Source organism: Magnolia sinica, chromosome 3 (genome assembly GCF_029962835.1).
Source record: "Magnolia sinica isolate HGM2019 chromosome 3, MsV1, whole genome shotgun sequence".
Classification (NCBI taxonomy): domain Eukaryota; kingdom Viridiplantae; phylum Streptophyta; class Magnoliopsida; order Magnoliales; family Magnoliaceae; genus Magnolia; species Magnolia sinica.
Genome location: NC_080575.1, coordinates 7,911,071 through 7,972,018, shown reverse-complemented (window position 1 = coordinate 7,972,018; position 60,948 = coordinate 7,911,071). Strand labels below are relative to the sequence as shown.

The 60,948-nt window shown below is 39.5% G+C and overlaps 1 protein-coding gene across 2 annotated transcripts; it reads left to right on the top strand.

Annotated features, from left to right (window-relative positions):
• The first annotated feature begins 23,823 nt into the window (after positions 1 to 23,823).
• Positions 23,824 to 26,535, top strand: LOC131239437 (transcription factor TCP20-like). Of its 2 annotated transcripts, XM_058237129.1 has the most exons (3): positions 23,824 to 25,145; positions 25,624 to 25,679; positions 26,184 to 26,535. In XM_058237129.1, the coding sequence occupies exon 1, from the start codon at positions 24,055 to 24,057 to the stop codon at positions 24,937 to 24,939; it is 885 nt and encodes a 294-aa protein (XP_058093112.1). In that variant the 5' UTR covers positions 23,824 to 24,054; the 3' UTR covers positions 24,940 to 25,145; positions 25,624 to 25,679; positions 26,184 to 26,535. The 2 variants fall into 2 exon arrangements, with proteins under 2 accessions (XP_058093112.1, XP_058093111.1); XM_058237128.1 differs by lacking the exon at positions 26,184 to 26,535 and having other exon boundaries at positions 25,624 to 25,976.
• The last annotated feature ends 34,413 nt before the right edge of the window (positions 26,536 to 60,948 follow it).

Here is a 60,948-nt window from a genome sequence, read left to right as displayed (position 1 = left end):
TATATTGTTGAATTCTCTTCCTGCATCATATGAGTCTTTCAGGGACACGATGTGCACCGCAAATAAAACCCTAAGTGTTGACACCGTTATCTCAGCCCTTCAAGGGAAGGCTATGAGAAAGTTAAACGGCGACATGGGGGCATCTTCCGATGCACTGATTACGAGGGGCAGAGATTCTGAGCGAGGTACAGGATCCTCAAGGCCTAGATCCAAATCCAAGGGCAAGGGCAAAGGAAAATTAAAGTGTTGGAATTGTGGGTTGTCTGGACACATGAAGAAGGATTGTAAAAATCCTAAAGCAAAGAAAGAAAATTTAGCGGATTCTTCCAAGAAGGTCAATGTTGTCACATCTGATGAAGAGACAAGTGGTGGTGAAGTTCTGTTTGTGTCTATGATCGGATATGTTCATGACAATCATGCAGATGAGTGGATCCTAGACACAAGAGCGTCATATCACATGAGTCCTCATTGGAGTTGGTTCACTAGTTACAAGGAATGCGATGGTGGACAGGTTTTTATGGACAATGACAATGCCTGTAATGTTGTGGCTATTGGCACGGTGAACATCAAGATGTTTGATGGGATGGAGCGTACCTTGACCGACGTCAAGCACGTTCCTGATATGAAGAAAAGTCTGATTTCTCTCGGTGCACTCGAGGCTATAGGGTGCAAGTTCACCGGTATTGATGATGTCCTTAAAGTTTCAAAAGGGACACTCGTGGTTATAAGAGCGCAGAGGCACGAAAACCTTTACAGGTTGGTTGGGAGCACTTCGGCAAGTGGAGCGGCAATAGCTATTGTAGACTCCACGTCTCTACGTATGTGGCATGCTTGTTTGGGCCACATGAGCGAGCGAGGCATGAAGGTACTTTCTGATCGATGTTTGATTCTAGCTTTTAAAAATTTTGATTTAGATATATGTGAACATTATATATATAGTAAATAATCTAGACTGTCTTTTAAATCTGAAAAATATGTTTGTAAGGGAGTGCTAGATTATGTGCACTCTGACATATGGGGGCCATCGCCAGAAGTTTCCATTGGGGGGTCGTCATGGTTTATTTCATTCATTGACGATTACTCCATGAAAGTTTGGGTTTACTTCATGAAACATAAATCCGAAGTTTTCTCCATATTCAAGCAATGGAAGGCAATGGTGGAAAAATAGTCAGGGCGAAAAATAAAGGTTTTAAGGACTGATAATGATGGAGAATTTACTTCCACTGAGTTTAATGATTATTACAAGGATGAAGGGACCATCAGGCACAACACAGTACGCCACATGCCCGAGCAAAACAGTGTAGCTGAGTGAATGAATCGGACTCTCCTGGAGAGGGATAGATGCATGTTAAGTAATGCTGCATTGGGCAAGGACCTATGGACTGAGGTCACTAAGACAGCCTGTTATTTGATGAACTAGTATCCTTTAACGACAATTGAATGTAAAATCCTAGAGGAAGTATAGAGTGGTCAGAAAATTGACTACTCAGATCTACGCATATTTGGTTGTGATGCTTACTCTCATGTATCGTCAGTTGAGAGCGATAAATTAGACCATAAAGCTAAAAAGTATATCTTTGTTGGCTATGACATTGGTGTGAAAGATTACAGGTTATTCAATAAGGTCATCACTAGCTGTGACGTTAGATTCGATGAAAGCTCCCTATTTCGCAAGAATGATCAAGATGAGAAAGAAGAACAAGAAAGGGTAATTGGAGACGTCCAAATTGACACAGATGATACTCAGGTAGAGACAGATGCAAAGACAGAGGTACAAGATCATGTGGAGCAGCCACCTATGAGAAGGAACCCACCACGTGATCGCAGGCTACCGGCAAGATACAGGGACAACTCTAATATTGCATATGCCCTCATTATAGATGAGGGAGACCCGTCTACTATTCAGGAGGCTCTTGATGGATCTGATGCAAAAAAGTGGAAGGCGGCTATGGACGAGAGATGGACTCGTTGCACAAAAATCATACATGGGAGCTAGTGGAGCTTCCTGTGGGCCGAAAAATGATCTGATGTAAGTGGTTATTCAAAAGAAAACAGGATAGATACAAAGCAAGGTTGGTAGCGAAGGGTTATGCTCAAAGAGAAAGAATCGACCTCATAAAGATATTCGCGCCGGTGTTTAAGCAGGTATCTATTAGATTCGTGTTGACGCTGGTTGCCAAATATGATCTTGAGTTGGAACAGATGGATGTGAAGACTGCATTCCTGTACGGGGAATTGGAAGAGCAGATCTACATGAAGCAACCAGAGGGCTACGAAGTTAAAGGGGCAGAGAAAATGCTTACAGGTTAATGAAGTCGTTGTACGGCCTGAAACAGTCACCTAGGCAGTGGTGTAAAAAATTTGATTCTTTCATGGTGAGTCAAAAATTTACTCAGAGTGAATACGATCATTGTGTCTATTACAAGATACTGAGTGATGAAAAATTCATCATCATAGTACTGTATGTTGATGATATATTGATCGCCTATCATGATATGTCTGAAATCAACGTACTGAAGACTTAGTTATCAGGGACATTCGAGATGAAATATCTGGGGGCTGCAAAGAGGGTTCTCGGCATAGATATTCATAGAAACAAGAAGAAGAGCAGGTTTTGTCACAGGCAGAATATCTTGAAAAGGTATTGATCAAATATGGGATGGACCAAGCAAAGCTGGTGAGCGTTCCCCACGTAATTCACTTCAAGCTTTCCTTAGAACAATGTCTTAAATCAAATGAGAAAAAATAAGTTATGTTTCATGTGCCTTATTTGAATGCGGTTGACAGTTTAATGTATATCATGGTCTGTACAAGACCGGATATTTCATAGGCAGTTGGTGTTGTGAGCAGAGACATGTCAAACCCTGGTAAGCAACATTGGGAAGCTGTGAAATGGTTACTTCAATACATTCGAGGTACGAAAGACTGCATTTTAACTTTTGAGAAAACATGGACAAAGTTGGTAGGGTATGTGGATTCCGACTATACGGGCAGTATAGATTCTAAGAAGTCTACCTCAAGATACTCGTTTGTACTATTGGGTGGAGCAATTGGTTGGATGTCAAAGCTTCAGTCCGTGGTAGATCTTTTCACGACCGAAGCAAAATATATGGCAGTGACAGAAGCATTTAAAGAATGTGTTTGGCTTAGAGGCATGATAAATTAGTTGAGACTTCAGCAGGAGGAAGTGCCAGTTAACTATAATAGCGAGAGCGCTATTAATTTGACTAAAAATTCTGTTTATCACTCACGTACTAAACACATTGATGTTCGTCACCACTTTATCCGACAGGTGCTTGAGGAAGGAGGCGTCACACTGGAAAAGATTCACACCAGCCTGAATCCAGCAGACATGCTCACCAAGGTCGTTCCTACAGAGAAGTTCAAGTTCTGTGCAACTTCTCTAGGCTTGGCGATAGCGTAAAAGAAGGACGGAGTGTGCGCAAGAAGCATTGATTGAAGATATGATGCGACGAAGAGATAAGAGAAGAGGTCAAGGAGTTACATGATTGAAGATTGAAAACTTGGTGGAGATTATTGTCAGAAGCCTTCAATCTGCTTTTTTGGTTGCTTGACCGATCAAGGGTCAGGCTCGACCGGTCGAGGGAGCTGCTCAACTCAAAAGTCCAATGAGCACATGTTTTTGGTGTCCGGGCCGCTCGACCAGTCGAGGGGATGGTTCGACTGGTCGAGCGGGTTGCTGGACTAGTCGAGGCCCTCCTTCGACTAGTCGAGGTTACGCAAATCTTGCGCGGACTGCATAAATCTGAGGCGGTTTCCTGACTTTTCCGAACTAGGTGCGTAAGTAGAGTTTCCTAAACTATAAATAGGGGTCCCAAGGGCTATTATATGGCATTCTAAAGATTTCTAAAAGTTTTTCAAGTATTCCTAAAGGGTTCTAGGGTTATCAAAGGGAATAGCAAGGGTGAGATTCGAGATTGTTTGAATCAGGTAAGTCCTCTCTCTTGTAATTTCTTTTCATAGTAGATTTCTGTCGCTTTGTTCCGTGGTTTTTTCCCTAAAGGGTTTTCTACATTAAATCTTTGTGTTCTTCTGTGATTGCTTGTTACTATTGAATTGTTATCCTAGATCTAGATCTGTGTGATTCCGCATCACAAATCCCCAACAGTTACTCCCTTTGTTAGGCCCAAGCACAGGTTCATAAATCAAGACAGTAGATAAAGATTTATGGTTATGATAGCCTGAAAATGATCAGTTGAGATTTGAGTAGAGAAACAAAATAGGTCCCATCATCATCTTGAAATATTTATTGAATAGATCTTGTTGACCAAGTGCCTTTAATCTTGTGTTAGAGAGAATCTCTTTTGGTCCAACCAAATGAATTTTTGGTCTGACCAAAGATTGTTGTTTCGACCTGAGCTCTCAGAGGTAGGGACAGCTAGAAGGTCGAGGTTCATGAAAGCAGGGACGGCCGAACGTGCTCGGACAATGAGAGAAAGGAAAAGGGAAAAGGGAGCTTGCACGCTCGGACAGTGACAGAGGAGGGGGGTTAGGGATTAGGCGTTCGGGTTGATCGGACGAACAGATTTTTTTTTTTGTTTTTTTGTTTTGATATTTATAGTATAAAACTGAGTCAGTCCGAGTTGAACTAAGTTGGGTTCGAGCCTTCGTCCGAGCAAATCGAGTCGAGCTTAGGCCAACTCAAACTAGGAATAAAATCTCCACAACATACAATGTATGTGAGTAAGTCTTGGAAATTTTTGTCTTGGTAATTAATTGTCTTGAAAGGAGAACTTTAAATATTTTAAGAACACAATAAGATATTTTAATTAAAGTTAACAGAGTGTGTGTGTGTGTGTGTGTGTGTGTGTGTGTGTGTGTGTGTGTGTGTGTGTGTGTGTGTGTGTGTATATATATATATATATAGTTGATATCTATTTCACAACAATTTTACCCCTAAAAGCCCACTAGCAACTTTTATTTTGGCCACCCATAGAAGCCTTCCCAAACTAGGGCCGAATTTTTCTCTTTCTCATTTCTCTCTTCCTTCTTCTCTCTTCAAGTGCCTTGAACATGCCACATATCATAGTAATTAAAATTGGATCCTTAAAAAAGTAGATTGGTAAATAAAATAAAAGGTATTTTGAGCTAAAACATAAAATGTTTGTATCAATGGATGGTCGATAAAAGAACAATGCTAGCTTACCTTGTGCTAAGTACTTCGCTAATCAGGAGGCCTTCTAGTTGAAACTTTTATGAGAACCATTGCAACGATCACATTACCTTATGTTTAGTTGGAACTTAAAAATCATAACCATCCAAAACTCAAGGTATACCCTACCTTGGGAAACAGTTGCGATGGGATTACCACCATTATTTTTGTATTAGAGTCCATTGAGATGTTTATATGTCATCCAATCCATTTGTCTGATCATGTGACCCATCTAGATGAAAGAGTTACCCAAAAATTACAGCATTTCAAAACTCAGGTGGGCCATTCATTTGAATTTGGAGGGTTTTAATTATATATTTGGGGGTGGCCCACCTGAGTGTTGAATCAGTCAGATTTTTGGAGTCCAGATTAAAATGGAGTGATGCACCTGATGGACAAGGTGGATTTCATGCAAGTTAAGTTGTTTTCCCATGTTAGATAAAGTGACCCCAGTAACTACCTATTGCTGAGTTATGCAAGTGTTTTCCTTTCATAAAATGTGTGTATTGTCACAAGAAAAATATATATATAAATCAGAACAAAATATGTGAGTTAGCTTAAGGCCTGCAATACAATCTACTAATGGTAGGAATGTGAGATACGCCGTGCATCAAGAGAAAAAAGAATCTAGTTGCAGCTTTTGACAATATGGATCACTTCCCAACTTGGAGCCGACCTGATGATGGTGTCGACGACTGCAAGCCAGTCTTCCTCAATTTTGAGCCATCTCGACCACAAAAAATTAAAAAAAAAAAATAATAATAATTTCAATTGCTGATAGAGCCAGGAACCCGCCATAATCATTTCTAATAACGACGGGAGCCTGCCCGGCCCCGGCCCTTGATGAGCTGTCAAAGTTTAACTTTAGGCATCCCAAATTAGGAGGGGCCCATTTCACTAGTTTCAAGTTTGGGTCCAAGGCTCTTTAGGATCATTTGACCCCAAGGACATAATTTTCCCATTATGGGCGGGTCAGAAAGGGTTTATAGAGTCAGAGGTACTGAAATATTCCTGAATACCAGACCAGACTTTGAAGAGGGTTTTCCTATTGAGGATAATATATTAATAGAGCAAGTAAGAAAGGCAGTTGTAATTGCACATGTGTAACTATTGTGAAATGGTTTTATGAATTTCTTCATTAGAGCTGGCTTAATTTCTTGCTGGCTCTATTAGTGTATTATTCACAACATTCTCACCACTATAACTTAGAAGTGGATAACTTTGTGGGGCCTACCATAGATATATGTCTTGTCCATGTTGTACATTTGTTTTTCTAGATCATTTTAGCGCATGATCCCAAAATTAAATCATAATCAAAGTTCAAGTAGACAACAGTTGGAATAATGATGTCCATCGTTGAGACCTTTGTAGGGCACACAGTGATGTTTGGTTGTCATCGAACTTGTTTATAAGCTTACGCAAACATAAACAAAGGAAAAACAGAAATATCATATTTATCCAAACTTCTATAGCCACTAAGAAGTTTTCAGCTGTAGACATTCAATTCACACTGTTTTTTGTAGCATGGTCTACTTGATCTTTGGATGTATTTAAATTTTGGGATCATGTACTAAAACAATATGTTAAAATGGATAGACTGCATGGATAAAATATATAAATAATAGCGGGCTTCACAGACTTTACTTAGCATGCTTATGCTTATTGACTTACTCAGTACTTAATCCCCTTCCCTAGCTTTATCAAAATGAGAAATTTATATCCATATGAATATTTGATTTTTGGGTCGTATAAGACCTTGTAGATCTCCTTTTATCAAAATGAGAAATTTATATATGAGATAGATTATTGAGCAATGATTATATTATCTTTCTATCTTCAAAAAATTAGAGTAAATTAAGATTTCTAAGCTTTCTTGGCACCTGACATAGCTACATTGTTAATTAAGAAGGATATGGGTATATTAGTGTAATTACGTAATTAATATAATGACACTTTAGAAATTGTCCCTACATCTGTTTTTAACCATTTATCAACTATAGTAGTGACAACTACATGGACGGTCCAGATTGAAAAGTCAGCATCCTGGTGCACTGTGGAGAGAGAATGGTGAGGAAGGGATGAATGGGAGAAAAGTGTGCCACGTGCCAATTCGTCTATGCCTGGCCCCTCTAGCTTTATTTGGCATGTGTACTATTAAACAGAGAGTACCTGTGTACAGAAATCAAGACAGGCCATCAGTTGGGTGGGCCATATCCCGGAAATCAAGGTAATCAGACTGTGATGGCTTTCTGACCAATGGTTGTGAAAGGGACATTACCTCAATTATGAGTAATGGTCCACTTGCAACTGAAAAATTAAAAAAAACTTAATAAATTAAATAAATATAAAAAATTTGCCATCACTACCATTTTTAGCATATAACCCAAATATGGTGGTCCACCATATCAACGGTCCCTATCACTGTGCATGCTTGCCTTCCAAGAAGGGTGAGCGTTTCTAGTAACTCGACATACGTACGTGAAAAGATTGTGCGTAGCACAAACGTACGTACGTGTGGTAATTAATAATTACTGTACGTTCATGTTGTGGGGCCCACAACGATGTTTGACTGAATATACAGCTAGATTCTAAATTTTAACTTGATACATGACTCAGGTGGGCCACGCCAAAGGTAAGAGGGGAACGCCCACCGTAGAAACTTGCAGATGATGGAATGTGGGGTCCACCGTGTGATTTTAACCTATCAAATCAGTTATTGGATGGGCCCCACTAGGATAAAGAGACACAAAAATACTTGGGCTATTCCAAAATTCAGGTGGGCCACACCATGTGAATAAATACGTTTTAGGTGTGCTTGTACATTGCTCCTTTGGTGTGAGGATGATTCCTGGATTGTACGGTGAACATGATGCGCAACGGACGCACGGTGTGGCTCGGCCCCCCATATATCTTCAAGATCATTGGGGAGCGGATTAGGTGCGATCCGGCGAAATCAAAGACCGTGCGGCACTTACTGTGGGCCCCACCTTGATGTATTTATTTTATATCCACGCAGTTCATTGGTTTTTCCCGATCATTTTAAGGCATGAGCCAACAAATGAAGAAGATCCGAATCTCATTTGTACTATACTATAGGAAACATTGTTGATTGAACGATATACCATTAAAAAATTCCTAGAGCCCACCATAATGTTTATTTTCCATCCACCCTGTTCATAAGGTCAGATAAACCTGGATGAAGAAAAAAACTAAATATCATTTTGATCCAAAACATTTTTAGCCCAATAATAATCAATCAGTACTGTTTCTTATGGTATGGTCCACCTTAGTATTGGATCTGCCTTATTTTTGAGCTTATCTAATAAAATAATCTAGAAAAACGGATGGACTGCGTGGATACAGTATAGATAAATCAAGGTGGGCCCCACGCTATCAGTCGCAAGTCTTGGGTGTGGGCGGGGCCGCACGTAATCTGCTCCCATATGACAGTGCGTTCGATGATTCCCCGATCCATTGATAGTGGGCGGGAATTCCTACGCAGAATTCCCACTCACTTTTTCTAAATTTGGCGGGAACTCTGAGTTTGATTCGCATTGGATTCCCCACCACAAATCATGGATTGGACGGCGGGAGATGTTTGGTACAAAATGTCAAGCGCACTAATAATAGAAACATGTGACTCATGATGTGCTACGTGGCAACAGCTGCTACAACCGTCCACTTAAATTGCTCTAGGATTCAATCAAATCAGCTCATCACGTGGGCGCCACCGTACATTTTCTTTATCTAGTCAAGCTGATCTGAACCTCAGGTGGGCCATGCGAGTACATTGAATGTTGAATCTTTAACGTCCATTCTTTTTACAGACGTGTGGCCCATCTGATGATTGGATTATTCTGATTTTTTACGAAATGTATCCACCCGGTGGGATCCCCCTGATAAGAGGCTTGGATCTGGCACAGATGGGCCACACGATGGAGAGGTCTAATTGCAAGAGAGTGTGGTTGCTTCTACACGAATCATATTTCAATATTTTTAATAGAGATGGGCCACACGAGCTTGAGCTTGAATAAATAACCGTAATATGGGCCAGTGAGTGGGCCCAGGTGAGCAAAGTACAACGCGATGGACCAACTACGTTACAACGATGAGGTTCGTAAGCCCACACGTGTGTGGAGCTATCTACACGCCAACATGGAACACATTGGAGAGATCCGAGCCTTTCATCAGGTGGGCCAAGCTGTTTAGATACTAACTACTAAGTGGGCCTAGTGTACAAAACAAAGGTTCTGCAAATGCAATTTTGTAGCCGTCCATTGTTCATCCCATTGCTTGTACGATGTGACCCACCTGAGTAGTGAAACGGCCTGGTTTGTAGGCCGTAAGATCTAAACAGTGAGGCCCACCTGATGGAAAGTTCTCTCTCTCACAGGTGTGCCATGATTACGTGTGCGCGTGCATAGCTCCACACGCGCGTGTGCTGAGCAAACATTCGACGCATGTAGTAATTAAACTAATGGCTCTTAAGTACACATGACTAGATTTCTTGAAAATAAAAGGTCAAGATACATTCCATCATTCTCAATAGAATCATGGAGATTTTTCATTGGGTCCTGGTGGGCCCCATGGGATCAACAGGAATTTTCTTCGATCCTAGGTGGGGCTTGACCGTGCAGACGATGACGATTTAAATCAGACAATTCCCTATGCATGCTAACTCAGGCATGAGTGGGTCACATGCTTTGGAAAAAGAGAATTTGCGTGTGTGTGCGCTTGTGTGTATCAATGACTGTTAATACGTACATGTGGGCCACCTTCTGCTCTAACTGGCCTGATCTGTGGGACGTGGTTTGGTTAGTGACCTCAACACTAGCCAACTAATTTTAGAGGTTGGATCTAAAGTTGAGGCAGATTCAAATATCATGTTGACCACACCACAAGAAACAGTAGGGATTGAATGCTTACTGCCTAAAACATTTTGGGGCCACAGAAGTTTTGGATCAAATTGATATTTGTGATTTCCCTTCATCTAGATCTGTGTGAAATTATCAACAGCTTAGATGATGAATAAACATTACAGTGGGCCCAAGGAAGTTTTTAACGGTGAACGTACAATCAACATTGTTTTCCTGTAGTGTGTTTGACCTGAGATTTGGATCCGTGTCATTTTTGAGATATGCATTTGAAATGAATTGACAAAAAGGATGGACAAGGTTGATAAAAAACATACATCATGGTGGGGCTCACGGAACTTTAACATCAGCTAGCTGGCTGGTCTTGGGGTCACCACTCACCAGCCAAACCGCATCCAATTTTTGGACCAAGGGACATAATTAGTGAGACCCACCTGATGAACGGCCCTGATCCTACCTGTATGTGCCATGTTGGCACTAGCCATGGACCATGACACTTCTCTCCTAACCACGGGTGTAATTGAAATTAAAGTCCGGGATAGCAGGTTCTAGTTCAAATGGGAAAAGCAAATTAAAGGGGTTTGAAAAAGATGGTTTGGAGGTACAAATGATTAAGACAAACATACGCCAAAGCTTATCTCTTATGAAAATATGTCTTCCAAGCTATATAAAGTAACATCTTTTTTATTTTTGAGCTTTGAATTCATGTGATCTTGAGTGGCATGTCAACAGCTACCCTCCATGTGGGGCCCACCTTGTCCCAAACATGGGGAACACATATGACAAGCAATACAAGCACCAACACACATATGGCCACGCCCACCATTATTATCAACACACCCACAAATTGGTCTTCTCCACCTCAAAACAAAATAATAAAAAAAGAGAAAGAAAGAAAAAAAAGATGTTGAATCATCAATCTAGACCGTTCAGACTGTGGGGACTACTTTGGATAGATCATTGCCTGGAAATAGCACTCATCGAACCATCCTGACCATTCAGTTTCTGGGTGTCGAATGGATGGATATGAAAAAGTTTACCAACGGTCGAAATTTCAATCGGCAAGATCGGATGGCTAAGATTGTACCATGGGTGAATTTTTCGGTTGATGCTGCATCCACGGTGGGCCACACAATTTGGTTGATTTGGAGTACTATATGTATGCCACGTGTACAGTGGATGAACTGTCACAAATAAGAAAATGGTAAAACGAGGCCAGCCTCACATACACACCCCATCTCTCCGGAGGAAAAAGGAAGTTTTTATGCGCTGGCAGAGTGCGATGGATGATGTGTAGGCACTTTGAAATTACAAAGAAATTTCCTTGCAATACAAGTCAAATCGTCCAAGCTATGGGATTGGTGGACATTTATTAGACAGTTAAAAGCAAAAACTACTAAATAATCTTTTGTATTGAAAAAGTGTCCATGAATGAAAATTAGGATTATTTTACCAAATTGATTTTCTTACTGTAACTTAGCAACAAAGGGTTCTGAAATTTCATTAGTTTAGTTGAGTTAATGCATTCCATTTGTATGAATTCTAAGCACTGCATATTATGGCCCGTTTGGTTTTCCAATCGCAATAATAATGGTTGGAAATGGATAATGATAACTTACCTAGCTAATAGCTATGTGGTGACATTATCTATATTTGACTGCAATGATATGTTTATTATTATTGTTTGTTTTAGGTAAAAATTAATATAAAGATAATAATTTTATAATATAAAACTATAATAATTATAATTTATTTTACTTATTTTCTTTACGAGTGTATTTTACTTTTAATTATGAGCTATAATTTTTATTTAAAACAAACACTTACTTTGCATTATATAAAAACTTGGAAAACCAAACAAGGTTCTAATTGTCATGTGCCTGCCTGCCTTTGACTAGTTAGTTGAGCTAGTAGAGGCATATTCCCTAAAGGAGTGGGGTCTAGGCCCCCTGAAGCCATATTGTATGAGTTTTTCATGAACCCATATTTTAGCTTGGTCTCATAAGCAATTATTTATATATACATATATCATCCAATTTATTTGATGCAATCATGCCATCATAAAAAATGAGAAACTAACCCCCAAAATTAGGAAAGTAGATTGCCTCTTGTGCTTGCTTGGATGTACTCAATCCACGGAGGGCTTTGTTGGGCCATCATGTTGTATGTAATTTTATTTATGCTATTAATCCAATTTTCAATACGTGAGAGTATGAGCTAAAAATTAGGTTGATCCGACGTTCAAGTGGGCGACATAGTGGGGATTGAATGCCCACCACATTAAAAATTGCTTGGGAGTTGTAGAAGTTGTGATTGAGCTGATATTTATGTTTTTCATTCATCAAGGTCCATGTGATATCATGCTCCAAAAATCGGCACTCGAATACGGAAACTCTGATTCCGAGTTTTCAAGTATAAACCTATCAAACATGTATGTGGACGAGTTCAAAAGTGCCCGCACAATCTAATTAATATTCATTCATAATTAATAATAAGAGTAGCTTTAAATCAACAGCCTCAAATGTTAAACATAGATAATTAAATCCAAAAATATATGTTAATATGTAAAATATAGAACTCCAAAAGTGGTATTTGCTCAGATGGGAGCTATACAAGTCATAATAAACATTTAAGAACACAACTAATGGAGTCCATCTAACTGGGGACTACAAAGTACTAATTTTTAAAATGTACGAAAAGGAGAAAAGTGAGGCACTTCACCCAAGCCTATCTATCGGACAACTAGAAGTACAGAGCGCTATCAACAGAATCCACTATGTTTTGTCTAATGTGTTGGTCTTGGTAGTACCTGTATCAATAAAAACGTCTGATTGGTGTTTTCAAACACCATTCAAAGTGAGAGTGAGTAGCTAACTTAGTGGTTCCATTAGTTCTAAGTCATACATGTTATCGACTAACTAATTATCATAAAGAATGTAAAGCAGGTAGACAATCATTTCATTAGTACTCTTGTTAAATGCATGAACAAAATTATGACATGATGCATGCCTTCACAATCCAACACTTCCACATAAGTGACTTCAATGCTTATTTTGCAAATGTCAATATTCTTTTATCACGCCATTACAATGCCAAATCGTAATACCTTAAAATAATGCAATGCGATTGATGTATATGTTTAACTGAATAATTATTAAGTCATGTTCGTCTAGCATATTGGGGAAGCTAGAGTACCGCCATTTAATCATTGGTCTCAACCGAATTGTTGGGCTCGAAACGACTGTAACAACTCCTTTCATATGTTCTTGATCCATTTTGAGTTCATCACTCCTAATCAAACATATACGATAGGCAAATTGTCAATAACATTGCTTAATTAATATTATGGGGAGGCTCGTCACTCCAGCGTATGCCGATAATACAAACACGGTATCCTATACCACCATAATCGACTTATGAGTCTTATGAATCGTATCGCTAATGGTTATAAGCAGACACATTTAATGGGAATGGAGTATTCTAAATTTAATTAGTCATTATTATACATTGTGAACATACATGATCAGTCAGTCGTTAGACTAATTTGATTAACTTGGGAGAACTCTGACACAACCGGTGTTGGGTGCAAGCATCACATAGTCCAATTACTACCGGTCTTCCATGTTTGACCCAGGTCGATCGAACAAACATAGGGTGGCTGACCTAACTCGAGTCACCACTTAGTTTAGGTGATTTGCCGATTAACCCAACATCGTAAGTAGTTCTAAACGTCATTAAAGACTAACAATTCATTAGACAATTATAATGATATTTCGCATAAACCCTAAATTTAGTAACTTATTCATTCAAGCATTTTATTAAACATGTGAGCATCAATAAGCAAGTAATTACATGATTTGTAATTAAAATCAAAATATTGAGATGTTATATGTATCGAGTCATTCACAACAAGTAATCGTTAATTAAGAGCCTTAAGTGTCGATAAATGGTAACATATGAATAATGATTCACACCTTAGAGGATTTCACGTGACCTAATCGCACTTAGGGTTAAAATTTTTGAGGGAAATCACCAATTCATAATATATAGTAAGAAAATATCGTTAATAATAAGTAAACTAGGTATAGGTTGAGAAATTGAATGGTTAAATGTAAGTCTTACTTTCAGTGGTAAGTGACGGTGGATTCGGCGGAGGATTCAGTAAGTCCAAGGGTTTGGTTGATAAGATACTAACCTCCAAGCACCAGGATTCTTCCCTCTCTCACACACTCACTCTCTTCCTCTTTCTCTCTTCTTCTCTTTCTCTTCTTTTCTCTTGCTAAGGCAATTTGTATGGAGGAAGGGGGTTATCGAAAGTTGAAATTTTATAATGTCAGAAATGGTGTAATTGGCCCCAAGAGCCAAATTTTTGGTGTATTGACCCTATGTTAAGGTGTTTTCAACTGTTGAGGTCTACTAGAGGGTGGATGGGTCGATATACACAATGGAATAGATGAGCCTAGTGATGATCTACGCATGCATATGATCAGCTCGTCATTTGGATGCGTTAATCGATGAGTATAATTAGAAGTCAATTTGATGGTTACCGATTGGTACCGCGGTTATAGTGATTAGTACATAGTATTAACATAAATTGGTGCCCTAAATTTGGTCACTGATTTAACGATCTGAAAGCCACAACTTTGGCAAAGATCGGATATAGACAACTAACTTAAGTTCTTGATTAATTTCAGAAATATTCACACAATTCATGCACTAGTCTTGCAAGTTAAAGTTGAGTGATTCGAGATATGATCTCAACTCGATGTCCCGTGATGGACATCAAGCCCGTTGAGACAAATATTTTTCTATAGTCTCGGGTTTAGGGTCCTACTAACAAGTGGTCTAGAGCTTGTTCGGATAATTAATGCATTTTTTTAATGAATTGAGTAGTAAGATTTCTTGTACGTAATGATTAGTGTTTGAATTAGCTAAGTTCATAGTGTAATCTATTCGCAATTAATAAGAATGACGATCTAATCTTAATCACCATAAATCGTTGATTTTTAGGTTAAAAGAGTAATTAGGTCAGTTTAGTTTGTTAATTAAGATCTGACCCTTAGTTGTCTCGACTTTAGGTAAGTCTTATTTAATTATGTATATCTTGATTAGTCAGTAATAAGTCGATTAGATTTATGGCCCTAGATGAATAAATTACGAAACTAAACTTGAGGTATAAGTGATCAGTTGAATTTGTTAACTTTCTACGGTTAATTAATCGTATTTGTACAATTCTTTATTGATAACACTCGTGTATAGGCTTCATGAGTGTTAAAGGTTGGTAAGTGATAATGTAAGTTAATTATAGTGAAAAAAATTCAAAAATTTTTAAAATTCAAAAAGCAAAAATTTGAAAAGTTACATGTAATCTTATAAATAACTTGGATGGCATATGAACATCGCAGTAAGCTTTAAAAAGGTTTCAATGGTGGGTGTCCTTGTCACTGCTTTTACTAGTAGTGTGGTCCTCTTGACCATTGGATTTACTTTGCTTTTGGGCTCATACCCCAAAATAAACCGGTAAAATGGATAGACAGTGTGGAAAAAACACATACATCATGGTGCACCCCACAAAATTCTCGCATGGACCGAGTTCTTTGTGAAGGATGCAGCCCCTTCCAAAAATCAGACAGCATATCAGGTGAATATTTGGAAGCTTTTTGATGTGGTTGCGGTGTTACTGATAATTAAATTAGCATGAATTTTTTAGGTGTCCAATATTTTCAGTACAGGAACCTTTTGGACAGGATAGATGCCTTTAAATATGACAGGTTTTTTTTTAACACACCCACGCAAGCCGTAGTGGAATTTCACCGCCCATGGGTTTCGAACCCAAGACTTTGTGTTGAAACTCCTTAGAGTCTACCACCCGTGCAAGGATTTTGACCCTAAACAAATACGACGGTTAGGCCCCGTTATTTCGATCTCCAGTGCAGATTAGTCCCGTCTCTAGCAAAAGGGGGTAGTTGCAATAATTCGGTCCCGAGTGAGATCCTTGCAAATGTTACAAATCAGAAAGGAGGTATTTACAATTATCTCTCTTATGAATGTCAAAATCGCGCAATAATCACCGATTTTGAAATTTAGATTTTGATGATTTAGCCCCTTCTCATGGTACTGGCACGTTAGGACTAGCACGTGCACTTTACAGGCACACTCACAGCCATGGCCCACATTCCTGTGATCCATGCCGTTCGTCAAGTGTCCATCACTCCGTAGATGCTTTGGGCACAAAAAGCCACACTTGAACACTCATCATCCACACAACGATGTCGAAAATAAACCTACGGATTCTAAAATTAAAAATAAAAAATCGAAAGGTCTACACTCAATGTAAAAAAGATGTGGATCTTGTAAATGGACCAGCCTGATTTTTGTTGGGGGAATCTAGGTGGCAGGTCCCACACGATGGCAGCTCGGATCTTTCACACTGGCATTTTGGCACGTGTGCAATGTGGGTGTACATTCTAGCCTGTGCAATTCCCATTTCTATACGTCACCTTGCAAATTGCTCTTGCATGCATCATGCACGTCCCTTTCGAGTGGAATGGAAGTGATAAAACATCAAGGGTCACTGCTACAATTACACTTGATTTTACGTTTACATGACATGCAAATGGAAAAAAAAAAACTTGTAGTCCGTAGACTACTAAAACTAATCGTGGTCTGCGTCATTGGGCCATGCTTGTGGTTGATCGGAACCATTCAACAGTCAACATCCTGCCATGAACAAGCTGTGGAAATTTTCTGTTTCAAAAAACAATCATGACCGTTGGATCTATGGATAGATAAAATCATATATCGGATGGATGAACTTTTATATTCAAGTCTACCTTTTTGGATGGATAAGATCATCTTTATACATAAAAAGGATGGCCCACTGCTTTTACCCATCATGGAACATGGTGTATAACCATCTCTACCGTGCATGCAGTGCACATACCCTTCGATCCGGACTATCCAATCAATGGGCCATCTCTTGCATTGGCAATTGCCTGTAAATCACAAGGATCATACGTTCAATGGTCCACGGAAATGTCCAGTAGTGGATGGGTAAGATCATTTTATCCTTTCAACGTCTTGGATATGGCTCATCCAAGATGTGACCGATCCATCAGACGGTCAAGATTTATGGGTGCATGCACCAGTGAAAGTAATGGTGATCTATACACCCGCTTTTGGTGTGTATTCTGCGTACATGAGCTCACTAAAAATTCCACCGAAATTGGCTCTCTTTTTCATAAGAGGAATTTACGGCTCCCATGTCATTTTCTTTATTGTGAGGTTTTTAACATCCGTTGAAAACGTTTGCTCGAATACATCCCGATGTATTGAGTAGGGTACATCGTGACAACAGCAGTTGCATATGGAGTCATTTTCGGTGATCCAAACCGTTTATATGATGGGACTCAACATCGATCAATAATACTTTAGCAATTCAGTGATTTACATTATTTCTCTTGGATGTGGACCGCTGTCGGTTGCGTGGTAGGTTACTGATCAAAAATATAGAAATTTCCAATCTTGAAGATTTCAGGGGATACCAGTTATATCCGTGTTTCTTGTTGGATAAACAGTTTAGATCAATGGATATGACCTCAAATCCATTGGCTATAATCGCGACGTATCCTATGGTAATACGCCGGGATGTACTCTAGCAAACGTCTCTATTCCATTGAAAGGGAAAGATGTATTTGAATATACAATTTACAAATCCCATCACCAACACTGCATGTTTTATTTCACCAACGTGTCCCATTTTCAGGAAATCGACGCCGTGCAAAAGGTGGCTCCACCACGAAAATCACCTTTTGAAAAAATCAGGCCAATCCACTCACTAGAAGTCATGAGTTTGTACGTTGGTTCTAATGGTCGGCTGTCCAATGATTTGGATTTTTTGTTCCACATAACGAATGAAATTGCCTGGTTTTCATGCTAGATGATCCTCATGATGGATCTGATCTTTCTCACGGATCGGATGGGATTCCGTACAAGTGGTCCTATGTGATCATCCTCTTTAATAAGCATATATTCATTGATTTCCCTACTCCCCTGGACCACCTGAACTTGTGGTCCTGTGGGTCCATGGCTCTAGTCTATGGATGACAGGAACCAGTTGAGAGGTGTTCCCCACCATGGGTAGGCCACAAGCTTAAAAAGTGGACTTTTGCCAGTTAGATGTGAACGGTTGACTATGTTTTATTTTAAATTTCTAGATTTTATGAACAGTCAGGATCCTTATCCAAAAGGGTCGATTTCAGGGCCATGGACAATCCATCATATGGCCCACCTCCTGACTGGTGCCGGTCACCACTGTATACCAACACCTCGTAAGCACGATGTCAGGTACTCCCGAGGTGTACGATGTACACGAAGGTACTCTTCCACCATGATTTCATGGGCTGAGGTGTATGATCTTCTCCAACTCCAATGAGTCAGTTTTCCAAATGATAAACGATCCAGTGCTCTCAGAGCTGATAGCACCATCAGCTATGGTACTCCTAGTTGCATTTCGACAATTAGACAGTCCAATTGATCAATCTGGACCATCCATTAGGTCCATGAACATGTTATGGGCAACAATGCAAAATCCACACCAAATAAACGGTTTCTTCATTCTAATCCATCTACTTTAAATGGACGGTCAAGATTGTTTCATCATCATTGGGCTCCATCAACCATTCCACTCTGTCAAAGACCATATGCTTAGTTAAAAATCAAAGCCCATCAGCCAACTCTCTTTGAACCTTCCGAGGTCAGGTCCATCGGTTGGACAGTAAATTACACTCCACCAGCAAGAAACTTCCAGCATAAAAAAGTCTAACCCGTCCAATAGTTTGACTCCACAATATAGATCACCGTATATAAAAATCAGCCCAATCCACTAATCTGGTGGGCCACATTTGTACTTTTATTTACTAACGGATAAGAATTATTTTCTATGGAATGGCCCAGATACTGAGCCTATTAGCATGAATTCAGTTCAAGGTGATCTTCATTGTGGGCCCCACCTATTACACGGGTTGGATATCACAGGCACATGACAAGTTAGAAGTTATCTACTGGGTGGATTATAATTTGTGGTACAACTAGTTGGACTTGGACTTAAGTCCTTATCATATAAAGAGAAATCCTATCAGCAAACTTGAGCCATTTATTCTTTGGGCCCCACCATCTGATCTGCACAAATTTTCCAGGGTAGCACATGAAATGTGTGGTGGGCCTAATGGACAATTCCAACCAATGGATTAGACTGTCCACCTCACAGGATCATTTCCCAATTTAGATATGGCAACCCCAGGATGGAAGGCCAAGATGCAGCTTTGGCTGTCCACAAAATATATAAAGAAAAACAAAAGACCACTAATCTAAAATGGTGATGAGAGTGTCAGAGAACAGCTCTCCAAACAGACAACAAAATTAAAAACTGCAATGACAGCAACATATCTACATACACCTTCATTTCATGTGGTTGTTGATGCTCTTTATTTTATTTTATTTATTTTATTGGAAGCATGGGTATGGAGTGGTGCAGAAGCAAAGCTCTCCAGACCACTCATGGGCTGCCATGTATCACCTCTGCCATGTTGCCACGTAGACGGTTGAGTCCCTTCCAAGACATACATCACATTCCCGTTGCCATAATGAGGAATTATACCGTGGGGGAGGAACGGGAAACGGAACGGCTACTTCCCCCCGCCACCAGCCAATGGCTGATGGTTGGTGCTCTGTGGGCCCCACCATGATGTATGTTTTTCATCCATTCCGTCCATCTATTTTTATAGATCATTTTAGCGTATGAAACCAAGAATTACGTATATCCCAATCTAAAGTTGACCACATTACATGCAATAGTGTTGAATGAGTGTCGGCCATTAAAAACATTTTGGATCAAGCTCATATTTATTTTTTTCCCTTCATCTAGGTCTGTATGACCTAATCAACAGATTGGATGTCAAATAAACAGTACAGTGGGCCTTAGGAGGATTTTAATGGTGGATATCCAATCACTATTGTTTTCCTGTGGTGTGGTGCACCTGAGATTTATATCCCTCTCATTTTTGGGTTCAAACCCTAAAATGATCTGTAAAAATGGATGAACGTCATGGATGAAACACATACATCATGGTGGGGCCCACAGAACACTGACCATCAGCCACCGGGCTAGTGGCAGGGGGAGTAGCCAATCCGTTTCCGGAGGAACGAGAATTTCCTACGAAAAGCTCTATGTGGGGCCTGCCTAGATGTCTGTTTAACTTACACACCGTACATCAGTTGGTCCACCCAAAAATAGGCAGATCCAAGACTCAAGTGGGCCACACCACTCATTGGGATGGGATTCATCTTATGAACGGGTTGGATGGCACTTAAACACATCGGTAGGCCCCAGGAAGGTTTCGGTAGTGGACGTCCCAGTTCCACTGATTACTGTAGTGTGGTCCACTTGAGTTTTAGACATGGCTGATATTTAGTTTCATTGTTGTAACATGAGCTGACATGAGCTGGCTCAACTGATGGATAGAGAAGATATCACATAAATATCAAGGTGGGCCCCATAGATTTTATTTTATTTTAGTTTTTTTAAGTGGCATGGGCTGCCCAGCAAGGGCTGTCGGAAATTGGCGTCTGGGATTATGGGTCCACGGCCTTAACAAAAGAATAGGTTGACGAGGCTAGGAATTTTTATGTTTGGGGCCCACATATCCATGATCTAGCTTTGAGGTACTTCGGGACATACTAGGAACGTTGGATGCCCAAAAGAGTCTCCTAGATTGGAAGATCCTAGCCCTTTATTTTCTCTCATTTTAAATGTAAACAGCTGTTGTATTTTTTAACCATCCATTTGAATTCTAGTGATCTTTGCTTTCAGAGGTTTCCCAAACATGGCAAGGCTCATCTATTCAACGGTCACCTGGAATCATGTCCCAACATGTTGCATCCTGTGCCAGGATTCTATGATAATCTAGCCCTGATGTATCATACATATAGACATATCCACTCTAGTCTAATCATGCGAGTATACTAATCTAGCTATGCTGTCAAGGTTATGAATTTTACTGTAATAAAAATGCAGCAATGCACATGTGTTTTTTTTTTTTTAAAAAAAAAAAAAAACTATCCTTACTAATCAAAAGTGTTAATTACAATACATATGATATGTGCTTTTATAAATAAAGAAGCCCTAAATTACTAATTTAACTAAAAGTTTTTGTCAAAATAGTAAAAATTATCTAAAAAAATAAAAAGACGTCTAATCTTATCAAAATTCATAAACAATCCTTAATCATTAAAGTAAAGGCTTTTGACTACCACCGGACTCTTAAAATTCTACAAATAAAATTTACTAAAAGTAACAAAGAAGCTTTGAAGTGTTTTATTATTATTATTATTAGCTCCTTAGTACATCCCACTTGAGAATCGATACTAAGATCTTAATGTTGAAACAAGGTTATTCACTCAGTCTACCACTTGAGCAATGGATCGTGTGTAAGAAGTTTTGAAGCTACCCTTGGGTTGTTAGCCATGGTGTAGAGTGATTGATAGCTTTCCAATTGTATTTATATGTGAAAGTTATAGTCATTTAAAGGTATGATGCCTGTTTCGGTCTTTTTGTACAATTGAGCCCACCATCTTTGAATGGGCAAAAATCTAGTCACATCTAGGTCAATTTCATATAATTTATTAGTCATATTATATACTAAATATCTATTAACCAATCTAGCAATGAAAGGATGTTTGCTAAGCTACATGCATGTAAGAGAGCTTGGATCCAATGGATATAGAATGGATAGTCTAGTGTAATCGGATCTGCATCTTGGAAATGAATCTTGGACTTAAAACTAGTAAAACCTGAGCTTAATCAACCCGTGTATGATACTCTAATCTAGGAAATAAACTGATTTTTTTATATATGGATCTGATTTCTACTAGAAAAATATGTTTAAATAAAAATTCTCCAATCATTCTATCTTATGTGCAATCTAGATATGGGTATTCAACATCCATCACACATGATCAACAATTTGAATGGTCTTGATCTACGCAAATATGTCTACCAAATGAAGGTGCATGTGTATGGTTGACCATACTCTTGCATTCTACCATACAAGAAATGCAACAACATCATGCAGGCAATGAAGGAGGAAATTCATGGAATGTGGGAAAGGGTATTATGGGAATGAGATGGTGAAAGTAGCAATTAAAGCTGGAATCATATCAAAAACAGTCGTATACCCAAACAGTCAAAAATATAAAAACAAAAAGGAGAAAGAGGTGAAGAAAAGTGAGGACAGAAAGCAGGCACGTGAATTCCATGCTACTGGAAAGTACCGTAGATCATACGCATGCACACATATGAAACCCCGGTATCAATAGGTCTGGCTAGGGCTAAGCCCTAGCCTCATCGGGTTACAAGGTTTAATAAAAATATTTAAATGATAAAAGGTTTGAAATAATTTTACTGGAAATACTTTTCTACCCTTTTAAGTATTCGTATGGAGGCCACGGATTAAGTACTATGTCCTATAAGGACCTTGCTTGAGATGGATGGTCTTGTTTGAGACTTTGAGGGGCCCATGATGATATATATATATATATATATGTTTTATTCACATTATTCATCTATTTTGGAGGAACATTTTAAGGCCTAAGATTAAAAAGGAAGCAGACTGAAGACTCAAGTGAACTACATTAGAAAAAGCAATGGGGATTGAAAGCCTATTGTTGAAAACTTCCTAAGGACCACACGAGTTTTGGATCAAGTTGATATTATGTCTCCTCTCCATTTAGGTCTATGAGACCTTATGAATAGTAGGATGACAATTAACCATCGGAAAATTTTCAGTGGTAAGAGTTCAATCCCTACTATTTCCTATGGTATGGTCCACTTAAGCCTTCTATCTAGCTTCATTTAGGGCTCAAGCCTTAAAATAATCTATCAAAATAGCTGGATCCTTACTCCGGCTCTGGTGGTAGACTCTTAGGAGTTTCAACACCCGGTCAAGGGTTTGAGTATCTATAGGTGGTGAAATCCCACTAAGGTGTGAGCGTGTGGGTTTTGTGTGTAAAAAATAAAAAAATAAAAATCCATCAAAATAGTTGAACGGTATGTATAAAAACATGTACATCATGGTAGGCCATATGGATCCTTAATAAGACTTCTATGTTGACTTAGGTCTTGGTAGGTTTAGTACCCAATTCACATCATATTCCTGCAGCGAGTCCCATTGTATAAAGGGTTTGAATTGTTAAAACGTCTTTGAGTACTAAGAGAAACTACTAGCATCTTTAAACTTGCATCCCTTTGGAATACTAACACTGCATTTAGTGATTAGATTAATCTGGGCCATTCAATGTTAACCCAGGTGCCTTAAACACTATGCCTAGATTTCAAGCCTAGGCCTAGCCCTAGCCCTTAGGGGGAAGTTTAAGATCCCAAACCTTGGACCCACAGGTTATGGCGACAAGGTCACCATTGCCACCGTTATCTACTACCCACCTTACCTAAGGTGATCTAACACTTCGTATTGTGGCTCCCACTGTGTATTGGACACAAAATGAAAATTCACATCAATCAAATAACAGCAAAGATTTGATAAGAGAACACTAGATAAGACCATCTCTCTCTTCAACCATCCATTATGGTGGAAACCCATTAGATGGTAGAGATCGCCCATCAGTGCGATCTTTCAGGCTGTGCTATATCTGCAGTAGGAATAGAAATTTAAACGGTCAGATTGAAATATACGCGTGCATGAGCAGAGTTATCACACTCCAGCAGAGTACCATACAATTCATGAAGGGAAGACAGTAAGACAGTTATAACAGACAGTAAAATTTGAAAAAAGGAAAAGGGTATTTGGGTATGTGGGCATTTCTTCAATGCCTTTTGAAGAACAAAGCTCATTGCTTGCTAAAAACACTGGAAGCCCATGAAAATGATAGACTAGCCCTCTTTTGGGGTCTCCTTATTCAAACAAAACGCCCCTTCTATCCTCCTGTTTTTCCATGGATCCCAAAGGCTCAAAGCTACCTCAAGAAGTGCCCAGGTTCCACCAGGCCTTGGGGCTCCCTCAGCCGTCGGATGCAAGGGAAAACAAGCAATCTGACGATCGAGAATTGCAGATTGTAGTAGCAGAGAGAGATGATTCAAAGAAGCAGCTGGCACCCAAGAGAAGCTCCAACAAGGACAGGCATACAAAGGTAGATGGAAGAGGAAGGAGAATTCGGATGCCTGCCCTTTGCGCGGCCCGGATTTTCCAGCTCACAAAGGAGCTGGGCCATAAATCAGATGGTGAGACCATACAGTGGCTCTTGCAGCAGGCTGAGCCATCGATCGTCGCGGCAACTGGGTCTGGGACAATCCCTGCTTCTGCGCTTGCAGCCGCCGGGGGCCCTGTTCCACAGCAGGGGAGCTCTGTTTCAGCCGGCTTGCATCAGAGGATCGATGAATTGGCCGCAGGGACCGGGCCAGGTGGTAGGCCTAATTGGACTATGGTGGGTGGGAATTTGGGTAGACCGCACGTGGGGCCCGGGATTTGGCCCTCAGTTGGTGGATTCAGCTCTGGCATCCTCCATTCATCGGTGCCGTCAGCTTCAAATTTGGGTGGTGAGGGGTCGAATCTCTTGCCGCGGATCGGATTCCATGGATTCGAATTGCCGGGGGCTACCTTGGGTCCAATGAGTTTTAGCCCGATATTGGGCGGGCCGCACCAGCAGCTGCCTGGTTTGGAGCTTGGTCTCTCTCAAGATGGTCATATTGGTGTGTTGAACCCTCAGGCCTTGAGTCTGTTCTATCAGCAAGTAGGCCAGGGGAGAGGAGGCGGGCCTGCACATCAACAAACCCAGCTTCCCCCTACTACGAAAGACGATTCGCAAGGGTCAGGACATTAGGAAATCAGGAGACAGTAAAAGACTTCAATTTGAGAAGAATCAGGAAGAATACAAGGCTGAGAAGACGCGTTTTTTTTCTTCTTTTTTCGGATTGTTTTTTATTCTCTCTGTGTAATTGCAGTTGTGAGTGAAGACAGAGAGAGATAGAGAGAGAGATGGTGGAATTTCAGCCTTTAGTTGAATTGGGTCATCGGGACCGCATTCGGGTATTGGGTCCACCCACTTCTTGATCTGCACAGCTTCATCCAAGTCTCCAAATGCATGTTTCTTCAGGTCTCTTCATTGAGTACTGATTGTAGGTTAGCTTAACATACAGCCCATCTCGCGTGCAACTTCCTGCTTCCATAAGATATCCAAGCCGTCCAAATCAGGGACCGACCATGAAGATTGCCTGGTTCGAAAATCAGGCCACTCAACTCCGACGACGAGTGAGAAAAGTACTCTAACAGGTTCACTGTTTTTATGGTGTCACCCATGTAAGTGGACCCACCCAATCTTCCTTGGCCCACCTTCTATGCTGCTCAGATGTCCCACACAGCGTGAGCGGTCACTATATGAGATGGGTTGTATGTAAAGCTAACTTACAACCAGTTGTAGGTGATAATTCCTCATTTTCTTTCCTAATTTGAACCAAGAAGCAGCTATAAAATGTAACTGAAATGTATTTTTCTTTGAAATTTGCAGGCGGATGAAAATCTGAATTGCTTGGGATTGGACTTACTCATCCTGTTAATTTACGGGTTTGTCGATAACAATCTAAGCAATCTTTGATTATATATTCTCTCTTTTAGGTTTGGATGAGGGAATGAGATTAGCTTGTTTGGTTAAAAAAGAAGTTAGGAGTTCATAGTCATTCATGCTTTTTCATGATATTCTGTTTATCATTGGTTTTGATTTTACAATCTTTAGCTAAAAAGAAAAAGAAAAATCCTTCGTTTCAATGTAGAATTTCAGTTAGAAGACGAATGCAATTTCTCAATCTGTAGTTTTCGCAATTTCCTTCTTGGAATCTAATTTTTTCTTGTATTATTTTTCAATGTTCCGACTTGCTTTTTCTTGTTCTGAAATTCTAATTGTATTGTTCTTTTAGTTGATGCATTGAATTAAGGTGTGTTTGGTTGCACCAAGTATCATGAAATTTCATGATATTTGGTGCAACCAAACTTAGAATGAGAGAAATGCCGCTACATTTGCATATATTCTGGTCTGTTTGGAGCCACAACTTAGTGCAATCCTTGGATCAGGAGTTGCGGTCCACTTGGGCCTGCTGTGAAATGAACCAGTCTTGATTATTTGCTGCTCCTCTGTATTATATGGTTGTACAGTTGGTGATTTGGGACCGTCCATCTGGTGGGCCTAATGTGGAAGCAATTCCAAAACATGCTATCATATCTGCCTGATTTCTGGCCTTCAATCAGGAGGTGTTCGACAGTGCATTTTCCAAGTAAAAAGACTAGTAATCAGATGGCTAGGATTCTTCAATTGGGGTGATTTCTATAGTGTTGGACGTTTGTAAAATCCATCAAATGGATGGTTTGGCTTCACTAACATGTATGATGAAAACCCATCAAGCAAATGCTTGTTTATTCTGCAACATATCTGAAAGCCCCATGATCTAGCAGCGTTCACTGTAGTAGATTCAAGAAGACCGATCTCTCTCTCTCTCTCTCTCTCTCCATATCACTTGATCTTTTTGTGGACAGCCATGAACCGTCTATTCCATGGCCCAGGGGGCCAATGTCATGGGTGGCCCATTAATTTCTTACACTTTTATCACGGATGCCGTTCGTGTTATCAGTCATTCGTGTTATCAGTCAGTTCATGGTTGCTCTTCGCCGTCTGCATATTTCAACCATGCATCACACTACAAAGAATTAGATGTGGATCAGTCAATGGCCCACTACTAAATTCAATCATGTATGTTGATGTTCTTCGGGTTCGCAGCAGTGATTCTGGACACTCCTCAATTACAGCTTTTCATGACTGCACCAAAGGAGCGTTTGGATGCACCATCAAATTGAATTACGATTACAGACTTCAAGGTAAGATTGGCCATGGATGGCCTGATTGGCCTGGACCAACCAGCTCAAAATCCAGGAACAAAACAACCCTAGGCCCGCCCGTTGCCAGCTCTAATTTCAGTCTCCAAATTGCTATCGCGTTACTTATAAATTGCGTTTGGTTGTTTGAATACTAGGAAATACTAATGATTTTCTCCATTCTTATTCATTAGTCCGGATTTTATTTTTTTTTCAAATTCAATGCAATTGTGCATCCAAACGCAACCTAAATGAATTGAAGTTGTTTGGAACTTCATCAATGACTATCTTAATTGAGGTATCATCTCCCCCTCCGTCTCGTTGTAGATTCTAATGACTATTTCACAGTGTCCATGAATTGTGATTACATGATCTTTTCAGTCATGGTGAGCTGTTGCCGATCTTTATGGCCCATCTTGGGCAGGAATGTCATATAGGACTCAATGGACTGGGTCCAGACCCAGCCCAGCTCTGTCCAAACCAAGCAAACTAAACCTAGTCCTGAGCCCACTATAGGCCCAGAACAAATAGGCTTGAGCCAGACCTGGGCCCAAGCCCAGCACAATCTTTCACTTTTGTACAGGATCCATGTTGTTCATTAGGCAAATCCAAGATAAGTTAGGTTCCACATTTTCAAAGAATTGAAATATATGAGGTAGGAAATATATTTGTGATATATTACAAAAATGCCCTTGACAACCTTACAAAAGGCCGAGCTGGGCCAGGTAATTTATCTATAAACATGGTCTAGTTTATAAGCAGGCTTGAATTTTAGACTAGGGCTACCTCGGGCATGAAATACCAGCCTGTGGATAGAAAGTTAGGCCTGAAAGCCTGTTGGGCCAGCTCGGCCCATGGACAGCCCTTAGATGTACATATTTTATTCTTTATTAGTTAGTCATAAGGGTGTGTAAATGCTACCTCGCGAGTGAGTGTTATTAAGCCCACGAAAGCTTAGAATCTTTGGTTGGCTAGAAATCATAAAATTATTTAAGAAAAGAAAAAGATCTGAAAATCTTTCGACTTGAATGATTTCTGCGGTTGGTTTATAGCTGAAGACTCTGAATAAGGGTCTTGGTGATGTAAAATGAAGGGAAGGGCGTTAGGCACCATTTCTCCCCTACACAAAACATGTGTGCTATTTTACGAGATTTTGATTTTGATTTTGATTTTATTTTTTGTTAATTCAAAAAACTCGAAAAGAGATTGCATTCGAAGTCCAAGTAAACGAACACATGAGTAAAAATAAGTGAGTGAAAGAAAGTAGTGGCAATAGAAATGCAGGATGAAATGTATGGATTGAAATACAAACTTAATTTGAGATGTGAGAAGGAGAAAGAGAGACCCAATACTCTTATCTCATTGAAACGATCAGATACGTTTGACTCTAACCTTACTTGTAAACTTCAACGAACCTATTGTTCTTCCTAGTAATTTCTCTATTTTTTATTTCTTGAATTTGGCAGCCTTTCAAAATAGTGAAGAAAGATCCCGCGGAACCTCTTCGTGCACACTTCTCGCCTATTCAAGAAGTCCTCCTAGTTGCACTGGTTCAATTCGACAGTCCAATCACTTGATCTGAACCGTCTATTAAGTTGAGCACATATTTCATAGACAACCATGCAAAAATCTCATAGATCGGATGATCCAACCCATCCTTGATTTCGACCTTTGTGCTATAGCCATCCCTTTTCCAATCCATGGATGGATGGTTAAGATTGGCTAACAGAAGTGACCCCTAGAATCATAAGCAACCATGATAGGCCTAACAACTAGATGGATCAATTTGTTTATTTGATGCCAATAATCAAACGGTTAATATTTCATAGTTGCTCGTCCAATGTGCGATGTACCTGATGAACGGCATGGATCAATGTATTAGACTGTCTAAGTGTTCCAATGCAGCTAGAAGCACTATTACTTATAGAGCAGCGATGGGCCGGGTTTGGCCCAAGTCCCTAGATCAGCATGGGCCTACCACAACAGACCTAAGCCTGACCCGAAAACTGTTTCGCTATTTCTAAAGGTGAATGTTCCTAATCCATCCGTTGATTAGGTGGGCCAGAAATGGATGATAACATAGACAGTTATAAAAGTGAAAATCATGGGCCGGGCTAAAAGGAGACCCGAGTCCAAGCCCAGTCGAAAGCATGTCTGGTTTCCAACATCATAAGTAATTATCCCTCAAGTATGTTCGGTACCCCTCACATCTAGCATCCATCATGTGGGGCTAACTTTTGAAGTGGAACAGTCTTTGTGTGGGCCCCACCTTTGATGTGGGCCATCCATCATACAGGGTCCACCTTGAATGTGGGCCATTCATTATTATGGCTTGACCTTTAATGTGCATCATCCATTATGCAAGGCCCACCTTTGATGTTCGTCATCCATCAAGTAAGGCCCACCTTCAATATCCATCGCCAATCATGTGGAGCCCACCTTCGATGTGGATCGTCCATCATGTGGGCCACAACTCTAATGTGGGCCATCTATCATGCAAGGCCCACCTTGTATATGGGCCACTCATCATTAGGATTGACCTTTGATTTGGATCGTCCATCATGTGGGGCCTACCTTTATCTGGCAACCACCTTGTGGGGCCCACCATTATTAATTGCCTATCACGTGGAGTCCATCTTTGATGTGGACTGTCCATCATGTGGGCCCTACCTTTAATGCTGGCTACCCATCATGTTGTGGGCCATTCATCAATAGAGGCCGATCTTTGATGTGGACCATCCATCATGTGGGGCCACCTCGAATGGGCCATCCATCATCTGGGGCCCAGCTTCAATGTCCACTACTCATCATGTGGAGCCCACCTTTAACGTGGACCATCCATCTTGTAGGCCCCACCTTTAAAGTGGGTTGTCCATCATGCCAGCCTACTTTGGACGTGGGCTTTTTATGATTATGGTCTAAGCACTGATGTCAACCATCCATGTGTGGGCCCACATTAATACAGAGTCATGGGCCACCTTTTATGTGGACATTCCATCTTGTGAGCCCTACCTTCAATGTCAACAATCCACCATTTGGGGCCTCCTAGGATATGGACCATGAGAGAGTTTCCTTTAGCATGATGTGAGAGAGAGAAGTAGAAATGTTATAAGTTAAAAAGCTAAAAACAATAACTTATTAAAATAAGTCACTTTTAGAGATAAGTTATTTTTATAATGATTCTTATTAAACTAACTTAAGTGAAAAAGAGTAAATTACTTAACATAAGTTAAAAAGTAACTTATTTAGTGGCATCTAAATGGGCCGTAAATAACTTTAAATTAAAAATATTTATATTATTTATAATTAATCATAAACTAAACTTATTTATCTCAAATAAGTTACTTCTATATTGTTGACTTGTTGTAAGTAGAAAAAGTAACTTATTTGGTGGTATCCAAACGGGTCCTAAATGGCCCCTTGGGCTTTATAATTGATAAGGTTGCTGCATATCAACTGTGGGTCTTGCTTGGCCTGAAGGCCCTGAGCTAGATCAGATTATTGGCTCAATGAAATACAGATTATCATTCTCCTCTCAAGTTTTCAAGCATTTCAATAGAAATATGCAATTAGGGCACCCAGATTTGTAATTCTGAAACTTGGGTTGGCTGTTAATTCACCAACTCAAGCTACCAGGGCCTATTTGGATGAGCTGAAACCTAAATTGAGGAAATGCCATTTTTTATGGAGGCAATATTCCGTTGTTTGTCACCTTAACTATCCTAGAATGCCATTTTCATTTCTTGAAAAATACTTCTTTTTTTTTTTTTTCTTGCATATATTTAACACAATTTTCAAGAAATTAAAGGGAGATGAATAACTCATTTCTACCAAATGCCTCATGTGCTACCCTCCATCTTCAAGCATCCCTCATGTGCCAGTGCGCCACGTGTGATATGTGCCACCAATTTTATCAAAGCGTCATGCCATGCAATATGTGTCATTGCCCATCTTCAAATGCCACCTATGTTAATTGTGCCACATGTATAGCATTTGCTAATATCATTTTCAAGCGCTTCGCATGTGCCATTATGCCGGTGTACAACATGTTTTGTATGTTGTTGTCCATCTTCAAGCATTTCACACATGTCACATGTGCCACTAATAACCTTCGATTGCCACACATGTGCCAATGTGCTACATTTCACTATCCATCTCCAAGTGCCCGACGTGGACCATATGCCATTATAAAACATCCGAAACATGTGCTACTGTTCATCTCCAAGTGCCCCGCATGAGCTAATGTGCCCAATGTGCCACCTGTGACAGCGCACCACACATGTGCCATCTTCCACTTCAAGTAAATTTTCCATCTAAAGGTTTAGCTTGCCTTGAACCTTGATTCAAAAGTAGATTTTTCATGAAAAGGTATTGTTTTGGCGAGCCCACGAGCTGAGAAATTGGGTTCTGGATGGGCTGGCCCACCATTCATATGCTCCACCCATCAATATAAATGAATTGGGCAGGGCTGGATCCTTAGGCACTTACGAGCCCAGGGCTAACCCAATTAATTAATGGGCGAGAAATTCAAGCTAGAGTAAAACCCACAGGCATTGACGCTCAGCCCAACAAGGACCAAAATTGGCAGGACCGGCCCATTTGCTACTCTAATAATAAGCTATATGTAAAGCTGGGCATCGAGTCGAGTCGGACCGAGTTAGGGCTGACGCGACTCAATTCGGTTTTGAAATAGGCTTGACCCGAACTCAATCTGACTCGGTACCGAGTCTAGCTCGCCTGACCCAATTCAAGTCTGGGTCTGACCTAGACCAATCCAGACCGAGTCCGACCCAGTCAAAAGTACCAAGTCGAGTCGAGTTGTCACCAAGTTGGATAAGAGATGAGGGAGGGAGGGGAGAGGAGGAGGAGGAGGAGGGTGGTGGTGGTGGGGGGTGGCTGCCGATAGTTAGAAATTATATATATATAACCCAAGTCGAGTTTGATTGGATCAAGTTTCGAGTCGAATCACTGGGTAACTTGAACTCACCACAATTTCAGTTCAGATTGGGCAAAGCCTACTCACTTCGGACCAACTCACCTATTCAATTCAGGTAACGAGTCAAACCCGTGCCCAGCACTAGCTATATGGATGGCTGGGTTTGATGGGGCTGAACCCGAACCCAACTTATGTAATCAAGGGGTTTGGACCATTTGACCTGTGGGCCGATCCTGACTGTTGCCACTCCTACATCTGATTCATGCTGCAGTAATGTTGTTGTCTTCAGTCGGAGCCTGTAAGTAGGGCCCATTGCCTGGAACAGGCCCGGCCCATCGCCAGCCCTACTAAGATCAACGGCTTGGATCTTCCAAAGTGGGAAATTTTGGATCATGCTACATCCATGATGGGTTGCACTGGTGCAACGGTCTGGACCACTGAAACATGGGCTTCACATGGGCAGACTGAAAAGTTAGGACATTATCTGTATCCTTCTGCTAACCATGTGCGAATTAACCCATGTCTGCCTCGATTGCTGACAGTAGGAAGTTGGTCCATTTGATCTTTGTCTACAAGTAGTTCAGCTTGTTGCAAGATCAGGTGGGCCCACTTCCCTTGGCCGTCGGATCTAGTAATTAGATTCATCGATAGAGACCTTTGTCGAGTCAATTGGTTATTTAACATTCTTCTTTTATATTCCAAGATGCATTGGTTAAGAACAAAGAGAAGATTTTCAATTCAGCTCAATCATACCAGTGGTCTGACACAAGGAAGAGCTTGAAATGACAAGAAGAAGATCCCATATTCTTCAAGTAATCCTACAAAAATAGAGATTTTTTAATATTTTATTGCATAATATAATTTAAGATTATTTGATTACATCACTTATATGGCCGACCACAAACCTAATTTAGGTAGAAATTATCCGAAGTTGTGAAATCTCCCGAAAAGTTAATTTTATCAAAAATAAAAACGACAATAAAACTTTACGAGAACATTTTTAACATTATTACTAGCAACTTCTAAAATGGAAAAAAAAAAATCCTAAAATTTCAAAAATAAGGATATACAATGACAATGGAAATTACAAAAAATAGTATTATATATATATATATATATATATATATATAAATATATATATATATATATATATATATATATATATATATATATATATATATAAAATCTTGATTTGACAAAGTGTGTTTTCTGACAAAACAGGCGTCGGTGACCGAGTTGACCCCCAATGCACTGCTATATAAAAATCAATAGATCAAATGTTTCGTGATGATACCTAAATCAAAAGTTACAACTCTTTCACAGTTAAAACTTTGAACAACAATTTCTTCGTACTTGAAATAAAAAATTTTGAATTGGACATACATAAGATTCAATTATGTCATGCCCTATGTAGGACTTGGTCCTGTTTTGACGGATTACTTCTACTTTCGTTCAAACTTCTTTTAGTTCAGTTGTGCTGAGAATGCATATATGGCCCTCTCTACATCCATATGCAGTAGGAATTGTCCCTACTTAGAGTGGACCCTTGAACCTTGTTAATGTCTCATTGTGATCGAATGATGGTGGTGATGAGTCCATAGATTGAGTCATCAATGTGTGTTTTCCCCATGTTTTCCAACCTAGGGCATGTTCAAAAGTTTTATGATCTGTTATTATAAAATTAGACTCCTAAAGTGTTACATTCTTGACTCATCGATGTTTTCGGTGCAACCATCGGTACCACTTGATGGAAACCTGCATGTGATGATTCATCAACATGCAGCTAAATTTTAAATTTTGAACCTCTAAGAGTCATGATCATGGGCTAGTCGATGATCAATTAGGTGCCACATCCAGGGCTCATTTGATTTTCAAGTTACAATGTAAATACATTGTAAAATGTCATAAATACTTGCACTAGTAATTATATCTCTTATTCTAAAGTTGGCGTTGACAGGTCCCGTGTTTTGGCGTAAAACACATGGGAAAATATGTTGGGTGCAAAAAGCATGGGGCCCACTGTGATGTATATGCCATATCCATGCCGTTCATCCATTCCGCCTATTCATATTAGAACATGAGCCCAAAATGAGGCAGATTCAAAGCTCAAGTGAACCACACCACAGTAAACAATGGAAATTGGGCACCTACTGTTGGTAACTTCTTGAGGCCACAAAAGTTTTGAATTAAGCTGATTTTTATGTTTTGCCTTTATCCATGTCTGCATGACCTAATGAACAGGTTGGATGACAAATAAACATCATTATAGGCTTTGGGAAGGTTTAAACTTTCAATGGATAAGGCTTGTTAGAATCACAATTTCATATGGTGTGGTCCACTTAAACTTTGGATTTGCCTTATTTTTGGATTCATGCCTTAAACAAGCTTGTGGAATGGATGGACAATATAGATATGATATATTCATCATAGTGGGCCCCACAAATTTTGAGCGCATAAAAAACACATTAAATTCACAAATGTAAATTTAGGTATTTTAGGGTTTGGAGAGTATTATGATAGTTTGAAGTCCTCTTTAAGTTATGGGAAAGAATTTGAGATAATTTAAAATTAATTTATCAATTTTAGAAAATTTATTATTTTAGAAAAGTTATGAATTTAGAGTTTAAAACTTACATAAGTCACATGAAATAAGCTTGTAAATAGACTTTTCATCAAAAACATTATCTTTCATTTTAAAAATTTCTCTCATTGCAAATCTAATGGCTATTCTTGAGAAGAACCTACACAATCACTATATTAATTAAAATAATTAATGGGCTAATTATCCCAATGCAACTAGCCTTAGAGCACTAATGTGTTTATAATTTTATAAAGGAGAATGATCAAGTAAAAGAAATCCATCCTTGTTAATAAACTAATAAAGATCCTCACTCATTTGGCAAGAAAGTACCCTCAGCCATCATTAAAATCCATTCCCCTGGTAATTTTTTAAAACTTTCTCATTTTTCCTCTCTCGATGTTAAAAGTTGTTGTAATTCCGAGCCCACGACAAACTTGAATTAACACTACGTATTAAAAATTCAGATTTAACACCGCTATTAATCATGCGCTTTGTAGAAGCACGTTCAACAAAGATAAAACAATCAAATAAAACAACCAATCAAAGAAAAACATAAATACACAATTTTTATGAGAAAAAACCATTGTAAAAAAATAAATAAAAAAAACTACGGCATAAAGTGACAAAAATCTCCATTATAATTGAAACCTAAGAGTTACACTACTCATCTTCTTCGATTATAAAAGCAACCCGATTTCCCCTTACAATATGCATCATAGGAAAAACCCTAGCCTCTTGAAAAAATTCATTCCCAAGCCTATACAAGTGTAGAAAACTATCTCACCCCGCAAAACCTTGCCCCTTGAGAGAAAACATTTGTAATTACCAAGCCCTAATCATGTTAGGCCTTAAATTTATCGACTTTCACAAAACTAGGTAATTAAGTTGGAACTCATCGGTTAGACCGATGGAATCGTCGGTCAGACCGACATAGCCTTGTTAGTCACACCAAAAGACTCCTGTTCTGCATTAAACTTCAAACCGAGAAAACATGCACTCTGTAAGTCAAACCGACACTCAATCGGTCTAACTGACAGAGCCTTGCTTAAACTCCCTAACCCTACAAAATGCAAGGCACTCGAATAGCCAAAGATAACTAAGATAACCTTAATAGAGATTAAGATCAAGGCACATACATGCTGCCAAGTACCCCAACATACATGTAGTTTAATCTAAACCGTCCAATCGTGAACTATACAACATATGTGACATGTCCCAAAAATTAGGGTAGTCTGAAAATTGGGTAGACCATATGTAGCTGTTGATCTTGCGTATTTGGTAAATACTTCGCAGCCATCTAAATTGCACATAAAGCATTGGTCAAATTGATAACCCAGTCAATTAACATTTTGATCTATATCACATAAACACCATGAGATGAATGGTCCAAATTCAACATGAAGGTGTTACATTTACAAAAAAAAAATAAAATTGTTAGCTTGTTAGTACACCCCACTATCAGTGCACACTCCTCTATTAGCCACCCCCACTAGGGAATTGATACCAAGACCTTAGTGTTGAAACGATGTATCTTCACTCAATCTACCACTTGAGCCACGGATTAGGGTGTTACATTTATAGGATGAATTGGTAGAATTCTTGGCCAAGGCAACTAGTTGAATGCCAAATGTCTAAATTAACTAAAACATGTGGAAAGCTAGAGCTCTTTAATACTTTTAAAAAATAATAATAATAAAATAAAATAAATGAGTGCTTTTAGGTAGGAATTTAGACATGATTTTCAGGTAACAAGTGCTTTTAGGTAGGAATTTAGACAAGATTATCAGGTCTAGATACTTTTTAAGTGAACAATGGAGATTGCATATTGAGTAGCTCAGCAAGCTATAGTAAGCTCTGTGGGGCCCACTATGATGTATGCGTCTTATCCTCTTAAGCTTTGGATATACTTCAATTTTGAGCTCATACCCTAAAATGAGCTGGAAAAATGCACTCTATAGTAAACTTTGTGGGGGCCACTGTAATGTACTTGTCTTATCCACTTGAGCTTTGGAGATGCACTCCAATTCTAAGCTCATAACCTAAAATGAGCTGGAAAAAATGGGTGGACGAGTGAATAAGACACATATATCACGATAAACTCTATCAAGTTTACTTAAGGCTTGTTTAGAATGTGGGATTAGATGGTATTGAATTGCATTAGTAGAATTAACACTATTATTGTACAATGATTATATATCTGAAAATATTATCATATTCTAACTATCTAATCTTACGTTTGGGATCAAATTTTTTATTGAAAAAAAATATATTTTAACTGAAACCCATGTTTGATGGACCATAAAATTGTAATCAATAGACCGAATTTCATAGTTGTTGTCGGTTACCTGTATACATATATGTAACGCCCTGAAAATTGGGAGTCGTGCATACACTCGACTCCCAAGTTCTCGGGTATTACTTATAATTACTTTTATTGTTTTGCATTTAATTAAGCTTAATGCGTAATATAAAATTACTTGAAACATGAATCACAAACACAACTAGTCTACTGAAATAGAAGTCGCAAAATATATCTATACATGTCCAAAAATATGAATGGGTCGCACAAGGCGTCGCCTAGCAAAAATACAAAAGAATGATAAGTTGAAAAGAATGTTGCGCTGAGTCCACCATTCAGCGATTCAAAATAGGCTACTAATCTATGACGAACTGCCCATCAGCTGGAAGTAGGACAACTTGTCCTCCTCATCAATGCCAGCGCCGCTCATCTCCTCGAACTCATCGTTAGCTGCAGCTACTGAAGAGTCTGATTAGTGTTTTAGAACACCATCCCAGAGTGAGAGTGAGTGATCAACTCAATGGGTGCTATTAGTCTTAAGTCTTAAGTTACACAAACATTAATTATATTATGAATTTAATGGAAGGCAATACATTCATAAAATTCTAACTAATCTTATTAATGCATATGCATGTATTATGATATGATGCATGCCCTCGCAACAACACTCCCTCGAGCGACTCCATCTAACGATCGGGTATGACCAACTACCCTCATTGCTACCTCAATTGCTGAGTCGCCAACCTAACTAGTGCGATGCGGTCATGATCGTGTTAGCCGGATTTTTAATTAAGTCCATTCAAATAACAAATTGGAGAAACTAGTACACCCTGCGATATCAATGCCCTAAACTGGTTGCGAGACCAAGGCCCCTCAACGTGCAAGGCCAAGACCCCGCGATCCTTGATCTCATCGGGTTTCTCCATCCCCGACCTCAAGCACATGGGGAGTACTGAGATGTAGGATCGCTCGTGGTCACTATGGGGAGGCTCGTCACCCCAACGTAGGTCGACAGCTCAGACACAGTGTCCCATTCCACCATGCCCGACTCTCGAGTCAGTGGATCAGTTTCAAATTGTTGTCAATGGGCTCTAATGGTTGAAGGGTGTTACAGATTCCATATAGGTGTGGACAAACATGGTTAACAAACATGATTGGTCAGTATGTGGACTACACCTTACGAGTCCAGGCGTGTACAAGATGGACGACATCGGGTACAAACAACTCATGTAGTCCAACTACTATCGCCCATCCATACTCGCCCAAATTCATCGGCCTAGCCTCAAGGCAATCCTACCAATGGGGCCACCGTCTCTCACCTCAGTTTCCTGACCAATATAGGGATTTGAGGGTGTTCATTAGCACTTCAACGAAACAGAATTTATCATCTAACATAAGAGATGTCATGCACTCACACATTGAACAAATACAATTAGATTTCTCTATGAATGCAACTATTAGCAATTTTTTTTGAAATAATGTATATGTGTGTGGTGTGGGATAGTGAGGAGGCCAAGAATTACATATAACTCATGACACAAATTTCACAAGGGTTAACGTATCTACATGCTATACAGAAACATTGTAAAAGAACCAAATAATAAATAAATATGTAATCACCAAATTCATCATACAAGACATAAGGAAACATGGTGCAAGAATCAAATAAGAAATGAACATGCAATCACCAAATTCATGCCCTATTATGTTGAGAAACAACAACATTCCAAAATCATTCCATGTTAATTGGGAGGATCTAAGATGTAAGGTCTTACCTAGGTTTTCTCTAGATTATCTGAATACATCACCCAATCAAACATAATCATTAGATTCATACTAAAATTGGTGCCAGGCTACCTAAGAATAATAATCCGTACCTTAAGAGGAGACTTCCATTCTTGAGATATTAGGATTTGGGGATTTGGGTAAAACCACCAATTCCTAAATCAAAATCAAGAAAAATAACATTAATGACTAGAAATCTACACTAGGTTGCTTAATTGAAGGGAAAATATACCATTCTTACCTCTGATTCTTGGCATGGGTGGATTTTGTGGAGGTTTTGTAGTAGCCACCGGTTTGGTTGAGGAAATACCAACCCCATAAGTATCAAGATTCCTTTCACTCACACAAATACTCTCTCCCTTATCTTCCTCTTCATTTTCTCTCCATCTCTCTTTCTCTTTCTCTTCTCCTTCACCCAAGGTAGGGCATGAAATTCGTATGGGAGAAGGGGGTGCCCAAATGAGGCTCTTTTATAATGTCAAATTTAGTATAAATGCCCCCAATGGCTAGGCTTTTTACTATACTAGCCCTATAGGAGGGTCTTTCTAACCCTAGGGCCCACTATGGGGCGTACATGTCGATATACACCATACGATAGTTAACCCTAATGATGATTTACGTATGGACATGATCGGCCCGCCATTTGGATGGACCGATCAACGAATATGATTAGAAGTCTGTTCAACGGTCACCAATGATCGATCGGGGCCGCGGCTATAGGTATATGAGCAGAAAATATCCTTATTCTGTATGTGAAGTTTGGTCGTAAACCGACGGTCCGAAATTCTCAACTTTGCGTAAGAGTGAAAGACCCAATTCACTTAAGTTTCAGCTTTTTCTTTTAGAGTATTTGCACTTCTCATGCACTCATCCCTTGGCTCAAGTTGAGTGGTTCTGGACATTACCCAGGTTCAACTCCCGCGATGGACATCAAGCTCAGCGAGACAGACATTATTGTATAGTTTCGGAACTAGTGACTCACTAATGAGTGGTCTAGAGCTTGTTCGGAAAATCGGGGCATTTCTGGAATGAATTGGGTAATGAGATTTCTCATGCGTAATAATTAGGGTCTGGATTAGCTAAGTTTGTAGTGTAACTTGCAATTAGCGAAAATGCCGATTTGGTTAAAGTCAGTCTAAGCCGTTGGTTTTTAGGCTAAAGGGGTAACTGATTGATTTAGTTTGTTAATTAAAATCTAACCTCTACTTGTCTCGGTTTTGGGTAGATCTTTATTTAGTTACGTTTGTATCGGTTAGTTAGTGATATGTCGGCTAGATTTGGATTCTACGTGAACAAATCACATAGCTAAACTCGGTGTTTAAGTGATCGGCAGGATTCGTTGGCTTCCTACGGTTGATTAATCACATTTGTTCAGTTCTTTACTGATACTACCCGTATATACGCTCATTTCAAGTGTTAAAGATCAATAAGCGACAACATAAGTTAATTGTAATGAAAATTTTCAAGAATTTTTCGAAATCCAAAATAGTAAAAATCCAGGACGTTACAATATACAACTTGATTGCCATGCGCAAAGGGTGCATATAGATGGATTACATGGATAAAACACATGCATCAATGTAGTGTCACAGATGTAATAGATTTTGAAATCCATCGGACATATTTAGTATCTCTTGTTTGGGACGAGATGATATAATACCTAGCTTAATTCAATCATTCCTATCTTTGTTAAACATTAGATGGAATTTACATAGGATCAAATGCAATTTCATACTAAATCTCTCATTCCAAAGCTAAAGCATTTTGAGTTGCTCCAAATGCAATCCGCATCCTTTACTTTGGAGCATTTGATCATTTTTCTTATAAGAAATCTAGTGTTTCTTAACATTAGATTTAATAATATTATTATTATTATTTATTGTTAGATTGTTTAGAATAAAAAAAACTAGGCTGAGTTATTGGCCGAGTCGAGTCAGCTCACTGAGTTTACCAACCTCTCATATTTGCCTATGCGATAAGATAACATTTGTATTAACTTGCAAGTTTGCGAAGGTTAATGTGTAACAAGTACCATCTTCCCAAATGAAAGGAAGAGAATGTGACGTGTAGATGTGTCACAGCCTCAAACACCACATGGGTTATTTTATTTTATTTTATTTTATTATTTTATTATTGCAAGTACAGCCAATGTGGAGCATGCCATGACCCATGAGGTATTGGATTTATATGGAGTATTTTACTCCCACAACCATCGCATTGAGGTGTCCCTCTCATTTTATTTCTGGTGGAATGCTATTGATAATGTACGGTTCTTATGGTAGTTTTTTATGATGATGGTCCACGTGGCAGGGTATATGGTGATCTTGATTGTTGATCTGGTGGACACCATGTGGATAGGACGTTTGCTGAAAATAATGATAATTGGACAGTGGTAGTCATCTGATAAGGGGTTGGCGAAAGCAACGGGACAGTCTATATTTGAGAAGTAAAACGTGATAGTGAGAGTTGTCCAATCGCTGTGATTTTTTTGGAGGTAGGGTATCTGTGGTATGGCCCACCAGATCAACGGTCTTGATCGTAATATTTGTTGGTAAGATGTACAATGAAGAGGAAGATGTATATAAGTTATGTAATAGAGCTTGCATGTTAGAATTGTTGTTGTTGTTGATTTTTTAATAGCCGTCAGGGATTCACATGAAATTGAGGTTGCACATTATGGGCCACGAGAAAATCATGTGATTCGAGTCATAGAAGGGCATTTGTGAAATAAACTAGTCCCACATCAACCTCTCATCTCATATAATCAAATCCCAACCTCTCATCTCATATCATCACATCCCACCTCTCTCTCTCTCTCTCTCTCTCTCTCTCTCTCTCTCTCTCCATATAGAAGTAGTTGTACTGTATGCTTGCGACAAAAGAAGGACATGTTCTGGCTGGTGACTCAAACACCAGCCAGCTACCTGGTGACAAAGCTCTGTGGGCCCACCATGATGTATGTGTTCATCGACACCACCCAACCATTTTGCCAGTTCATTTTAGGGCATGAGCCCAAACAATGAAGCATGTCCAAAGCTCATGTGGACCACACTACAGAAAACAGTGGGGATAATGATGTCCACATTTGAAACCTTCCTAAGGCCTACAATGATGTTTACTTGTTATCCAACCTGTTCATAAAGTCACACAGAGATGAAGGGAAAACTTATCCAAAACTTCTGTGGCTCCAACAATAAGTGTTCAATCTCCACTGTTTCCTATGGTGTAGTTTGCTTGGGCTCTGGATTTGTCTCATTTTTGAGCTCATGACCTAAAATGAACTTTAAAAAATGTTAAAACTCTTGAGAGTCTACCACCAGAGCAAGAGTAAGGATCCAAAAGTCCATTATATAATGTAATGTATTTGTCTTATATCCACGCGGTTCATATGTTTACCATCAAATTTTAAAGCATGAACCAAAAAATTAAGTAGGCTTCAATCTTAAGTGGACCACACCATAGGAAATAGTGGTAATTGAATGCCCATCATCAAAATCTTCTTAGGGGGACACTGGAATGCTTATTTGCCATCTAATTTGTCAATGAGGTCAGGCAGATTGGCTTGTGTGTTGATGTCACAAAGTCCTGTGGGTCCCATCACGGGGCATGTATGTTATATCCAAACAGTCTGCCCATTTGGGAGCTCTTCGTAAATTTTGAGCTGAAAATAAAGATAGATTCGAAGATCAAGTGGACCACCCTACAAAAGGTAGTGGGAGAATGAAAGTCTACCATTGAAACCCTTTTGGGGGTCACAGAAGTTTTGGATCAATTTGATATTTATTTTTCCTCTACACCGGGCCGTGTGACATTTTGAACAGATTGGATGGAAAGTAAATGTTATGGTGGGCCATAAGAATATTTGAACGGTGAGAATTATTGCCCCCATTGCTATTTTTTGTATGGTCCACTTAAGCTTCGGATACTACTTATTTTTAAGCTCATGCTCCAAAATGATGTTGACAAATGAATGAGCAGTAGATATATAATAAATACATCATTGTGGGGCCATTTGAACAACTCAAAGCACTAGCACTCATCTTCGTGCGGCATGTAATTGTACTAGTTAGGGGGGTGTGGTGTGTGGTACACCAGCCAATCTACTTCCTAAATGAACGGACCATGTAAATATCACACCCTGATCCATAGCTCAGGTGGTAGACTGAGTAAAGGATACCTGGTTTCAACTAAGAGGTCTTGGTACCGATTCCCCTGTGGGGGTGGCTAACAGTGAAGTGTGAACTGACTGTGGGGTATACTAACAAGCTAACAAGGAAAGAAAAAAAAAAAAAGGAAAAAAAATGAACCACACAAATATCAGCTTAATTCAAAGTTTGTATCCCATGGGAAGCTTTTAATGTTCAATCACCACTATTTCTGTTGTGTGGTCCACTTAAAATTTTGGATTTGTCACATTTTGTTGGCTTGTACCCTAAAATGAGTTGGCTAAGCAGAAGTACAAGGTGGGTACTAGGTAAATGCACCATGGTGGACCTCACAGCAAGGGATCTATCAACCTATGGTAGATCCGGTAATTTAACCAATTAGTGTCTAGTCTTATCCAAACAACTTTTAAACATGCTTAGCAAAAATTTACTGTAGTACCCATCAAACTTCCCAAGAAAAATATGAAGCTTGGAGGTGATAAATTAATATGCTGGATGTCATGCATATATCTCACTAGGTCCCAAGGGAGTCAAGTTAGGATGGAAGCGGATTGGCTGGTGTACAATACACCAGCTATACAGCTGGTGTAGGAGCGGGTCGTGCGAAGATGAGCGCTCCTCGAGCTTCGAGTTGTATGAACAGTTGAAAGGAGATCAAAGTTACATGGGCCCCCCAATGATGTATTTATTATATCCACACCATTCGAAAATGCCCGCCAATCGTCCACATTCAACATGGATCGCCTGCCTGGTAAGTATATCGGCCTGATGTTACAGTACGGTCATCCTTGTGGTGGGACCACCTAATGTACCAATTAAATGTCCCAACAGCCCTGAGTTACATATCATTTATGATGCAGGACAATTAGTCATTTGTTCTAAATGCAATAATAGAGTATGCAGATTTAATATATTTATCTTATATTCCAGGCCTCATGTTTCACAGAGTACCTCTCGTGGGCCCCACTTCACATGGGTACCACCTCACACAAGCTACCCGCCTCACATGGGCCGTCCAGCCGAGTGTGCCCCTACATTCCACATGTCACCCCCACTCGATCCTGGTGTGAAAATGACCATACATTAATTTGTCCCCTAAGCCCGCCATGGATGGATGGACTCTACCCCACAATTTCCTTGATGAGGCAATGCCAACTCGTCAATTTCCTGAAAATACAGCTATGGTCCACATTCAACTGAAAGAACCAAAACATAGAGGACTAATCCTCCAATCCTTTGATAATCTCTTTGAGGCAGGGCCCATCCATGATGGTTGCATTAGACCAACGGTCTGGATCAGTAAGGCACGGGCCTCACGTGTGAATACATGGTACTCAGTTTCAAAGGTTTATCAATTATCCCATCCTAACCTTCCCAACCGTTGGATCCTCAGCCCTAAAATGAACAATTGAAAAGTATAACAGTCGATGGCCCAATTCAACGTTCCAACATCCACAGATTGGATGGTTAGGATGATCCGTTTATTGGGGCCCGTGTCCAGTTTCCAACCGTTTAAAAATCCGGTTGGGTTTAGATACATAATTTTGGACCTGTTTAAAAATTAGATCCGGTTTGGGTCAGGTCTACCACACTTGTAGCATTGGCACTCGTGTGAATGACCTGATTCAACCATTGGGTGGGCCCGATCATGTAAATGCCCTCACACAACCTAATCCATCCATCACATGAGCTGGACCATGCAAATGTCTCTATTTGACCTGGACCAAAATCAAACCAAGGTCCAATGACTCTGTGGATACCTGAGTCTGAGTCTACAAAAAAAGAGCCATGGGCCTGACAATACCCGACCTTGGTTAACCCTGGCATGGGTGCTATAGAACCTAACCACAACCTTGACAATACCTAACCTTGATTAACCCTAACTTGGGTGGGCTATAAAGATTTGTTGGTTAAGCTTAACACATGATTAAATGTGTGGGGTCCACCATGATGTATGCATGACATCCAATCCATCCATGGTATGTCCTCTATCATGTCCACCTTGACGCCAAAAATCAGGTTGACCCAAAACCCAAGTGGCCACATCAAAAGTAATAGTTGAGATGTGACACTTAACTTTAAAAATCTTCTGGATTGTGTGTGGCCCGCCATATTTCCTTAGATGATCCAATTCATTTAGTAGTGCTCTTGGTGAGAATGAATGGCCAATAGAAAATCCCATCCATCATGAAACTTAAGTGGGTCTAGCCATGTGATTAAAAACATTTTAGGCATGATTTTACATGGTTTAGCCGACATAACTTTTTAGTCAACCAATGAGGGACGGAAACAAGTAAGTTGGTATAAGCACCCTGTATTGGGCTTTGATGGGATGGAAGCCATTTCTAAACATGATTTGCGTGGGCCCATCTCCGGTAACAAGGATAGCGGCTTGCTGGATCCTTACTCTTGCGCGGTTGGTAGACTCTCAGGAGTTTCAACACTCGGTAAAGGGTTCGAGTATCCATAGGTGGTGAAATTCCACCAGCGTAAGTGTTTTGGGGTGTGTGTGCGTGTGTTAAAAAGAAAAAGAAAAAGGCAGCTTGCTGTCTAACTACATCCTACTAGGTTGTGCGTGTACCTTTAGAACAGGCAAGGGCAGTACCCAATCTGTCCTCCCTCAATGAAAAATATGCCGTGTAAAATGTTTGATTAAATTATATATATATGGGGAATGTTCTATGCGGTAGACCTCATGTTTCTATGAAGTCGAGCTGTGTGGTCCCAATGTGATGCCTGTCGAACATCTACCCCGTCAGTCAGATGCATCATTCCATGGTTGGCCTCAAGCTTAAAAATTAAGTCAATCTATGACTTGTTGGGCCACACCACATACAAAAGTTGAGAGGGGTTACCCTCCCATTAAAACATTCATAATCATTTGTTGGGCCCACCAAAATGTGGTTCACAAATCCAGCCCATCCATTATGTGTGTCCCACTTGGATGAGGGGTCAAACCAAGTTTCAGACACATCAAAATTTTATGGGGGCCCCACCAAGTGCTTTTATATGTTTTAGGCATGTATTCACATGATTTTAGATGGTATGGCCCACTTGAGTTCTGTATACGGCTGATTTTTAGGATATCCCATAATTTAAAGGGGACCCATCAAATGCATGGTGTTGATGTTCGACACGCATCATGGTGGGGCCCACACAACTCAACCTCATGGGAAGCCTATTGCATAGAACCATTTCCAAGTATATATAAAATGTTTGTTAAAAACTTAGGTTTTTGGTGTTTTGGAGATAGTCACGTATTGGAAAAGAGAGAAAATTTTTTGGATTTATAAGTAGGGTGTTGATTACCTTATTATTTACTGGGTTTCGCACTAAAACAAGCACACATGAGCTTGGTTACAGGCACAGTCCAGATGTGGGGGCACGGGCATGTGAGACCGTGTGGCTGTAAAGGCATTAACTAGTGTGAGTTGAGATGCGACACAAAATATATAAAGGGTTCGCGTAATAGATATATTGGATGTCGCATCATGGTGGGCGCCACAAATCGGGAGTCAAAGGCTGCATTGTCTGAAAACTCTAACATGCTCTCTCTCAGATTGCAAGATCTGATCATGGACGTTTGTTTTATTTCTCCTTTTAACTGTGCATATGTATGCCATAAATCAAAATATTAAGATTGTACTACTAAGGAGTAAGGAGAGTCTATCCACCTTTAGATACAACAGACCAATGGTCTCCTATACTGAACCCCGGGCCCCACTTTTCAGAGTTGAAAGTCGTGTATACTGTGCCAAGATGCCGGTCAAGTACGATATTGTTCCTTATTTTACTAGCACCATAAGACCAGCACACGTGCCAACCTAGCCAGTGTATGGGGCTGGGCGTTTGAACCGTGCATAAGGTGGCCCCTATTCTAATGAACAATGCCCTGAAGTTAGGCTGGTCCGTTCATCAGCTGGGCCACACATGCATGCAAGAAAGAATGACTAAAAAAACCTCCTAACGGTCCACTTTCAACAAACACAGTTCGTCTGCCTGGTTAATTAGTATATCGGCCTAATTTACAGTATGGTCAATCTTTGTGGTGGGATCCACCTAACGTACCATTGAGATGTTCCAGTGGCTCGGTGATCCAGACCATTGGTCCCACCATGGATGGACTATGCACCACAATCTCCTTGATGAGGCAATAGTAACCTATATCCTGAAAATAGATGGTTAAGGTTGTTGGAAAGCACGAAAGGTGAGCCCTCAAGATCTGACGGTCTGCACGATGTTTGGAACCTTTACAAAGCAGAAGATTGATGATCCAATGGCCCGCCTATCTACTACTGGAGCAGATGGAACTATCCACACCTCTGATCATACGGTCTAAGTGGCCCCGGATTGCGATATATGGATCAGATTGTTCCAAGGACAAGCTAAAATGGACAGACTATAGCGCACACAATATCTTTATGTATACTTTCGATTTATCGTATGACTCAATGCTTTACACGAGAGAAGCGCATTCCTTTTTATAATAGAGGAAGGAGAGTTTGAGTGGGATTGGGATAAGGCCAAATAATCCGATCAAATCCCTATCTTCAATTAAAAATCAAATTCATATTTGAACTTGAAATTTAATTCAAAGGAAGAGACCGGAGAAAACATGGGACACACCCACTAGTGATTGCTCACAAGTGGGCCCCACTAGCTTACGTCCAACATCTCTCACTCAATCACATTGTGGGATAGGCACATAAATTTGTCCATCCAACTTGCCTAATAACAATCAAAGAACCAAACATCGCGATCAAAAGAATCAGAGGCGTGGGACCAGCTGGATCACCATAATCTTCTCACAGGTGCTTAAGTACTAAGTGACCATCTGATTAGTACTCAATAACCCAAGCTTTGCAATGTCTGTCCTAGTCCGCATGACCACACCGGATAGAGTTGACTCTCGACCTGGAGTACTCGGCCAACATATACACTTATCCAACTTATCGAGTTATTCTGAAAACTTGATTTTCACAAAGTTCGACTAAAACCAATTCAAAGCAATACTTTTATATATATATATATATATATATATATATATATATATATGTATGTATGTATGCTTTTTAAGAAAAATACTGTTTGCAAAATTCTAATAAAAACAACTCGATACTGACAGCGGATAAGTCTTCAAGTGCGTATTTATAGTTATAGAAACTTGGTGTAACTGTCATGAAATTTTCCTCACGCAGATGTGTAATTTGGAATTAATCAAGTTGCTTTCCTAGTGTAATTGAGTCTGGCCAATCAAGGACCTTTCGTCATAGTACACTAAAGTAGCAACACTCATTCTCATCCTTATATACACAAGAGGAGGGTAGCTAAGGACACAAAGAGTCACCTACGGGACTGGCTAATCGCACGTTGCAATGATTAGGTCGAATCAAAGCAATCTGTAGGTAATAGGTCCCAGTACGTGGCTACAATCCACGTCGTAAAGTAGACAATACTAGGTGAATGTCGGGTCTACAATACGTAGGTCATTCTACATGAGGTACGACTCATCTCATAACCTCATAAACTGACTTTAATTCCAGGTCATAACATTGATCGCATGTAACGGAATGGTGTGATTATGTTATTCGACTTTATCAGTCTCATCTTCAATCTTTATAAGATTATAGGCGGATACAACTCACTCATATCCTCATCCTTTATTATTCACAATAAAGGAAAGTTCACATCTCAATGTATAAACATAGGCCCAAATATACCTCTCTTGTACATTCAAGGTTGGTCAACCCGTATGAGTGGGTGACCGGCCTGTCGACAAAAATAAAAATCGTACATGATTTCAAGGTAAATCCTGATGATCTTCATACCTAATTATATTAGTGTTCAATACTAAATAAAAGGAATATAATATTCATTAATGAAAGATCAAAGGTACTACAAAACAAGTACATCAATCAAGCTTTCCTCAATCTCATCTGCCTGACGTGAACCTGAAATAGATCTCTAGTTATAGGTTTCGTCATGGGATCAGCCATCATCTCCTTAGTAGGAATATAGCTGAGGGCGACCTTCTTATCTCTCACTTGATCACGGACGTAATGATATTTGATCTCAATGTGCTTAGATTTCTGGTGGTGTTTAGGGTCCTTTGCCAAGTCAATGGGAGAAGTATTATCTATCTTCAGCGATATAGGCTAACGAACACTCGGTACAACACGCAGACTCAATAGAAATCTGCGAACCCATACACACTCCTGAACTACAGCACAACATGTAATGTATTCGGCCTCTATAGATGAAAAAGTTGTGGATGTCTGTTTCTTACTCAACCATGAGATAGCTCCTCCTCCGAGTAAGAATACATACCCTGAAGTAGACTTTCCTTCGTCGACGTCATTACTCCAAGCAGCATCTGAATATCCTTTGAGCTCGAGGCTTGTGCTTTCATAACACAACATTAAGTCTTTAATTCCTCTGAGATAGCGGAATATACGTTTGACGGTTTGCCAATGAGACTGTCCCGGGTTACTCTGATAACGGCTGACTATGCCAACTGCATAGCTAATAACCAGTCTGGTACAAAGCATAGCATACATTGAGCTCCCTACTATACTTGCATAAGGTACTGAGGATATAGCCAATTTCTCAGCTTGTGTTTGGGGACACGATTTCCTGTCTAGCTTGGTAGCTTTATCCATGGGGTTTCCACAGCTTTTGAATTTTTCATCCTAAACCGCTCTAAGATCTTTTGTATATAAGTTGCTTGAGACAAGCCTAAAAATTTCTTAGGGCGATCCCTGATGATTTTTACCCCAAGAATAAAGTTGGCTTCACCAAGGTCTTTCATCTCAAAGTTCGAGAATAGCCAATCTTTAGTCAATATCAATAATTGCATGTCATTACCAGCTAACAGGATATCATCTACATATAGAAATAGTATCAGAAAAGATCTTTCAGACCGTTTCATGTATACATAATGATCTTCTTCACTCATCATGAATCGAAAAGTGGTGATGGCCAAGTGGAACCTCATGTACCATTGTCTTGAAGATTGCTTCAGCCCATAGATAGATTTCAACAACTTGCAGACTTTCTTTGGATGCTTTTTGTCCACATAACCCATAGGCTATTGCATGTATATCTCTTCATCTAAGTCACCATTTAAAAATGTGGTCTTTACATCCATCTGATATAACTCTAAGTTTAAACTTGCGACAATGGATAAGATCATGCGGATTGAGGAGAACTTTGCAACATGTGAAAAGGTCTCCTCGTAATCAATGCCTTCTTGCTGTATAAAACCTTTAGCAACTAATCGTGCTTTACACTTGTCCACTGTACCATCTGCATTTCTTTTGATCTTAAGTATCCATTTATTACCTATCGCTTTGCGATTGGAAGATAGATCAACAAGTTCTCAGACTTTATTTTTCTCCATGGAAGCGATCTCTTCGTTCATAGCATTTACCCAATCGGCCGAGTTAGAAGATAATAATGCATCCTGATACAAATCAGGTTCATCATCATCAACTGCAACGCAAGAGAATGTTTGCCCCTGAATATCGAAGTATCTTCGGGGAATCAATCCTCTTTCGTTTCGACGTAACTCAGGAGCCTGCTGAGATGTCCTCCCACTATACTAGTGAACTATAGGAGCATCTTCATCTTGAGGAGCAGAACTCCCACTCTCCTGAGATACATCGGGTATTTCAAAAAGTTCTATTAGAACCTTTTGCTTCATTCGGCTTGGGTATTTATCTTCAACGAAGGTAACGTCTCGGGATTCTATCTTAATCCATCGTCCATGGTCCTCATAAACTAGAACGTATCCCTTTGAATACATAGGGTACCTTATGAACACGCATTCAATGGTTTTACTATCAAGTTTACCTCTATGCGGAGTAGGTAGCAAAACATATCCTAAAGATCTCCAAGGGCGTAGGTTGGCTAAAGAAGGAGTCCTCCCAGACCACATCTCATATGGAGTCTTAGGAATGGATTTGTATGGGACTCTATTAAGGACGTAGACGGCTATTAACAGTGCGTCTCCCCAGAATGTGGTAGAGACATTAGCTTGTACCATCATCGATCTAACCATGTCTAATAGTGTCCTATTCCTTCTCTCTGCAACACCGTTTTGTTGTAGAGTGTAAGCCATTGAGTACTGCCGAACAATTCCAACGTTTTCACAATATGATTTAAACGTTTCAGATGTATACTCGTCACCTCTATCAGATCAAAGGATTTTAATCTTTTTCTCAAGCTGATTTTTCACCTCATCTTTATATTTAAGAAAACAATCAAAAGCCTCAGATTTGAGTGAGATGAGATACACATATCCATATCGCGAGTAATCGTTAATTAAAGTGACAAAGAATTGACATCCGTTTCTGGCATATACATTAAAGGGTTCACAGATATCTGAATGGATTATCTCTAGTGTGCCCTTGGACCTAGCCGCTTTGGGAAATGGTTTCTTCAATGTCTTCCCGGACACACAATGTTCACAAAATGGCAAATCAACTTTAGATAAAGAGTCTAATAGACCAGAACGTACTAGTCTTGTCATACGATCCTTTCCTATGTGACCTAACCTCACGTGCCATTTTTGAGATTCAGATACTACAGTTTCATTCGACATAGCAAATAAAGTAAGAGGGGCATTATCACAATCTACGTCCAGAATAAATAAATCTAAGATTAAATTTTTCTATGCAAAGATGAGGTTATTCAGTCTCAAAAAAACTCTTATCGTGAAAAATCGAATATCAAAACCATCAAATAATAACCTAGAAACAGAAATTAAATTCCAACGCATCCCCGGTGCAAAAAGAGTATCACGAAGGATTATTGTTTGCCCTATGTGCGTACATAGATGGAGATCGTCAATCCCTTGTACGTCTTCAACAGCGTTATTGCCCATGTACAGCTTGTAACTTCTTTTAGCTACAGGCCGAAATTCCTCGAGTCCTCGACGACTTTGTGTCACGTGCTTTGTTACGCCTGAATCCAAAATCCACTCATTAAATATAGTATCAACAGAAAGGATTTCAGAATAAACTCATACATATCAAGTATCTTGTGACTGAAAAATTACCGTCTTTTTATGGGCACACTGTCGAGCATAATGGCCGAAATTTTCACAGACAAAGCAGACTATATTTGTCTTTTTCTGCTTCTTCTTTCCATTCCTCTTCTTGAGATTTGGAACAGGTGCTGTGGTCTTCTGTTCTTGATTATTCTTCTTCGCCTTCTTATGAGTTTTAGACCGTTTCTTATTAGCTTTCCGTTTATGGGTCTCTGCTACAAAGGCCTTGGCCGAACCTGGCTGAATTGCATTCATTTCAACCTCACGTACCAAGTGGCCACAAAAGTCTCTGAACGTAGTGATAGAATCAGTATGGTTCAGAATTATTTTGATTTGGGCCTAAGATTCAGGCAAGGAACAGTGCATGACTATAATCTTCTGATTATTAGTCAATTTACACCTAATATTCCTAAGGGTACCTATCATTTGCTCCATCTTACGAATATGATCTTTGATGGGGCAGCCGACAGGCATCCTGTACTCTTAGAATTTTAATTCTATTGCCCTAACTCTCGCATCTGACTTCTACGCATAGGCATCTATCAGTGCTTCCCAGATTCCCTTAGCGGTTTCATGCACTTCATACATAGGTATGAGTTCTTTGTGCATAGTGCTAAGAATGACATTACAGGCTGAACGATTTTATTTTCGCCACTTATTATAGCGAGTCATCGCAACCATATGTTCTTGTAAATTCCCGTTTTCAGCCAGGATGGGTTCCTCTTGAACTACATCGAATGTGTGAGATATGTCGTCCTCGTCTAGAAGGCATCGCATCGCGTGGGACCAGTCTTCGTAGTTGTTGTCATCGAAATGTTGTCCTTTCAGTTGTTCAGCAATTAACGCTTTGGTGGTCATCTCTACATTGCATGAGTATCACTACTTAGCTATGATCTAAGGTATTGACACTAATCATCAACATTTCTACGTGTTATACAAATTTTCAAAGTATAAAAGTAGTAAACGCATCTTAATGAGATCTGAAAGTTCACATACCCGAATGGGCGGTGTAGAACAATCAAGTTCTCCTTTTAAGATGAGATTTGATGCTTTTATAAGAATAAATTTATATAACATGCAACCTACCATTACTTAGTTACATGCATCATTTGGTGGAGGAGAATAAACTCCCACTCAGGTTATGCACAACCTATTTTTATGTGTATAGGGAGTATCTAAGCACTAAGTTTTTATATATTTTTCAATGAAAAATAAGGGGGCTTAGATTTAAGCACATCAAGCCTAATTATATCACATATATAAACATCATCATCAGAAAGAAAAATAATGTGCTAAGATATTAGGAGAGTTCTATCTTCATATGTGATCATGACCATTAGTGATGGATCCGATCATTACCGATAATGATCATTGTTGATGATGGATCCTTTCATCAACATTGATCATTATAGTTGATGATCGTTTCGATCACTAATGAGCTTTAGATCAACAATGAAGAAGATATAATAAAGGAAACAACATTTATATGCATATATATGTACATGTCATAAAAAATATATATACATATTACTTGCAAGAAAGCTGTAGAGTTTTGGGTTACCACAAATGTGCAACTGGACCATAATACAGGAATCTAACAGTTGATATTATGGGCCCCATTATATCACAAGCATACATGCATTCATTACATACAACACTTCACTTGTGCATCATCATCACCAGATGAGCGGCCCTAATCCCATGTACATGTGCCACATTGCTACAGGCGACATGGAAATCAGATTGCATACTGAGTAAACTCCTTTGGGCCTACCTTAAATGTATGTGGTTTATCCATGCCATCGGATGATTTGGATACAACATAAACCTTGTGATAAGATGCATGTGTTACATGGATCAGATCCACATGTGTTGCTAACGTGAATCCACATATGTGTTATATATATCAGACCCATATGAATGGCTAACGTCAATACACACGTGTTATAGTACAATATTACATCTATTGCTTGTAGTTGATATTATGCACATCAGTCAATTTAAGTGCACATTAGCCAACACGTGTGTATAGCCATATATAACACACGTGTGTACATCAGCCATTTATAACACACGTCTATAGCCAATGCGTGTACAGCCAACATGTGTACAGAAAGGGTCTGATTTGTACAAATACAAGGGTCTGATGTGTACAGCCAATGCATGTACAGCCAACATGTGCACAGATACATGTGTGTACAGCGAACATGTGTACAGATAGCCATTGCGTGTACAACCAACATGTGTACCGTCAACATGTGTACAGAACAACATGTGTACATGTGTACAAAACAACACGTGTATAGAATAACATGTGTACAGTAGCCATTGCGTGTATAGCCAACATGTGTACCTTTTGACAGTTTTGATACAACTTATACCATTGTATCCATTGGTCATGATGGACGGTTTGGATACAACTTATGCCATTGTACAGCACAACAATTTAGCACTGCAATGTTGGTATTTCAAAACAACTACTCTTGTTCATACCTCATCCGCCTCCATTGCTGGTAGTGTTGTATTTTAATACAACAACTAATGTTGGTATAATGCACATCAGGTGTACAGAAGCTATATATATACACGTGTAGTCCAATGGGATATCAAAACCATCTTTGCTAAAAAGATGGTTTAGATACCATGGTTCTTTAATCCAAAAAGTTCATGTAGTGGGCCACACTATATAACTGGTGTAATGAGCATCATGCAAGTTTCAGTGGATATTTTGTGAAATATACAGCAACTCTCATAACATGAGATGTGTTTTAGTGGTGTAGTTTAATACAATAACTACAACAACTCTCATAACGTGAGATGTGTTTCAATACAACAACATCAGCCAAACTGATCCCCGCATGTGTATCAGGTATGGCATGATGTACACCAGCCAATATGACCCTCCACGTGTACAAAAACTATATCTGTAATTGGGCTTATATACATATGGCATACATGAATACAAAAACTAATCCACCATACACATGCTGATTCGATACCAATCGAAAAACATGGATTCCAATCCAAAAAAAAAGTTGGGCCACTTACCTTTTTAGATGAAAATAATCGGAGTCCGCCGTTAAATATGCTCTGATACCACTGTTGGGAAGCGCGGAAGGTAACCCTCAAGATCTGACGGTCTACACGATGTTTGGAACCTTTACAAAACAGAAGATTGACGATCCAATGGCCCGCCTATCTACTACTAGAGCAGATGGAACTATTCACACCTCTGATCCTACGGTATAAGTGACCCCGAATTGCGATCTATGGATCAGATCGTTCCAAGGACAAGCTAAAATGGACAGACTATAGCACACACACAGTATCTCTCTCTATACTTTCGATTTATCGTATGACTCAATGCTTTACACGAGAGAAGCACATTCCTTTTTATAACAGATGAAGGTGAGTTTGGGTGGGATTGGGATGAGGCCAAATAATCCGATCAAATCCCTATCTTCAATTAAACATCAAATTCATATTTGAATTTGAAATTTAATTCAAAGGAAGAGACTGGAGAAAACATGAGACGTACCCACTAGTGATTGCTCACAAGTGGGCCCCACTGGCCTACGTCCAACAAAGATAGGAAAGAAAGCAATGGCCCACATTCAATTGAAAGAACTGAAAATTGGGGGCTAGTCCTCCAACTTTTGTGATGTAGGGATGAATGTGATGAGGTCGAGCACCCGTCTTCCTCAAGGATAATTACTCCGAATTCATAAAGTTCCTCTGTACTCCTCACATATATAGATTCATCGAATTCACAAGGAGAAATAGAAAATATAAATAAATTGTAAATAAATTGATTGATTATTAAAAAACCGAGCTTACAATCTCTTAAATAGTGATATGAACCTTAGGAAGAAGTTTCGTAACTACAACTCAAACTCAATAACTTACTATAAATAGCAAACTTACTATTTATATACACTCATGATTTCCACTTAACCAAATGGTTTTGGGCCAAAAATAGTTAGTGTCCTTAGGGGTGTACATCGAGTCGAACCAAGTTGACATGGCTTCAGCTCAACTCAGCTCGGCCACTGGTTGACCTTAGCTCGAACTCAACTCGACTCAGTCCTCGAGCTTGACTGGCCAGCTCGGCTCGGTTCGGTCAGCAGATCAGGCTGGCTCGGGCCAAGTTCGAGCCAAGTTCGCCATTGAGGTATTTCCACAAACACTTATACTGCACCTTTAAAATCCCTCTGTATGTGAAACAGAAGCAATGGTTTTATAGGTATTTTATCAAACACCTTTTAAGCAACATAAAAACCAAGAAAAAAAGGGTATTTGTTTCACATACATACCTTCCTTGCCACCAGCCACACTTCGTTGAGTCATTTTATCAAACACTTGGTGAACAACATCAATGCCAAAGTAACCAAGTAACTGAACTGGTACGATCCGAGCTGGATTCGATCCAAGTCGAGTCGAGCTAGGGCCTGCTCGAACTCGGCTTGAACTCATTTTCGAGCTCAAAAAATCAACTCGACTCAGCTTGAACTCAGCTTCAAACCGAGTCGAATCGAGCCTTTTCGAGTTGATTCGAGCGAGCTAACCAAGCTAGCTCGGTTCGTGTACACTCCTAAGTGTCCTATTTAGCTTAACTATGTTATTCTCATAATTTTTTCAAACACTTTTCATGTTGTAAACAACTCTTAGAACGCAATGCATTAAAAGTTATGATCGAATTAAAACTTACTCTAAATAGTAACAAATGAAAATAAAATGGATTTTCGATAAAATTTGGGGTGGGCAACCCAGTGTAATAGGTTGGTTGGCTAAAGTAGCTTCTTTTACCTAAAATCATATATGACACATCGAATAACTCATTACAGCTTGGGAGATATATTTGTTTTAAAGTTCTAATGGTCCAGATCAAATTCACCTCTGATCGGACCTTCTCTTATCCATCTTGGTCATGAAATTGTCTGCAACCCACTCTACGTGTGATCTCTTAGAGGTAGGGTCCATTCACGATGATCTCATTAGACGAACGGTCTGGAGCAGTAAGGCATGCGCCTCACGTGAGAATGCATGACATACTCAGTTTCAAAGGTTAATCAATTATCCCATCCTAACCTTCCCAACCGTTGGATCCTCGGCCCTAAAATAGACAATTGAAAAAATAACAGATCAACAGTCCAATTCAACATGCCAACGTCCACAGATCAGATGGTTAGGATGATCCATTCACTGTGGCCCACCTCCAGTTTCCAATCGTTTAAAAATCCAGTTGGGTTTAGATACATAATCTTGGACCTGGTTAAAAACCAGGTCCTGCCGGGTTTGGGTCAGGTCTACCACACGTGTCACACTAGCACTCATGTGAGTGACCTAATTCATCCATTGAGTGGGCCCACCATGTAAATGCTCTTATTTGACTTAGACCGGGCTCAAGAAAGAGTCCAAAAGACTATCCAAACTCAATTGGATCTAAGTCCTAGTCCTAAAATAGCAAAGAGAAAAAAAGTCATATGTGAACTTTCACATACAACCCCATCCTTCTGGCCAGTGTATCATGTGCGTACCGAATCCAGACTATTGGAAGGATGGCCCACTCATGAAGATCACTTGATGTTGAAATCAATCCAATCCACTCAATAGGGCTGCGGCCGTAGCTTTAAATCAGTCAAACCATTGGTTGTCCATTAATTTGAAAGTGTGGTTGTCCGTATGATTGGACCACCGTGATTTTGACGGGTCGATTGTCAATGTGTCTCCTAGAAGCTTACTACAAGACCTGACCCAAACCTTAATGGTCTTAAAATAGCAAATAGCAATGACCTCATATATGAAATTTCACGTACAACCCGTCTTTCTTTCGAACGTGTCATGTGCTTGGGAGTGCATGCATAGTCACAAATCACAATCTTGACAATTTTTCAGTCCAAAATTTCTCATAAGATCTCATTTTTAAAGCGTTTTCTTGAAATATTATTGGAGATTTTTTTTACCGAAATAAAATTATTTAAAATTATTTATTATAAATTAGCTTAAAAACTAAGTAGATATACATGTAAAAGTTTCATTGGAAATTTTTACCATTAAATTTTCAATGGACTTCCCCAAAGGAGATGCATTTTAAGGGAGGAAATTGCTAAGGACACAACAAGCCACAACATAAATTCTTTGACATAAAAGTAACTTAAGATGGAATCATATAATGCAACGGGAAAGAAAAATTTCAAGCAATGACAGGAAATATATGAATTTTATGTGAAAATTTTCTTGCTGAAAAAAGGAATGGTATAAAACAACAAACAGTTGATTATAATTTTTTTTTTTTAAAAAAAATTAAAGATATGGAACAACTTATAAATGAGAAATCCTAACTTCTTCATAAAAAATCATTAAAAACGTGATAAGCTCCATCCGTTCTATCTTAATTTTGTAATTAGAAGCTTATTTGTATACTTATGTATGAAATTAGAAATAAAAACTCGCAATTATGTATTCGTTTGATCGCACCTTCAATTAACCAATGTATTAATAGAGTCTCTCGATCAACCCAAGCAGATCTCGGTCGCCGAAGATTAAAGGCACTAGATCAATAGAAAATTACAAAAATGCTCAAATTTAATTTTATATAAAAAGTAATGAAATTCAAAATTTATTGGGCTGGATAACATCCTACCCATTAAACTTAACATATATATCACACTGTTGATATCACAAACAAAACATTATGTTAATCAAATCATCAGATGAACTACACTTGCATTGAGAAATATTTTGAATGTTGTAAAGGTGGCACACCTCATGACTGTATAGCTATATTTTTAGTTCATCTAATAATAGTGTTGGTGTGCATTGTTACACGCATTGGATGTGAGAGATACCATGTGAGCTCATAACTTTCCATTTTTCACATTGCTGTAAAGAAAAAGCAAAGCAAAGGTGAGCAATAATGTAATTTCATGTCTTAAAAAGCATGTCTAAGAATATTGGTTCATGAGGTATCATTTGGTCGAATCTAATTCCCTAATGAATTAAGAATCCTTATATATGAGGTGCTCACGTCAGTAGGTATATATGTGAGCATTCATATATATATATATATATATATATGGAAAAGGTTCTATGCCGTCGACCTCACGGGAACTTCCCATGAGGTCAAGCTGTGTGGGCCCCACTGTGATGCATGTCGAACATTAACACCGTGCATTTGATGGGTCCCCTTTAAATTATAGGATATCCCAAAAATCAGCCGTATATGTAACTCAGGTGAGATATACCATCTAAAATCATGTGAAGAGATGCCTAAAACATATAAAAGTACTTGGTGGGGCCCACCTGAAATTTGGATGCATCTGAAACTTGGTCTGACCCCTCATCCAAGTGGGACACACATAATGGATGGTCTGGATTTGTGAACCACATCTTGGTGGTCCCAACAAATGATTATGAATGTTTTAATGGACGGTAACCCCTCTCAACTTCCGTATGTGGTGTGGCCTACACAAGTCACGAATTGACTTGATTATTAAGCCCTAGGCCCACCGTGAAATGGTGCATCTGACTGATGGGGTAGATGTTCGACCTACATCACGTACAAAATCTGAACCGTCAACGTGATGCAGTACCCCTTGAAACCTAACTAGCCCAACTTTCAGCCCAATGCAAAACTTTGCTAGGCCATGACAAAAGTAAATAGTTTCCTCCCTTGATTTGTATTTCTCTTTATTATGGTCCACTAGAGTTTTGAATTAACTTGAAAATTGGATTTATAGAATTTCAAGGGGTTCCACATCACATGGACTATTCATATTTTGTGCCCATGACACATGTGCAAAGGTATGCACGAGTGCTCATATAAGTAGGTGGGCATCGTGAGGATTCCTCTCTCTCTATATTTTTTTCATGCTAATAATGAGATAATATCATGACAAAAGCATAATATTTTAAAATTGTCAACACTTTTAAAGTCTGACGATATCATTTGCCAAACTAGGGTTTTCTGTAGTTATGTTCATTCGTTTTTGGCAAGTAGACTTTTAAGTGTAAGACGCTCTCATGAAGCGGGATCCAGCTACACAGGTAAACTTGGCTTTTGATCGACGCCCATCCTAACGAAGGCAATTCGGGCACGGAACAAGCGATGTGGAGCCATAAGGCTTATCTTAATGCATTCATTTTATATCTACTCCGTCCATCTATATTTTCAGCTTATTTTAGGACACCGTACCAAAAATGAAGCAGATACGAAATTCAGGTGGACGAGGACATTACAACCAGTGGTCATTGAACACCCACCATTAAAAACTTTCTAATGCCTACTGCAACGTTTATTGACCATCCAACCGGCTGATAAGGTCATAAAGAACTAGATAAAAGGAGAAAACAAATATTAGCTTGATCAAAAACTTTTGTGGCCCATAAAATATTTTTAATGATCAATAACCACTATTTCCTATTGTATGGTTCACCTAAAATTGTTATCCACTTGGGTTTTGGGATCATAGCTTAAAATAAGATAGCAAAACTTATAAACGGTGCAGATATATAATGCATACATCAAGGTGGACCACTACATTCAAGGACTCACTACAACCCAAGCCTAACTTAGCTTGGGTTTGGGCTCAAACCAAAGCTAAGTTAGGCCTGGGTTGTAAATTTTCAACCCAAGCCAACATCGCCCTACTGAACCTGGTCTGCCGTGAGGTTTGAAGCTTTATGAGCCCACCATTTTGTTTATGTGAAATCCACTCCGTTCATCTGTGAAATCCCCTATATCTACTGTACATAGGAAATATCAGCCGTGAAATAACTCAGTTTGGCTACACCCCAGGGTAGCAGTGCGAGATTATGCCTGAAACCTCCAAATTAAAGCGGTGTGGCCCATCTGAATATTGGACCAGACTGATTTTTGTATCTCCCATTCAAACTAGTAAGTTACACCAAAGAGCGGGTTTGATGAAAGATAAACACGATGATGGACCCACGCACAAACCTACGGTTGGTGTCTCATCCCCATTTTTACTTACGGTATGTCCCACCCGAGTGGTCGATCTGTATGATTTTTGGAACTTGGGCCAATAATAGAGAATTGCATCCGATGGACGGAGTGGATTCCATCCAAACGACATGGTGGGCCCACAGAGCTTAGGTGTATTATAATATGCGCAGAGTTGCAAACCAGATGTTG

What these genes read in the sequence shown, in the direction of transcription:
- LOC131239437 (XM_058237129.1), top strand. Translation starts at nt 24,055, where the DNA reads ATGGATCCCAAAGGCTCAAAGCTACCTCAAGAAGTGCCCAGGTTCCAC.